Below are 72,089 nucleotides of genomic sequence, written 5' to 3' on the forward strand. Positions count from 1 at the left end.
CTGAATTAAGGCTCAATTTGAAACACCTTAAAATCAAAGGGGTTCTTGAGAAAATAACCCTCTTTCCAAAAGCGTCATTGTTTCCCTAATACGATTGCAAATCATTAGGGGTCGAATTAAACAGAATAAAATGTTAATGCCAAATTTCACAATAAATAAAATAGAATTGAAAGTATAAAAATAGCGAGAGGATCAATTGGGCAATTAGCCCAATTCTCAAAAAATGCGGACCTTCCCAGGTAATCGGTCGACGCGGATCCTATAGTTGTAAAAGCGACATCGTTTTAAACAGACTATATAAGCCACATTTCACCCCTAAAAATCATTTTAACATCCGTTTTTAAAAAAAGAAACAAAAAATCCTCTGAAGAGGATTCGGGGGCCGATCCCGGAGCTGCTGAGCTTCTGTCCAGGGATCTCCTCACGCGCTCACGCGCCGCATCTGACTGGTGGTCCGAGGTTAAAATCCTCGTCCTTCCACAGGTAATCTCTTCCCCCTTCTTAAAAGCTACTATTTTTGCTAAAAATAATGTACATACATGCATATATTCTAAAAAAACACACAGTTAAATCACCTTTTCTTTGAAACGCTTGTATTCTCTTTTATTTACGTATGAGTATCGTGTGTATGTAATCGTTACAAGAGTTACAAAGGCTTTTTATAGCCTCTTGATTTATTACATAAGGAAAGAAATATCGATTTCTTGTCTATGGTATCTTTGGTGATATCTTTGAGATTCTTTTAGTTTCCTTTTCTTGCTCTTCGTGTCTGATTTGTGTTTCCTTCTCTTGCGGTATCCCAACGAGAATCTCTCTCAATCACCGATGTTCGACGTTAATGAATCAACGCCAGATTCGGCATGTCTCGCGATTGATGGTGGTGGTGACGAATTTGGTGCCAAGGCGCGATCACGAAGCTGACAGACGCGTCTGGAACCTTCCGCTTGTGGCGAGAAGATAGTGGGCGAAACCCTAGGGTTTCTTGCTTGGGGCTGCAACCATTTGGGTCAATTGGGCCTTAAGAAATTTTGGGTTTGTAACGGGTATAGGCATTTTGGGCTAAATGGTTTAATTGGGTCTTTCTGGGTTTGGGTTAGTAGGCTATGGGTGGCAATAGTGGGCTTGCTGAGTAGGGGTTAGTTTTGTAACCTAGACTGTTTATTTTTTTGAGTGGACTTTTAAAATATTTATTTATTTATTATTTTTTGCTTGGTTGTTTAAGGCCCGGACAAATTTGGGCTCTTACACAAGATACGTCCCAATAAACTTCCTTCTTATTACATTGTTATCTTTGATTAACTTATTCATGTTGAATTAATTGCCTTTTATTGCATTTGCAATTTTTGATTAATCTATTTATTTCGAGCTACCCTCCTAATCAATTCCTTTATTGACCATTGTCTTGATCCTTTTCAAGCATTTTGCATTGAAATAATGATTAATTGACTAATAATACCTTCGTAAAAGGGGTTCTGCATATTACTCTGGAAGCTTCTAAACAGTATAGGAATCTGAAACAGGACCATCATTTAGAACTCACCAAGCCTAAGTGTTGAAAATGTTTCTAAATTGCGACTATCTCTTTGAATTTTCTGTCGAAGATATCAGTTGAATGAAGAGGCAAGATATTTCGTCAGTGATACAACCTCGACAAATGACGAGCAATGTCAACCTAAGTGTAAAATAGGGGTCATTCTCGAGAAAAGAAAAAATGATACTCTGCATTCATGCAAATATCGAACATATACAATGGATCATTACACCCAGGGAATAGTGTAACAGATCAAATTGATCCTATACCCTGAGTTGCAGTGGGTTGGATAAGCAAAAAGCTCCATAAAGTTTGAGTGGAGGCAAGCTCGTCGAGTAGATGAGATTGTTTCTTCGAGTTTTCCATTAAGAGTGCCAGCTAAACAAGACGACAGAATAACACGTCAACAATAAGACCTCGGTGAATGACAAGTAATATCAAATCAAGCATTAAAAATGACATTTTGTATTCATACAAACGTCATTCATACACATTTACCTAGGAGCATTTGGCTCATTCGAGTCATGGCATCCTAATCATTAGACATGAACTTATGCGCATTACACAGGTTAAGTCCTTCAAGGGACAATGAAGATTGATGTGCCTTAATCCCCTAAGCAGTAGGGTAACAGGCGAAGCATAGCAGATTTGACCTTCCTTAAAGCAGATAACAGATTTGGCGTCTCTATAGCGGCGGAGAGCAGATCAAAGATAACAGATTTGGCGTCTCTGTAGCGGCGGAGAGCAGATCGAAGATAACAGATTTGGCGTCTCTATAGCGGCGAAGAGCAGATCGAAGATAGCAGATTTGGCGTCTCTGTAGTGGCGGAGAGCAGATCAAAGATAGCAGATTTGGCATCTCTGTAGCGGCAGAGAACAGATCGAAGATAACAGATTTGGCGTCTCTGTAGCGGCGGAGAGCAGATCGAAGATAGCAGATTTGGCGTCTCTGTAGCGGCGGAGAGTAAATCAAAGATAACAGATTTGGCGTCTCTGTAGCGGCGGAGAGCGGATCGAAGATAGCAAATTTGGCGTTTCTGTAGCGGCAGAGAGCAGATCGAAGATAGCAGATTTGGCGTCTCTGTATTGGCAGAGAGCAGATCAAAAATAACAGATTGGTGTTCCTGAGTTTTCAAGAAGCAAGTTGAAGATAGCCAATTTGACACTCCTGAAGACATCAGAGTACCTTTGGGGAAGATGAGGATCAAGATTTTGAGACTTAGCCAGACCGGGCAAATTTGGTCCTTTTTGTAGTCTTTGCTCCATTCTCGTTACACGACAATGAGCAAAGAGGGGCAGCTGTAAGGCCCAAATTATGCCCGGGCTCGTATGAAAATATATACAAAAATAATAATAATAAACCACAGTCCATTAATGTCTTTTTACAGCCCAATACCTAGATTAAATGACCCAAAACCCAAAATCATTACTTAGACCCAAAAACCAAACTCAATATCCTAGCCCAAAAAGCCCAATCCCGAACAACCCAAAAAGCCCAAAAACTTCAACACTTTCGGGAACCCTAGGTCACCATCTTGCGCCGCAACAGCCTCGCAACGACGTACCACCTCCGTGCTCCACGTCTCCCTCCGTCCTGTATGAAGACAAGAAACACAACAGCAAGGACAAGCAAAAAAAAGAAGAAGCAAAAAACAACAGTAAAGAAAAAGAACGAAAAATAAAATTCTTTGTATTTTTCTTTTTATTTTTTCGGATATAAAGCCTACTATTTTCAATTGTAAAGGGGGCTTTTTTTTTCTTTTACGAATACAGACAGAATACACATACTGAATAGCAAAAAAGAAATCAAAAAAGTCATTGAAAGGTGATTTCACTTTTTTTCTCCTTCATTTTCGATCTGCTTGTGATTTTTTTAGCATATAAAACGAAAGGCGTGTTTTGAAACAACACCGATGAAAGCCCACATGTCTCGGAAATATAGAGATTCGGGCTAGGGTTGTTTTCTTTATTATTATTTTTATTTTCATCAGATTTTGCTTTGTTTTTGGTAGAATAGCATAATATTTTAAGTTTTTCCTTAAAAAAAAAAGAAGAAAAAAAAGGGAGAAGGAGTGCGCTTACCCGATATCCGTGGGCGTGTCCTCCGTTGACAAGATCCGATCGCCATTGGCGCACAGTCGGCCATCAAATAAATGATGGTTTAGGCAGCTGCATGTTGAATCAAACACTAGGGTGAGGGGTTAAAGCTTCTGTTTTAAAAAAAAAATGAAAGGTTGCTGAGTTTTGAAAAGGAAATGAATGGGAATTAAAGTTTAGCATTAGACTTAGAAATGATGGAGTTTAAAGGAGGGGACCCACGCGTGTTGACCCAATCCAAAAGATTGGATCCGCATTCTTTTGTTTCAAATGGGTTAATGGCGCATTTGGTCTTCCTCTTCGCGCCAATTTTCAATCGGCTTTGTTTGTGCTTTGTTTATTTTTAAATGTTCCCTAATATTTGTATGTTCTTACATTTTAGCCCACGATTGTCTTCTTTGCGTTTTAGGCTTTGGGATATTCCCAATTCTAGTCCTCATACGATCGTGTGCATTATATATTGGCCTCATAAACTATTTCATTCCTAAATTATTCTTATTATTTTTAATTTGATTTCAATTAGTTTCCTTTTCTTCATTTCATACTTCTTTAATCTATGTTTACCATCATCGTCATTTGATTACTCATTTTGGAGTAGTTATATTTTCATTTTCGTACATTATTTTATGTAGTTTCTTTTATACATTATCATATACATATATATATACATATATATTATAATAAGGCTAATGTCGCTTCATTTGTATAATGTTTTCTTTTGTATTCTAACCATGTATTTTAGCATAAATTTTTGCTACGATAACATGTTTTGTATATATATATTTTGCATAAAATTATTTTTTCTACTTGCTTATATTAGTATACATATTTGGTTTATATATTATTAAACCTATACACATTATCATTTCCATATAAATCTGCATGTACTCTCTTTTAAATTTATATGTATATATATCGATACACTTATTATTTTAATAGATTTTTTATTTAAAATATTTTTTGCTTTATGATTTATTAAATCTTCTCTTTATATATATATGAAATTATTTTTAGGAACTTCATCGTTGTAATTTTAAAATTATTATTTTTGAGTATTTCTCGATATTATGTTTAGGTTTTAATATTGCCTCTTATATAAATATTTTTAATAAAAGGGTGCGTATATAATTTTTAGATTAACAATATATATATATATTATTAATTTCATGATCGTTTTTTTACAATAGATTTACATGTACATATGTCTTTTAAATCTATTTTGTGTGTACATGTTTTTTAGTTATCGTGATAATTACCCCTTTTATATAAAATCTTTATTGTAAAGTTTTCATCATATTGTTTTAAATTTTGTATAATACTTCATTTAAATATTCTTATATATTATTATGCATATGCAGTTCATGGTAAAATTAGTTTTATTTTATATGCAATATTAATTCTATGTTACTTTACATGTATGATTTCTTTTCAATCTATTTTCATATATACTTTAAAACCTTATGTATATAACATATATTTCATCATACCTTTTGTTATTTGAAAACCTTCCATGGTGTATACATTACTTAAATCATTTCCCTTTTATTATATGTATATGGTCATCTTTAAATAGACATTTTATAAAAAAAAAAAACTTTGTATATATGAGTGTGTTTTTTTAGTCTATAATTTGTAATAAAATTAATTTAATCTTATGTGCATATTTAGTCCCATGCCAATTTATTTTACAAATTTTTCAAATTTATTTATATATATTATTTTGTGTATATAAGTTTTTCTTTTAGAACATATTTTATTATATATTGTTTTGATTTTAAGTCTCACATTTAAATACCATTTTTATGTGTATATACATTTGTCAACTTTGAATATATCGTCATCTTTAAAATGTTTGCGTCCATTTTATAATTTGTTATAAAATTAATTTAAGCTTGTAGGTATTTCTATGTTTTTACACATAATTGCTTTTTTTCTAAAAGTTACTTATGTACATGTATTGTAAATCTATTATGTGTCTAAAATTACATTTTCTATACATTTTACAATCCTCTCATATTTTGTATGCAATTTGAAATTTTCTATATGTATATATTGTCATTTTAAACCAATATGTTTTAATGTTTGATATATTGCTCGATCAAAATATCCATTTCACTTCACATATTTTAACAAACAAGTATATATCTTTAATTTTCTTAAACATTGTGTGTTTATTATTATTTCAAGCTAGTTGGGTACTGTTGATCATATCATATTAGGTTTTATATATCATTGTAGCATACTTTCATGTATTATTTTATTTCGTTTTGTACGATGCGTTGTCATTATAATTGTGTTTTGATATTGTTATGTCAATTAGTATCCCATACATGCTTGTGATTAGATTATATGTTTTAGGTTAGTTATACTTAAATTTTAGTTCGTTAAGCATTATGTCTCGTATGTACGTATTACCCCATTCGTCATTTTCCATTTGATTTCTGAAATGTGGTTTTATAAAATACAAATTCTTAAGATCGACTCCGTTTTTTTTATCTCAAGTCAAATTGATACTTTTAAGCTGGTTTTATAAGTATCCATTTAAAAATTCTCTAAATTGAAGATGAGATTCGATATTTGGCAATTCGCGGAATAGTGCCCTAACGTGTTGGGTTGCAATTTCGCGTTTGCTCAAAATAATCGAATGTCCCTTCAAGATTTTACTCATGCCTTTTAAAAATTCTTTAAAACGAAGGCAATATTTGGTGTTTGACAATTCGAGAATCATGTCCTATCGTGCTGGGTTGTGATCTCTCGCTTGCTCAAAACAATCGAATAGTCCTTTATATTCTCACTCATGTTTATTAAAAATACTTTAAAACGAAGATGATGTTCAATGTTTGGCGATTTGAGAATCAAGTCGTATCGTGTTTTGTTGCGCTTTTTCATTTGTCCAAAATAATTGAACATCTCTTTGGAATTTCACACGTATTTTCTAAGGTAAGGCAATGGTCAATGTTTGGAAATTCGAGTAATCGTACCCTACTGTGCTGGGTCTCGATTTTTCGTTGGACTAAATAGTTGGACATCCTTTTGTGATTCTCGAATTATAAACTTTCGGACGTCGAAACAAGAAAGTTTTTGCGATCAACTCGGGTTATTCAACTTTTATTAAAAAACCACATTTCAAAAAAAAACTTTTTAATTTTAGACATAAGGACAGTATTTAATCGATTCGGTACCAATTTTGGGCGTAGTGAGGGTCTTGATCCTTCCTCATGCGTAACCGACTCCGAACCCGTTTTCTCAAAAGTTCGTAGACCAAAATCATTGTTTTAATAAACCAAAAATGTTTTATTAAACTAATCTCATTTTTAGGTGATTCGATCACACCAAAACAAAAGATCGGTGGCGACTCCATGCATTTGTTTTTCAAAAGTCGATTACCCCCTTTTTTTTAAATTTAAAAATTTTAAATTGAGGGATGGTTTCGACAGTATGGTATAGATATTGGAAACATATTTGATACACTGTTAGTGGAGTTTTTAGATTTTACAAATAAGGTCGAGGTGATGTTAAGTGTCATAAGCGATATAGTAAAATATTAACAAAAATAAATATATAAAATAAATGTGACATGTGATAGTTTTAAGTTTGCTTGTGGAATTAAAAAGTATATTATCGGTGTACAAAATACTAACTCATGGATATTATTTAAATATCCTAGATTAAATATATATTGGATAAAAATATTTTATATAATGTAATTCAATATAATTAAAATTTAAAAATATTTTATGTAATGCTAGTTATATATAGAAGTGCTCATGGGTCGGGTCGGGCCCAACCAAAATTTAGGTCTGTTTACTAGGCCTGGCTCGAAAAATGGGCCTAAAATTTTGCTCAGGCCCTACTTATTTAAAAATGTTAAAACCCAAGCCCAGCCCGACCCTTATTAATTTTTTAATATTATTTTTATAAAAATTTCTTTTAAAAATATAATACATAAAAATACTAAAAACATTAAAATAAATGTTTCCCAACAAATTAAAAATAAATTTTAAAAATATGTATACTTAAATAACACTAAGATAGGTGCAACTTAACAAGAAAATGCCTCAAAATGGTAACAAAATTAACAATAAATCAAGATTTATACAATAATAACAAAATAGTAGCAATATGATAATGAAATGATAGCAAAATAGTGAAAAAATAACAAGAAAATATCAACAACAAAAAAATTATATAATCTAGGCTTAATACATTATTTTGTACCGAGTTTGATATTTTTTCTTAGTTGGTACATTATTATTATTATTATTATTGTCTAATGTGATATTTGTATTTTGAAAAAAGTTATATATTTTGGTACTTTAAGGTAACATTGTTACTTTTAGTATTTAATTTGGGTTCGAGTTGATTTGATGAAAATTCATAATTAACTAATAATATTAACAATTAACTTTCATCAAATTAACTCTAAAATCTGAACTAAATTACATCTATCGGATTGTATTTGGTAAATTAAATTCAAAATTAAACAAATTCACAACTAACACTAATTTTATTTTATTAAAAAATTATGAAATATTCAAACTTAATTGACAGATAACTTTCACCAAATTAATTTTAAAAACCTAATTAAGCACTAAAAAGTTAACACTATTACTTATATGTACCAAACTATATAACTTTTATTAAACACGTGTATCAAATTAGACAAAGAAAAACATAAATACTACATTAGAAAAAAATAATCATACCAAAACTTATAATATACCGTATACTATAATTATGTTATACTATATCATAAATCTCCTTATAGTATACAAAGAAATTACATTATATATGTCCGAACCATTTTTCGAGTTAGGAAAAACGGGGATTGACTTTTAAAACCGAGTGTGGAGTCGCCACCAATCTTTTGTTTAGGTGTGATTGGATCACCTAATAAAACATTTTAAAACAATTCTGGTCCACAAAAATTTTAAAAAATGGGTTCGGGAGCCGGTTACGTATGAGGAAGGATTAGCACCGTCACTACGCCCAAAAATTGGTACCAGATTGATTAAACGCTGTCCTCATATCTAAAATTTTTGAAAGATTTTTTGAAGTTTAATGCCTTTTAAAACATTTGAGTAGTTTGAATTAGTTGTCAAAATTCTCTCGTTTCAAAGGTACACCGTATCATATCTAGCACGATTGAATACGATCCTTTATACCTTTAAAAATACGATTGACTTTTGGACTTCAAAAAGCTCATATGCCAAAATTATAAAAGGATATCCAAATATTTAGTTCGACTAAAAATCATACCTAGCACGATAGGGCACAATTTCCCGAATTCCCCAAATATTGAATATTGCCTTATTTTGGAATCTTTAAATGATAAGGAAAATTGGAAATTAGCTCAAAACGCTTTTATTTTTCTTGAAATAACAACGAGACAACTAATATCAACCAAAACATTAAAATTTGAATCACGATGCAACAATATAGAAAAAAATCAAAGTTACAAACATGGATTACTATACGAAATATTATACAAGTAAAAAGAACAAATTAACATAATTTAAATAATAGTGCAAAAGGCTAATAATCAATATAAAACAATAATACATGAAATAATATGAAAACTAAAGTGACACATAGCACACAAAATAATTTGGAAACAATTTGAAAACTATTAAATATATGAAAACTTACAAAATGAATCAACACATGATTTTGGGTTTGAAATGATGCACATATATAAAATAAAACTAGGAATATGTAAATGAATATGAAAATAAATATTGTGAAAGAAGACATTTGGAGCTAATAACATGCAAGAATATTTTTAAAAGCGAAACCTATATATTTAAAGATGTTAATGTACATACAATAATAAAATCAATAAAACAATATATAATGAAAATATAATATAATAACAGAGAATAAACAATATACATGAAAGAAGAACACACCAATATACAATCAAACTACATATACATGAAAGAATCTTAAATAATAAAGAAATAATAATATATGTATTTTTAAAGAATAAGTTATGTACATAATAAATTTGAAAGGAAATACAAGTAGAAATTATATAAAATATCATGGAATTAAAATATAAATTATAAGATTAAATTAACTTTATCATAAGCTATATCGTAATATATTTTCACAACATAATTATATAGACAAATAGATTTCTTTTTAAAAAAATATTTAAAATAACATGATCAAATATATGCACCAAGTATGTGAATAATAATTGTTTAAATGATACATAAAATATGTGGATTTTCCTTCAAATAATCAAAAAACATATATAACAAAATATAGGGATAGATTTAAAAGAAATCACATGTATAAAATAATATAAAATTAATAATATACATGGAGTAAAGACCTAGTACAAACAATACATATATAAGAGGATAATAATATAGGAAAATATTTGAAACAAACAAAATATATAACACCCAAAATTGGATTTAAAAGAAACAAATAATATACAAGTAAAATTTTAAAGAAAAATTATATGAACATGCTCAAAAGAGGATTCAAATGAGTAATTTGACATAAAATATGTATATGTATATATAAATATCAATGCATGAGAATGAACATTTCATAAATATTTTAAATATAAATTTACATAAAGAGGATTTTAAAATAATAATTTATATAGTAAAACAATTTAACAATATATAAATGAAAATTAACAACAAACTAAAACTAAAATGGAATTAAAAAAAGTTCAAAAGAATATGTTAAAATAATAGGTCAAACAAAATAATAAAAAAATCCTAAAAATATAAAACCTAAATTTAACTTAATTGAAATAAAATCAAAATCAAAAGGATAATCTATAAATAAAACAAATCAGTAAAACAGAACTGCGGATCCAAGTAAAACGCACACAAATGAGCAAGGATTTGGAACGAAAATATACCGAATCTCAAAACGCAACATTCAAATAAGGACTAAACCGTGACAATGCGCAAATCTCAGGGAAAATATAAAAACAAATAAAACGTGATTGAGGCTTAAATAAAGATCGGTGCAGGAGAGGAGGGACTACATGTGAAATTATCCCTCAATGACCAAAACGCGCGGACCTCCATGGGCACCGGGTCGAAACGCACAGGTGGGGCCTATACTGCACCGTTTTGGAGCCACTGAAGTAGGCTCTATATGGTGCCATTTTACTTTTCATAAAAACAAAATTAAAAGAAACCCTAAACTAATGCTCAGTCAATTGAAATCAACACCAAAACCTAGCTTCCTCCCCTCTCATTCGGCCAAACGAAAAAACCCTTCAACCACCATTTCGCCTCCGTAATCAGTGAACGACATCACACAAAGGCCTAATCGACCATGTTCGATCACGACTCCGAGGGTTTTGCCACTCTTAATCCACACAATCCCTATTTAAGGTTCGATTTCTTCAAAGCAAACAAGGATTCGAGGGCTTTTATCACGATAAGTATCCTCCCTCTCCTTCATTTTTGTTTTTTACTCATATAATAACGAAAATCAAAGAAATAAAAGCAAAATGAAAGGAAAAATGATATCAAATTACCACTTAAAAACTGCTCTTTATTACTCTTTAGAACTGATTTGTATGCGAAAATATGCGTGTATCTTTTTTCTTTTTCAGATTACACCCGGCCTTTTTATAGCCAAAATAAATAAAAATACAATGGCCTTAGATTTTTTGTTATATATTTGCTGTCAATTGCGGGATATCTGCTATGTGCTCTTTCTGTTGCAGGTGTGTATGGCATGGTGCTGCTGACATGGCAAGGCCGTTCGTGGGGTGTAACACGAAGTCTTCCAGAAGCTTCACTGTTTGGGGCTGCTGATAGTGTTTGCGGTGCATGCGAATGGTGGCTTGGTGGCCTAGGATTTCCAATTTCTGAAAATTATTAATGGGCCAAGTTTTGGGTTAGGTTCTTGGGCTGTGTAATGGGTTAGAATTAGATCCAAGTCAATGGGTTTGGGTTTTATTATTTGAGCTTATTTGGACTTGTTTAATGGACTGTAAATTTGGATTTTATTTGTTATTTTTCTATTTTGGTTTTTTTGTTTTTGATTTATTTTGTTTTTTTTTTATTTTTTCTGTAAGCCCGGGCAAAAATGGGCCATTACAATATGTATTATTTATGATGAGTGACATTTATATCAACTTTATAAAAGCATGATTGGTATGTTAACATTATGAATAGGGGTGAGAATAATCCAAATTTAATTAGGGAAAATATCCATTAAAAAGTTACATGTCAAATTAAATAGGTTAAGTTATTCACCTTTTTAAGTCAACTTGATATAAATAGTTGAAGTTAAACGGTTTTGCTCGGATTTCAAACTACAACTTTGAGTTATTCAGACACTCAAATAATTAACAATAACTGAATCCTACCTATTTTGTGCATTTTTTTTTATCAAATCAACATTCGAAAAATCATTCGTGGAATATTTTTTGGTTAAGTGCTGAAATTAAATTTTAATTTTTATAATAGTAAAATGTAATTTTATCATTTGAATAGTTTATATATTTATAACTTTTAAAAGATTAAATCAAATTTTTATTATTTAGGGGGTCAAAGTATAATTTTTATCTTTATTAATTTAAAATTTTAAAAAATTTAAAAGGCCTAAATAGAAAATTTTTCATTTTAGGGAGGTCAATGCCCTTGCCAGCCTCTCTCCGAGCTACGCCCCTCGTGATAGGTGTATAATTTTCTATTTATTTTTTACAAGTTTTTACTATTTAAACTTTCAACAAAGTGTTGTTTTCTTTTTATTTATTATTGAACTTTCTCTTTACTTTTCTACTTTTGATACTAAAATTTCCTCCCGTTGTTTTCTTCTTGTTTCCTTTTTTTCTTCTCAGTTGTTGAGCTATTCTTTACTAGCGTTCTCTTTCGATATCATTGTGGGCTGTGTGTGGTAATATTGTCAATTTAAGATTCGTATACTATTAAAGGAATTTTCACATTGTTGGATTGTGGTTTTCTTGTTTTGTGTGACAATAGTTTTAATTGTTTGACATCCTTAATTTAGGTGAAGATTTGGTAACGACTAATCTTTTAGAAAATTGAGAGCGTTAGGAATTATTCTTCTGTTGGGGTAGGTGACTGAGTGTTTTAGTGTTGTGACCATATTCTATAATCAAGTAAGGGTCGGTTTTGTTTTGGAATTGATGTGTTTGTACTAAACAACTTATTTGGTGTCGTTTAGGCTTTGCAAATGTTGTTGTGTCGGAATCGAAAAACACAGTCAGGTGTGTAACTCAAAGTTGTAAAAACAATGAGCGATGCAAAGCCAAAAATCACATTTTTGACGCTACACGGGTTGGGCCAGGTAGGTCATGTGAGCCTATTTTCAGTAAAATTTAGTTAGGGCTGTGTTTGAAGTGCGTTTCAAGGTTAGCTATTTCGTAGGGTCTGTTATGTGATATGCATGAGTCTGATATATGAAATTTTTTGTACTGATATTGTATGTGTAGCATCTGAAAGCATGTCAATAGTATAAATTCTGCATATGATCTGTAAATTTGGGAAATTTGTTAAAGCATGATTCATCTGAGTATGTATTATGTTTCAACATATGTATTGAAGTGGGGTAATTATATGACAGAGGAAGTGTTGGCAGTTTAATGATCTGCCCTATCCAGTGGCTTAACCACATATGTGATTTGATGGCTTGACCACATTTATCTGATTCTGGCGGATTATTGCATTATTTTTCTAGCAGCCTTGACTGCACATTTCTGTACAGTGACATACCATCACTTATTTGGTGTGTAGGGTTGGATGAGTATTCAATATCCTAATTGGTGTATAGGGATGGACGGAGATGGTATGTAGCGAATGGGGGTACGATTTGTATCTGGTATGTGAAATATGTTGCATCGCATGATATGCCATGCCATCTGTATCTGGTCTACCTGCCATGTTGCATCACAAGACATGCCATATTTTGTATTTGTTCGATTCATGATTTTTGTGTGATTATTTGCAATCTGATCTGTTTGTATGTGTCGAGTTGCACACTAACCTTTTTTTAGCTCACACTATATTTTTTATCTTCTTAGGCAACCAGCAAGCTTAGGACTGGGTGGCGTGCGAGAGCTTAGATTGGATTCTCAGTTAATAAAATGAGACGGTTTATGTTTTTAAACTATTATTGGACTTCTTTTTTTGGCTGTAAAACTATTTTGGACTTTACTTTTCGATTTGGTTTGTTCTGTCAAATTTTGATATTTTTATCGTAAACTACAAAATTATACGATTTATCAAATTTGAATCTCGTCTTTCAAAGTTAAAATTCTGAAATTTTCACTGCAAAGATTAAGTAATCAATTAAATGTTTTCTGCAAAATAAATAACCTTAACAAATATCTTCCTAAAAACTTATAAGAGATTTGCCAAAATTAATATTGTTGAAACACACGTTTTTTTTTCTAATTCAAAATTTGGGTTTAAAACGAGTCTATGTAATTCCTTAAGATTCGGCCATAACGTCTAGATCGGGTGTGGGGTGTTATAGCAAAATTAAAAATTTAGCTCATATTCTCCAATTAGATTATTTCAAGTCACTATATCTTTTGAATTTTAAAATTTCAGTATTGACACATATGATGGTCATTAATCTATTAAATAAATTTTTACTGAATAATATGTGGAAACAACAAGCTGACATTACATAACACATGATAATATTTTTGCCCCATCAAATTTTGAAAATATCAAAACTTAATGAATTTAACATTTATCGTTTGAAAAGGACTAAAATTTTAAAATTTTAAAAATATAGGTAATAAAAGGCTGAAATTAAAGTAAATGCAGTCTCCAATTTACAATACTTGAAATATGACTATATATATCTATATCTATATATATATTATTAGGTTCTGGTTGTCCTAAAAAAGGATTCATTAATAGAGACCTCAAGGCTCACCGCTATCAAAGGATTGCATGCAGAAACTGTATGAAATTTGATAAACACATCTCTGCTATTGCAAACTTGCCAAATATATAAGTTGTTTTTTCCTGACCCTGAATTTGACTTCATCTGTATTTTATAGATTATACAACAGTCACATGGTGTTTATTTTCAGACAGCACCTAATTTTGGGGGAAATTTGACTTTTCAGTTCAGAAATATCTAGGGCTTTCATTAATTCAGATAGCGAGCTTGCTAAGTTTTTCAAAATCTGACCACCAAAATTATTTAAAAAACCCATTAATCTGCAACTTTATTGATGCATTCCTGCCTTCCCTACGCGTACTTATCCGATATATCACATTGGAGGAATGTAGTACCTTTTGCAATTTGGTCTTCGCTTTTCTTCAACTTGGTTTATTAATTATTTTATGCACAGAGCTGACCCTTCCACTAAGACCTAGCAAAAAGTTCGAAGTCCAACCCCTATACTTCATCGTTAGTTCCCTATAAATACTAGTTCTCTTTGCCACCCAATTCCTCCATCCCATAGAACTCTCTATTTTCAATTCTGTTCAAGTCTTCACTATCTCTAGTTTCTCTATCCCTAGATACAAACAATCTCTATGAAGTTCAGAAAGCTAGTTTTCGTATCGGTTCTCGCCATAATTCTAGCCCTAAGCATTTCAGCAGCATCAGATGAACGTAAGGATGATGTTAATGATGCAACAATAGAATCATCAGACTACTCTTCAGCACAAGGTCGTTGGCTCTTGCAAACCAAACGAACTCGTAGGGTTACTTGTAAGAAGTTTCCTGGGATTTGTGATGCAAAGGGGAGCCCTGGACCTCAATGCTGCAAGAAAAAATGTGTAAACATATTGACAGACAGGCAAAATTGTGGAAAGTGTGGGAAGAAATGCAAGTACAATGAGATATGCTGTAAAGGAAAATGTGTGGATCCATCTTTCAATAGGAAACATTGTGGTGGATGCAACAATAGGTGCGGCAATGGAGAGTTTTGTGTTTTCGGTTTGTGCAATTATGCTTAGAAAAAAAATTATTTTCTTCATATATATTCTTTTGTCGTTGTTGTTGATTATCAGTTGAATTTGATTGGTTTGTAAAATCTAAATATAGTTAATTTAATGAAAATTGATATTAACAATAGTTATGATGTGATGGTTTTTATTATTATTTAGAACTATCTATAATTCATTCTCAACTCATGAATAGAAGAATAATACATTTCAAAATACTTGAGCCCATATTCTACTATATTGGCAACAATGATCATGTCAATCTAACTAATTAAGATTCAATCGACAGCTATAGTCGATAGTTAATAGTAATGAGATTATATATTTGGGTTCAAATATAATTTTCATCATGAGAGGAGGATTTAAAATGACCATTAAATACTTCACACTAGAAATTATATATAAGAAAATCTGAAATATAAAATATAATCTTATTATTTTATTAAAAATTGAAATAAATAACTTTTAAAAAATTGAAATATTCAAATTACCATATCTATGTTTCATCCAAAACTATCTAATATAATATAAAATATATAATAAGATTAAAATTAAAAATAAATAATCTTTTAAAATCAATATTCACTTTTATCAAGCAACATATATAATTATATTCAAAACTTGTATTTATTAATTTACCAAACAATTTTATAAAAAAATTTAACACTAATAAAATTTAGCATTGAAATTTAGAACTTAATTTTTCTGTACTTAACTTTTACTTTATCAAACATTTTTTAATTTAAATTACATATATTACGTATATAAGAGAGGGATGATGACACATTAGAGTTAGAAGAGATAAATGAAGCTAAGCATGATTTGGTAAACACTCGTATTTATAAATTTAAAACATTCATAAATTATACTATAAAGGATTTATTATAAATATTTATAAATTGTATTATTAAAATATTAATATAAATATTTTTAATATTTATTAAGAATATTATTTAAAATTATTATTAATTAAAACTGTAGTATTAAATCATTTATTAAAATGATAAATTATATTAATATATCAATAATTGATTATTAATTAAGTATTTATATTTTATGATACAAATAAATGAAAGGGTCACGGAAAAAAATGTAGTGTACGGTGAAGGTCTTCCACCATTGTTATTGAAGGCATTACTGTGGTGCGATTGCATAAAAAACTAATGCAAAACTCACTGAAACATGAATTTAGTGAAATCTAAAAACAAGTTAAAGTTAAGTTTTGTTTGTGAAAATGTAAAATTATAGTCGATAATTTTATATTCTGAAATGAAATTACGGTGCCTGGATTATTAATGTTCAAGTTATCCTGTTATCTTATAATACGAAATAGTATTAAACTGTAAGTAATATATAGTGTAGTTTCACTATAATACATTCTTTAAATTAACTTAGTTTACGGACGTAATCTTAAATTTTAGATTAATTTACTTTTTATTTTATTATTCTAATAATTTAGTTTTTTTAAAATAAAATTTAAAGCCTTGATAAATCATTGAAAAATTAAATCATTAAAATTTAATATTTTCAATGATTTATTTTTATACATGTATGGGGTAATGGAAAATGATTTTTTCTTACAATGCCTGAAAAATAATAAGGTGATAAGAGCTACTTATCACTTAATGAGAATATTTTCAATTAATTTAATATAAATTTATTTATTTTAATTTTATATTATCTTATAAAAACTTATTGTTTTATTTATTTTTTGGTCTAGGATAAGGTGAAATGCTTAAAATTAAAGATAAAATGTAGAATATAATTTTTATAATTTTAAATTTATATTTATCACACGATCTAATTATATCCAATAATTAAATTTAAATAATATATCAAACAAATTTTATAACTTAAGTTCAATACTTAAAATTTCAATACTTCATTTCTCTACACTTATTTTTTGGACACTTAGTTTTTAATTTATCAATCAAGACTTAAGACTAATTAAAACAAATATATAGATATAGATAAAAGACCACTCTAGCCCTTCTCAAAAAATCAGAGCAATTTAATCCTTAACAATTTTGAAAATGAGCAATTAAGGATAAATAATCACAACGTTAATGTATTTTTGTCAACTGTATATAATTTTGATTGGTATAATAACAAATTTAGCACTCAAATTTCACACATTTTGTCAATTTGGTAATGATTAACAAATTTAGATGTTGCAGGCTAAATTTATTAATTCTTTTAAAATCTAAACCAAATTGACAAAGCATGTAAACATTAAGAGCTAAATTTGTTGTTATACCAATTAAAATTATGTACAATTGGATGAAGACATTAATGTCATGATTAATTGTTCTTAATTGCTCACTTTCAAAATTAATAGAAATTAAATTTTTCAATTTTTAAAGGGACAAATTTACTCAATTTTGAAATTGATGAGAATGATTGAAGAGATTTTTACTTATTTTTTCTTAATAGTGAACAAGTAGTTGTCATATGTTACAATTATAATATTATATTTTAGTTAATAATTTATTTATTTATTAATTATGGTTATAATTATATTTATGTTTGGTGTTACAATCACTTTTAATAAATTATTATAATTTTGATGTATAAGTTTATTTCAATGCCATATATTTACTTATTAATAATAAATTGTAATGAAAAGTAAGAATTGTAATAATTTATCATAATTTTACGAAAATTGAGATTAAAAATTAAACAATGCACATGATACACTTGTGTATGACACGGGTAACTACATATATTTTAATATTATACAATTAAAGTGATAGTACACATACCTATATCATCTGTCCAAATAAAAGCATTCCTCTTTCTCTTACGAATTTGATTGAATTTTATAATTAAACATATTTAATCACCAAACCAATCATAAGAGTAAAATATTATGTTAAGTTGTTGGTGCCTATATATATATACAAGCCGGTGCCACAATCAAATATTTATAATTATGAATGAGTAATGGGAATCATAATTAAGATCTTTTGATGCAACCTGTCATTGCCATAGAATTCCCTCAAGAATAAAATCTTGAGTCTCAACTTTATTTGGAGCAATGAAATCCACCATCATTTAAACATACAATTGGAGCAGCAGAGCATTAAGTCACGTTACTCCAACAGTAAGGGTGAGTGTATCAAGTATTTCTTTTAAAAAATCACATTTAGGGACGGTTGAGTACTTGAATTCTCACACAAATATAAAAGTGCAGATGACACAAAACGTGTAAACTATATATTAAATCATCACATTGTCAATGTTTGAATAAGAAAGGAATTTGTTTAAATGAGTTAAACGTTTTCGGTGCTTCAGCTCAGCTTTTGAACCATTACTTTTTCCTGTTTTAGCTATAATTATTTTTTATTATTTGAATTTGGAGAATACAACAAATCACTGCTGTTTTCTTTGTGTTCATACATAGAATAAAACCTCACTTTTTATTTGTTTAATACTAGATGAATCATTTAGACCAATTATTCCTACAAGGCTTTTTTAAAACATTTTTTTTAGAAAAAGGAAAGCTTCTTCCATCACAAACCTCTAAACATCCTTCTTTCCACATCATAATTACATATTATTTACTATCATTAAAAGTTAGTCCAAATTAAAATTGGTCTAATTCAATAAAGGTTTATTGAGCTTCAGTTATTATATAAAGTATAGGTTAAATATATGAAATATTCTAGTAACTAATTTCTAATTAATGATGAGCTAATTAGAAATCAAGATTAATGTGCAAAAAGTTATATGTTAAGATTATGGTTCTCAAATTTCACATGTCGTAACTTTTTTAATATCCAAACTTCAGAAAAGAGAGGGAGTCACCTCTTCTAAATTAATTGTGTGTTAATTTAAAAGATCAAAATCACAAGACTCGAAGATTTCAAAATACCAATAAATTTAAATATGCTTTTACACCTAATTTTGTTACTAATTTGTTTATGATAAATTTTAATTTGTTAAATTTTATATCAAAATTTTACGCTTCTATGAGAGTTTTTCGAACTATAATCCTAAGTATTAATTCATGCAATGTAAAATGTATAACAAGAAGAACTAACCGTCGATTTGACATTTAATTTTGATGGGATCAATTTAAAAAACTAAATTGCTTTAGAAAAAAAATTATAATGGCAAGGGTTAAAGTAACTTTTGTTATCAGGTGACTTTTCTTTGTTTCTTGAGATTCTAAAATTATTTAGATGAATTCATTTACATGATAATCATATGTAATAGTAATATACCTCAAATCGAAATATACATAAAAATATTAAAAATAATTAACGATTTAATCTTACATCATAGTTTAAAATTCATATACTTAAAGATTTTTTCAATAAATCACAACCACTGTAATTGGTTGAAAGATTGTATCTATTGAAATATTTAAAATTGAAGAGTTATACCAAACAAAAGTGAAGAGATATATCAAGCTCAACAATATTTTTTTTTATCAAAGCATTAGTTTTCTAAATTCTTATAGGGAGCCTTTAGAATTTTTTCCAAGGCCTATTGAATTAGTTTTATAGATTCCTTCATTTTATTGATTCGAACTAAATAATAAGCAAATGAGTTTTTTTTTTTCATTAGATTTTCCTATCAAATTGTCAAAGATCCCACTACTTAAATTGTAGCTTTTAAATTATATAAAACTATTTAATTTATTATACAATTAATGACCACTAAAATAGGTAAAGTGTTTATTTAATAATAGATATTCTAACATTCTCCCAGATAGTTTTGATTTTATAACGTTGTATTCAATAATAGTTTCATAAACCATATGTTTAAGTAGAAAAATAAAATCGCATGTATCATGACAATAAATTCTCATTTAACCGAGCATTCCCTTTCATGTATTACTATACAATTTTTTTTTCTTTTAAAAAAACTCACATGTGTAGAAAATTACTATATCAGCATACCTTTAATGTTTGTTCCGAGTTCTATCAATGTGTTTGTTTTTCTCAACAGCATGAATGAGAAAACAAACTAAATAACAAAGTTTCAACTAGTACTTTATAGTAAAAAATAGTCCAATTTGATACTTATATGATATTTTTTTCGTTCTAGTAAAGAAACATAGGTACTTAATTAGAAAAAAATTAAATAACATTAAAATTAAATAAAATTGAGACTAAAAAAATTAAAACTATATTAAATATTAAAACCAAACCTACTTATATTAACCTTACGTGATTGTGTAAGTCTAGTATGGCCACCTTATTGATAAATTTTATTTCAATGAGAAAGCAAAAAAGTTTGCTGTACTTGAGATATGACTATATATATCCATAGTATTAGCCATTAGGGTCAGTTTAACCTAAAACAAAGTCCATCTATACAAATGCAGAAACTACATGAAATTTGTAAACACATCTCCGCTATTGTAAACTTGCAAAATATATAAGTTGTTTTTTCCTGACCCTGAATTTTATAGATTATAGTAAGAAGCCTAAAATAGTCGCATGGTGTTTATTTTCAGGCAGCACCTAATTTAGGGTGGAAAAATTGACTTTTCTGTTCAGAAATATCTTGGGTTTTCACTAATCCAGCTAGCGAGTTTGCAGGGTTGCCAAAATCTGACTTACAAAATGATTTGTTTTATTTATTTATTTATTAAAACCATTAATCAGCAACTTTATTGATGAATTCCACCCTTTCCTACGCGTGTCTGATATATATAATATCATATTTGATAAGCATTTGAATTTGAGGAATGTAGTAACTTTTCCGAACTTGGACTTCGCTTTTCTTCAACTTAGTTTATTATTTTATGCACAGGGCTGACCCTTCCACTAAGACCTAGCAAAAAAAGTTCAAAGTCCAACCCCTACGTCTCGTAGTTAGTTCTCTATAAATACCCTTCTTCTTTGTCACCCAACTCCCCATCCCATAGAGCTCTCTACTTTCACTTCTCTTCAAGTCTTCACCATCTCTAAGTTCTCTATCCCTTCTTACAAACAATCTCTATGAAGTTTACAAAGCTAATTTTCGTATCGGTTCTCATCGTGGTTCTAGTCCTATGCACTTCAGCAGCATCAAATCTAGACCATCAACAAGATACTACTGATTTTAATGATGCAATAATGGATTCATCAAAGTACTATTCAGCACAAGGTCGCTGGCTCTTGCAAAACAAACGAACTCGTAGGGTTACTTGCAAGAAGTTTCCAAGGATTTGTGATGCAAAGGGGAGTCCTGGACCTCAATGCTGCAAGAAAAAATGTGTGAACATATTAACAGACAGGCATAACTGTGGAAAGTGTGGGAAGAAATGCAAGTACAATGAGATATGCTGTAAGGGAAAATGTGTGAATCCATCTTTCAATAGGAAACATTGTGGTGGATGCAACAATAGGTGCAGCAATGGAGAGTTTTGTGTTTTTGGTCTGTGCAATTACGCTTAGAAAGAAATTTATTTTCTTTATATTCTTTTGTGGTTGTTGTTTATCAGAAGAATTTTGTAGTTCTTTATTTTTTAAAAAAGTAGTTTTAGCAATTTGATTGCGAATAATTTTAAAATATCAAGTTTAAATATTATTCTAATTAAAAAACCAAATCAATTATTTATAAATAGTTAAAATTTTAACTAGTCCACTTTATTAATAGTAGCAAAGCACATCATACTCGCAAAGAAATAAATAGGATTCGAATCTTATAGAGGCACTACACTGAATATAAAAAAAAAAAATTAACATGAAAATATATACTAAAGTTGAAGGGGGCAATGATGTATTTCGAAGACCCTGAACAATCCACGAGATAAATGAATTTACGTTAAATTTGCTATCTTGGTGCCAATCCTCGAAAAAAGGAGTTATGGGATCCTGAACAATCCTCGACAGGGGCTTGGAAGATTGACATATAATAGAGTGGGAGGGCAGAAGGGACAGCATTAACGATAGTGAGGCGAGTCGCAAAACTAAGGAGTTTACGTTTCTGATAACTAACGATAGTGAAGCTTAAATCTCACCCCTTTAATAATAGGTTCTCATAACTCCTTTTTTCGAAGATTGGCACCAAGATGGTAGCCTAAATATTTAAGTGGGAGTTGACCAATCTTGCAGCCGCAATAATCACGTAAGGATCTCACTAATCTGTCATACGAGAGTTTTTAAGAAATATTGTTAACCATAAAATATTTATTATACAATGATGATTTTGTATGAGAGTTTTAAGAAAACTTTCGACATTATTTTTATTTTATATCGTGAATATTTTTTTAATTTTAAATTTCACACTAAATAATTTTAATAAGAACAATATTTAATGATAAGTTTACGTTTTGTCAAAATGGCTCTAATTATATATTTGAATCATTTTTTGCCATCAACCTTTATTATTTTTTTCAATTTGCTTTTTTCTAACAAATTTAATTAATAAATTTAATATTTAAATCTTTCTTTTCTTTTAAAATGTTTCAGTCTTTCGTACTTTTATGAACAAAACATGTAAATATTAGTGGATAAATTTGTCATTAAACCTAATAACAATTAGATCTAAATTTTAAATTCAAAAATTAAAAATAAAATTAAATTTAAAATATACAAAATATTTAAAACTTAAATTTCATCCTTCAAATTTTACAATATAATTTTACATAAATAAATAACCAAACCCAAAACGATGGGTTATATTAAATTATTAGTACCATGTGATAGCTACAAATCACTGCCACGCGTCCAAGGATTTAGATTTAATGGGATCATAATTAAGATCCTTTAATGTAACCTGTCATTTCCTTAGAAGTTCCTGAAGAATAAAATCTTTAGTTTTAACTTCATCTGGAGCACTGAAATCGACCATGATTTAAAAATACAATTGCAGCAGCGGAGCACTAAGCCAGATTTATTTAATACGAATATATTTAAATTTTATTTTTTAAAATTTCAAACATTAATTTGCACAATATATATTATACATATAGAATTTGTATAATATATATTGAAAGAGTAAACTAGTTTATATTTTTTCTAAATTGTTAATTTTAATTTGATCATAATTTTAAAAATGATAATATATGTTAAGAGACTCGAGATAGTCTGAGGTGGTGTGTTGAGTCTTGTTGGATGATTTGGTTGGGGAAAGATGTTACAATGTTGTTGGAAAACATTGATAGTGTAACATAATGTACGATTATTAAGGATTCTTTTTAGAAATCACATATTTTACGCTTTATCTTTTCATTCCAATTAACTGCATTTAGTAAAATTGGACCACTTCTTTTTCCTGTTTTAAACAAGCTCTCTGGCCTTTTATCGTCGCCATCATATGAATTTGGGTTTTCTTCACTTTTTATTTGTTTAATAATAGATGAATAATTTGCAAATGAAGACTTAGCAGTATTGGTAACAGGAGCCGTGAACCGCTGGACTCGTGTAGGTTATTTTTGGATTTAGATTACTTCAGATTTTTTTTACTCTTCGATATTTTTTGAGTTTGGGTTATTATCGGCTCAAGTCTTTTTAAATTTAGTTTTTTTTAAACTCTGAATTATTTTTTATCCAAATTAATTTAGGTTGCTCAAATTTTGACAAGTTTAAATCATTTTAATGTTTTTTATTATTTTTTTTCGAATGTAATTATTAATTTTAGTGTAAATTACATTATAGGTTACTCAACTATGCTTAAGTTTTTGTTTTTGTCACCTAACTTTTAAAACTTTCAAAATGGTCACTCAACTAATTAAAATTTTTTTAAATAACTTCCATTAAGTGTTTGATGGAAAAGTGATGTGGCAATTAAAAAATGGTATAATAATAAATTTAGCCCTCAACTTATTAATATTGTGTGAAGTTAGTCATACTTTTTTAAAAAAATTTAACTTTCAACGTTACAAATTATCCCACTTTGGTCCTAATTCTAAAAAATTCAAATATATATATATATATATGTATGTATGTATGTATATGTAAAATCCACATGAGTCAAATAATTGAGAATATTTATATTTTTTATATATTTTGAACTTTTTAGAATTAGGACCAATTTGAGATAATCTATAATGTTGATGGTTAATTTATTTAAAAATTATGACTAAATTAACACAATATGTAAAAATTGAAGGTTAAATTTGTTATTATACTAAAATTTGAATTTCCACCTCACCCTTCCATCCACAAAAAGGAAACCTAAGTATAGTTGGGCAACCTATAGTGTTGTTTACCCTTAATTTTACTTTTACATTATAACATAATAAAAATTGAAAAAATATTTGGTATACTACTAGTAAATTTTTGACTCAGGAATAATGTTAAGAGTTTGACAAATGTCTTATAGATATATAGAAAAATATTTTAAAAATAAGTATTTAAAAAAAGATACATGGCAATTTATTAAGGTTGGTTGTAAAAAAAAAAAAAATAAACTATCGATGTACTAAATACTAACCCAAAGTAGGAATTTTATATAAATGTTTTATCATAATAAAGACATTTTATATAATATAACTAAAAGTGTTTTTATATGTAAAGCTTATGATTATATAATATATGAATTTTATAAATATAGTTAATATTATTATATTATATGCATATAAATTTTATATATTTGAATTATTATCTGCAATATAAAGTATTGATTTGGAAAAGCTTTTAAACAAATAAAAATACTCTTCATTATTATTCTATTACTATACTGACATTTGAATAATTTTACTTTTATTATTAAATTTTGAATATTAAAAATATTTTATTAATTTTATAAACTCAAAACTTATATTCTAAAAATTAATCCAAATTCATAATCTAAAATATTTATTTCCAAAACCAAATATTCCAAACCCAAACCAAAATGAACTCATTAAATCCTCAAATATCAACTCCAAAATAAATAAATAAAAATTTAATACCCAAATATAATTTGTAAAATTAAAAACCAAATCTAAAATTGAATTTAATAAAATTAACTTTTAATATATAAAATTCTTAATAATTTTTAATATAGAAAGGTACTTAATTTTTGTCGGGTTTTCGAGAAAACAAATTAATTTAATTTTGGGTTGCATATCAACTACCTTCACCATGATTCTTCTGAATGGGTCTTAACTCTAAAGTTTTCGATCTTCTCGAGCAATTAGACAAGGGGATCCCCTTGTGTTTGTAATATCCCGAATTAGGGCCTAATTGGAATAGTGGTTTCGGGACCACAAATCCGAGATAGAAACAATTATTTTATTATCATTTTAAGGTCTATGGCATGATTTCATGATTGTGTGAAAATTTCGTTTAGAAATTTTATCGATAGAGGTTCCAATTTGATATTTAAGACTAAATTGCAAAAGTTGTAAAATGTGTGTTCTAGTTCACAAAGGTACTAAGCACTTGTGAGTAATGGGTTTTTAAAGTGGAGGTCCTTGGATAGTAATTAGACCATTATACTAGTTTGGACAAAAATACCTAAAGGAAGATAAAACACCATAGTTTTTAATTAAGGGCATTTTGGTAATTTAGTTATTAAAATGAATTAAAAACAAAATTAAAAGCCAATTTTTGTCCATCTTCAACCCCTTGGCCGAATTTCACATGAGGAAGACATAGCTAGGGTTTTTCAAGCTTCCAAGCTCGATTGTAAGTCCATTTTAGTCCCGTTTTTAATGTTCTTTATGTTTTTGGAGTCCCGGTAACTTGATTAAGCTTATTCTTGCAATAATTTAACCTAAGGTTTATATTTGGAAAAATACCCATAGGTGAAATGTGTTTATTTTGATGTTTTAGGGTATAATATGAAGCTTGAAATTGTGTTAAACAACTTTTGCTAAATGATTTTACGTGAAAACGAGTAAAACGACATAATCGGTAAAAATACCTAATGTTCATAAGTACATGTTAGAGTGAGAATTTGATGTTACCATAGAAGGGGAAAATGATCAGCATGTCATAAAACATAAGAAAATAGGATGAAGTTTAATTTCCGAGCCTTGGGACAAAAGTGTAAATATATAAAAGTTTAGGGGTAAGTGTAATTTTGCCAAAGTTTGAGTCAAGGACTGTTTTAATAAATGTGAGTATTAAATAAGCTAAATTTTTTATTTTAGATCAAGAGAAACAAGATTCGAGTCGTGATCGAGGGAAAAATAAAGTTTACGAGGAATAGGCTCGATTTCTAACATTTTGTACCGAGGTAAGTTCAGGTGTAAATGTAGTAACATAATTGTCATTTTAAGTAATTTAATGTTATTTTTACCATATGATGATTATTATCATGAAATATTATGGTTTGTGGATTATTATTTAGTAATATGCAAATTATGTGAGCTACTTAATAAATATGAAATGTTATCAAGTATCGGTTCCGACATTCCGTGGAAGACAGCAAAGATGTGTGATTGAGGAAAAATCCCGTTTGAACCTTCGGAATAGATTAGAATACAAGTGACATGTCACTAGGATATTTGAGTTCCGAACTTGTTGAGTTGAGTTCGAGTTCGTGAGATGTAACTAGGCATCCAAACTCTCTGAGTTGAGTCCGAGTTCACTTATGGATGCGAACGCCCGAGCTCGTTGAGTTGAATTTGAGTTCACTTATGGGGGGGTTACATGGTAGCTTGGCTACATAATTTCTGCAGGCTATTGAGTTTGTCTAGCTGCGGGTATGGCACTTATGTACATGCAATTCGTGTATCCAAATTATATTTTGATGTGTTCAACGGGTGAATCTTAAGTGAATAAGGAGAATACTTAAGACGAAGGTGACATGTTGGTAAGTGTGGTGAATGAGAAAATTTGGATAGGTATGCGCTTAAACCCTTGGGTTGAGAACTTGGTATGATGAAATCGTGGTAAGATAGTAAATGCAAATGTAACATGAATGTCCTGGTGATATTTAAACAAATGATGTTTTATGTTGGATTTCATGATTATGTTACTTGCTATTTACATGTGAACTATGTGAACTTACTAAGCATTTATGCTTACTCCCTTATTTTCATTCTTTGTAGTTTTGACAAGCCAGCTCAGAAATTGGGAACGGTTGGAGGCTCGCTCACACTATCCCTGGACCATTTTGGTATAGTGGTTTGTATATTTTGAGTATGGCATGTGTAGCATTATAATCATTTTGTGTATATGATCTTATGATATGGCTATTGGGTGGTAAGGAAATGTTTGGTAATGATTAGCCATTGGAATGGCTAATCAAGATCATATTTGGTGTTATGTATACTTAATGTGCCATCTAATCCAAGGAAATTCATAAAAAGGTGAAATTTGCTATAAAACAGTATCATACAACAGCAATGACATGAGTTTACAAAATCACTAAAAATGAAGAGACAGAATTAGATGATGAATAAAACATGAAATTGAAGCTTATTGAGTCTATTTTCATATGGAAGAAACAAAACAGGTAAATGAGTTGTATTTTATGATAAATTTGAGTTTTGGTGGAACATGGTCAGAGAGATTTCTGAATCCCTTATTCTGACTTTATAAATTCACTAAAAATTGTAAAAAAATAATTAGGAGTCATATTTTATATGTATAGATTCCTTATTGAGTCTACGTTTAATAGAACGGCATAGTCATCTGAATTTTGTAAAGAGAGAAAAATGATTTGTAGTGAACCAAGGTCAGAGTAGTCGAACACTGAAACAGGGGAAACTTTAACTAATAAACTGTACTAATTGGCCTAACCAAAAATTATGGAAAAAAATTAGTAAATAGATATATGAGTCTAGTTTCAGAGAAAATTTATGGATTTTAATTTTGAGTTTCGTAACTCGAGATATGATTTTTTTTAGCGACTGTGACGCAGATGGACAGTTATTACGAAACGTGAAATAAATTGATTAAAATTGTTTAAGTGATAATTTAAGTCTGTTAACGCCTCGTGCTCGACTTCGGTGATGGTCTCAGGTAAGGGGGTGTTACAGTGTCACATGCTTTCATTATGTGTACGGAATTCCTAAATCTGTAAATTCTCCAAGCACTGGAGCAAAGAATGTCGAAACCGATTCGTGTTTCAAGAAGTGGTCCTTGGTTCTCTCACTTAATGTTTGTATATGATGTTATATTTTTTTTCCAAAACAAACTCTAAAATGATAGAAGCCATTGAAAAAACTCTTCAAAACTGCAAGAAGGTATCACATCCATGCATTAGTATTGGATTGCAAACTTTTTGGGGATTAGAGAGACTTGAGATCTTGAGAAATATTCAGTCTTCCCTATACACTCCAAGAGGGTGACTCGGGGTGATTAAAATTTCATAATTAAGAAAGTTAGGAGTAAACTAAGAGCCTAGAAAGTGAATCTCCTCTCCCCTATCAGGAGAGTTATTCTTATTCAATCTACGATGGCTACCATCCCAAACTATTTCATGCAGTTCCAAATGCTTCCACATTGTGTACTTAACCAACTTGACTGTATGAACAAGCCTTATTCTGTTCAAGAAACCTAAATGTAGAAGGTATTTTTCCTCTTTATTCTAATACTCAAGAAGAGATCAACCATTTGTTTCGAGAATGCCCTGCCACAAAATGCCTCTGAGAGAACTTTGCAACTACAATTACTCCCCTTCGATCTTTCTTAGATGGTAAGATTTGATCTCCTTGAATCTTTCATCTAAGTTGTGGATTACCATCTTTATCATTGCTTTATAAGAAATTTTTTTGGGTAGGAATGCCTGTGTTTTTGGAAACTTCTGTCTTATAGGGAATTTTCTAGTCAGAGTCCTTTCAACAACAGAGGAATTTTTGGCCATTTCCTCTTTGGTTAAAAAAGTTCACCTTCCATCTTTTACTCCAGTGTCTTGGAAACCAACCTTATGAATTAGTATAAACTCAATACAAATGGATCATCCTAAAGCAACCAAGGAAAAGCGAGGGTGGGAGTCCTAATTCGTGACCACAATGAGAATTGGATTATTGGAGCTTATTTACATATCCTAAGACCAACTAGTGTGGAAGCTGAACTGTGGGTCCTTAGGAATGAACTTTAGTTGTGTAACACCCCCTAACCCTTATCCGTCGTCAGAATCGGGTTACGGAGCATTATCGAATTTTTCAGATCAAATAGGAACATTAACATAATTAACCACACAAAAATATCATAACTCAATCATATCGTCCCTTTTATGAGCCTTCGAGGCCCAAAACACGTGTTAGAAACAAATCAGGACTTAATCGAGTACTTCATAAATTTTTCATGAAATTTCAAATTATTTTTTCTAGATGCAGGGCATACACGCCCACGTGCTCAAGGGACACGCCCATGTGACAATAGGACACGCCTGTGGCCAGCCACACACTCGTGTGTTAGGTCGTATGCCTCACATGGCTGAGACACACTCTCGTGTTTTTGCCCGTGTGAAATTACCTAAGTATTCTATTTTGAAATTTTAAAATTGAATGGGACACACGGCCAAATCATATTCTCGTGTGTTAGCCATGTGTCTCACACGATCCAGTCACATGCCCATGTGTCTGGCCGTGTGGACTCAAAATAAACCTTAAACATCAAGTTTACCCTTCCTTGCAAACTTAAACATCAAGCAACTCAAAAATAAATCGTTCAACCAATCCAAATCATATTCAAAATACATTTAAAACATGTTAAAGCTATCAACCTATTGATCTATCCAATGCATACTCATAGGTATTTCAAATATGTTATCCAAACAATCCATTAAAAACATCATTCAAGCTAATTTAAATTTTCATACCATTTCTACTCAAATTTTGTCAATTTCATACTTTTTATACATAAACTTAAACATTCCATATTAAACCTCAACATATCATATATATTCATTTATATAAGTAACCAATATCATCTTATAACATCATTTACATTCATTCATTTTTCCCAAAATGACAACTTAAGACATCCTAGGTACATGCCATGACCAAAAAGAAATATACTTCACCACGTTTGAGTTCGGGATCTCGTATGGATGCTGAATTGGCAATTAACTTTAACACTTAACCTGTGCATGGAAAACAAATCATATGTTGAGTATGAACTCAGTGGTATTTCTATAATCCGAATGCTTAAAAGTAGAGTAATATAATATTCACATTTAAACATACACTAACAATAATCAATCAATTGATCAATTTATTCATAATACATTCAATTCTCATCAATTGCTATCCCAAATAGATTTTCACATTATCAACACATTTTACTTGAACTGTAACAGTCCGGTTTTGACCCTAGTTGGAATAGTGGTTTCGGGACCATAAATTCGAGTCTAAAAAATATTTTAATATTATTTTCTGTGTCTATGATATGTGAATTTACATCTGTGAAATTTCTGTGATTTAATTTGTCTGTTTCTGAGCTTAATTATGACAAAGGACTTAATCACAGAGAATGCAAAAATGGCCTTCTAATTGATTAAGTACCTAATTGATTTGTCTTGTTAAATATGAGGTCTTTAAGATGAAAATAGACTATTGATATATTAAATGGACATTGTTGGACATCCATGATAAGCTTAAATGTTTATTATACTAAGGTTAATTTGGTAAAAGGGACATTATAATGTTTATAATAAAATAAAACATGTTTTTGGATGAATCATTCATCCTTATTGCCGAAAATCACAAGAAAAAGAAAAGAGAAAAGCTTACCTAGGGTTCGGTCCTTGTTCATCTTGATTAAGGTATGAATTTTCGTTCTTTTTTTATAATTTCTACGTTTCTGTGATCGTTGCTTCGTGTTCTTCAGAGCTCATGTCTGAATTTCTATTTCTGTTAAAGATTTCATGAAATGCCATTGTTGATAGCATGAGTTTTGTGATGTTTTTGGATGAATTATGAAGGCTTGGTAGATGGATTATAAGTTTTGTCTTTGAGTTTTAATGTAATAGAGTCATTTGGACTAATTTGTGAAAATGGGGTTTTGAAGGACTAAATTATGAATTAAATATGTTATTTGGGCTTGTATAGAAGCCATGTATATTTGGCCAAGCTATAGTCTTGGTGAATTTTGCATATTTGTGATTTTGTGAAAAATGGACTAAATTGTCAAAGTGTGAAATTGTAAGCGCTAAAATGAAAAGTTCCCTAAATATATGTATATGGATTAAATTGAATGTAATAAATGGTTGAATGGTTGAAATTGTATTGTATTAGATCAAAAACAAAGAAAATCAGACTTAGATCGAGGGAAGTCCAAATTAGTCGAATAGTCGACTCTTTCGTCCGAAATCTGTCCAAGGTAAGTCAAATTACAATTACGTGTTAATTGAAATAAATTCTGTACATATAAATTGTAATCTGTATTGGATGGCCTTGAGCACCGGATAAATATATTTGGAGTAAAGTATGATAATATGTTAGTATCTGAAAAACTCTGTATGTTTCTAAGAAAAGTTGACATCATGCGAGACATCATGTAAGGCAGGTATGCAGGACACGAGCCTCGATTGAGATTTACGTATAAGACCATGTCTGGGACATCGGCATCGTATCTGATTTCGTGTAAGACCCTGTCTGGCACAGAGGCATCGATATTGAATTACATGTAAGACCAAGTCCGGGATGTCGGCATTGTACTTGTTTATAAGCATCTGTATCGTTTCTGACCCGTCTGATGATAGCATACTAAATCTGAGATTGAGTATATGAAATGTATAACCTATGCAGGTACATTTGTATCATACTAAATTTCTGTATATGAAAAAAAAAAACTTTGTCTCTGTGAAATATGTATGGAAATGAAGCATGACATATATGCAAACAAAGGAGCATGGTTAAGTTTATGAATTATTTTATGAAATAGTTATGAACCTTTATGGTTGAATTGTACTTATATGCTTTAGTAGTTAGACCAATTGTATTTGGCTTACTAAGCTCTTTGTAGCTTACTCTGTGTGTTTACTGTCTGTTTTATAGTTATCGTAGCTACTGAAGGCTCGGGGTTAGTTGAAGATCGTCACCACACTATCGATCTCATTTTGGTACTTTTGAAAGTGTACATATTTTAAAGTATGGCATGTAAAGGCTAGAAGGTCTATGTATATGAGTTTTTGATGTGTATATATTTTGCAATGGGAGTTGGCTAGCAAATGAAATGTTGTATATAGTTTTGGTATTTGGTCGATGGTGCCAAATTGTAACACCCCGTACCCGAGACCGTCGCCGGAGTTGAACACAAGGTATTAACAGACTTAATTCATTACTTAAACAACTCAAACAATTTATTTTTAAAATTTCCAGTCAAGCTAGCAATCTGCATCACAGTCTCTTAAAAATTCATATCTCGAGTTCCGGAACTCGAAATCCAATTCTGTAAATTTTCCCTGAAACTAGACTCATATATCTATTTAATAATATTTTCCTAGAATTTTTGGTCAAGCCAATTAGTACAGTTTATTAGTTAAAGGCTCCCCTGTTTCAGGGTTCGACTGCTCTGACCTCTGTATATTACGAATCAGATATCTCTCTGTACAGAATTTCAATGACTATGAAGTTTGTTTCTCTTAAAACTAGACTAAACATGGAATATGTACATATAAATAATGACTTATAATTATTTTTTACATTTTATGATGAATTTTAAAGTCATAAAGGGATCCAGAAATCACTCGCCCTATTTCACAAAAATTCAAATATCTCATAAAATATAATTTATATACTGTTTTATTCAATCCATATGAAAATAGACTAATTAAGCTTAAATTTCATAACTTACTAATCATTTAATTCCATTTCTACTATTTTTAGTGATTTTTCAAATTTACATCACTTTATTCTTTGTCGATTCATTTTATGGCAAATTTCACTTTACTAAGGATTTTATGGACTAAATAGCATTTTAAACATACATAACATCAAATATGACTTAGATTGGTCATTCCAATGGCTAATCATTTACAAACCCTTTTCTTACCAAACCATAGCCATATCATAAGATCAATTACACAAAGTGAGTATTTTGCCATACATGCCACATTCAAAATACACAAGCCATTTTACCAATTTAAGCCTTCGGATAGTGTGAGCGAGTCTTGACCTATCCGATTCTCAAGCCACTTGTCAAAACTACAATGAAAGAAAAGGAGGGAGTAAGAACAAATGCTTAGTAAGTTCACATGCAAATATCAAGTAACATAATCACACAATCTCACATAAAACATCATTTGCATAAACAACACCAAGACATTCATGTTTCATTTACATTTAATATCTTTCTCGATTTCATCATACCAAGTTTTCAACCCGAGGGTTTAAGCACATACCTGTCAAATTTTCTCATTTACCACACTTACCAACATGTCACCTTCATTTTAGGCCTTCTTCTTATTCACTTAAGATTCACCCGTTGAACACATGAATATAATTGAATCGCGGATCTCATGAACATAAGAGCCATACCCAGACTAGACAAACTCAATAGCCTGCGGAACTTATGTAGCCAAGCTACCATGTAACCCGCCCATAAGTGAACTCGGACTCAACTCATCGAGCTCGGGCGTTCGTATCCATAAGTGAACTCGGACTCAACTCAACGAGCTCGGATGCCTAGTTACATCTCACGAACTCGGACTCAACTCAACGAGTTCGGAACTCAAATATCCTAGTAACATGTCACTTGTATTCTAATCTATTCCCAAGGTTTAAACGGGCTTTTTCCTCGATCACACATCTTTTCCGTCTTCCACGGAATATCAAAATCGATACTTCGGTGATAGTTCATACTCATCAAGTAATTCACATAATTACATATTATTCAACAATAACCACAAAGCATAATATTTCATGATAATAATCAGCATCATATCATATAAACAACATTAAATTGCTTAAAATGACAATTAGGTTACTACATTTACACATGAACTTACCACGGTACAAAATTATTAGCAATCGAGCCTATTCTTCGTAGACTTTATTTTTCCCTCGATCGCGACTTGAATCTCGTTTCTCTTGATCTATAATGCCAAATTAATCTTATTTAATACATACATTCATCAAAACATCATTTATCGAACTTTGGCAAAATTACATTTTGCCCTAAACTTTTGCATAATTACACTTTTCCCTAGGCTCGGAATTAAACTTCATCCCTTATTCTTATGTTTTATGACATGCTGATCATTTTCCTTCTATGGAAACATCAAATTCACACTCTAACATGTACTTATGACTATTAGGTATTTTTCTGGATTAAGCCATTTACTCGTTTTCGCTTAAAACCAAGTAGTACAAGTTGTCTAACATAATTTAAAACCTCATATTCTATCATAAAACACCAAAATACACAAATTTTACCTATGGGTATTTTTTCAAATATAAACCCTAGGTTAAATTATTGCTAGCATAAGCTAAATCAAGTTACCGGGACTCCAAAAACGTAAAAAAATATTAAAAACGAGGCTAGAACAGACTTACAATCGAGCTTGAAAGCTTGAAAAACCCTAGCCATGGTTTCTCCTTGCTATATTCGGCCATGGGGTTGAAGATGAACACATTTGGGTTTTAAAATTTGTCTTTTAATTCATTTTACCCTTAAATGACCAAAATGCCCTTTTTACTATTCTTTAAATTTTTACCCTTCCAAGCCCATTTTTGTCCAGATTTTTTTTAGAAATTGGTAAATTTTCTATTTAAGACCTCCTCATTAATATTCCAAAACAATTTCATACTAAAAACTCCTAGAATGCAAGTTTTGCAAATTATTCGATTTAGTCCCTAATTTCAATTTAAGCACTTTAGGCATAGGATTTTATCACAAAATTTTCACACAATCATGAAATCATATCATAAACATCAAAATAATTATAAAATAATTATTTCTATCTCGGATTTGTGGTCACGAAACCACTATTCCGATTAGGCCCTGATTCAGGATATTACACAAATGATGTATGGTTGTAGTGTTTTATGAGCTAATATGTTTTTGTTATAATGAAGCATGTTTTAAGCATGGAATTGGTTGGAAATTTTGGTATGAATGTTGTATATTATTGCTTGTAGGATTGGACCCAAAAAGGGGTGGCAAATTTGGCTTAAACCAAGCCTGCTTGGTGCCACACGGTCAGGGGACACGGATGTGCCTTGTGGCCGTATAAGAAAAGCAGTATTCTCTTAAGAACCACATGGTCTTGACACACGGGCGTGTCATATGGCCGTGGGCTAAAGTCAGTAGCTAGCTAAGTACCACACGGACATAGTACACGGGCGTGCCTATTGGTCGTGTAGGACCTATTTTTGGCACGGCTGGTTCACATGGATGTGTCTAGTACCTGTGTATGACACACGGCCTAGTCGCACGGGCGTGTGACTTTAAATGTTTGAAAGAATTGATTAAGTTCTGAAAATTCTGAATAGGTTCAGTTTAGTTCCGACCTTTCCTTAAATGTATGTTTTAGGTCTCGTAGACTATATTTAGAAATGATTGCTTATGAAATGATGTTAAATAATATCTGTGATTCTGAATTGGTCCAAAATGTTCTGTCTCTCTGGTAATGCCTCGTAACCCTAATCCAATGTTGGTTACGGGTTAGGGGTGTTACATGAACCATAATATTGATCATTCATATTCAATTCACAAATATTAGTTTCATGTGTCTCTATCTATTTCTCATTTCACAATTCAATATCAATCATAACACTATTTATTTCAATAACCCTTATTAACATGATTCGGACTCGGAGAATACACAGATATAACCAAAACACACCAGTTTGGCACCCAGTGCCTCATCGGATAATTCGAAGTAATAATTTGACACCCAATGTCTCATCAACTAAACCGAAGTAAATTGACACCCAGTTTTCCTCATTGAATTAATTCGAAGTAATAATGTGACACCCAGTGTCTCATCAACTCGAAGTCGAAGTATCCTTGAACTCTTCCAATCCTATGGCATGACATCTATATCCGACTCAGCCTGATACCGTTAATAGGGTTTCAATTCACTTTTCATATACAATCAATATTTACATCAATCACAAATTCACATAATCTCAATTCAATATCAAGATAATAACAAATAACACACCTCAATTACTTACCATAAACATTAAATTAAAATACAATAAATAATAACTACTAGATTCAGATTATAGAAATACAAACAGTAATTTTCGAGCTACTCCTCATTAACTTTATCTTTTCCTTTCTTAGCCGAGGTCTCCATCACAACGTTAGCTACAGAATTGAAACAATTTGAAATTCATCAATATGATACAATTTCACATTGAATATTTAAATTTTTATTCAAATTTTGCCTAAATTCCAATTTAGTCCTTAAACCGATATTAACTTCACTTCTTCAAAATTAGTTCCATATTTTCATTCAATTTCCACTTTAGACTAAATTCAATTCTCTAATTTCACTTAAATCCTAAATTTTAAAATTTTCTCAATTTAGTCATTGTAACTCAAAACTTATACTTTATTTTACAATTCAATCCATTTTTCATTTCTAACTTAAAATTCTATCAATTTAGTCCCAAATACTTAAATTATTCAACATGAACATCATCTAAAAATTCAATATTTTCTAAAATTTCAACATAGATTAAGTAGTATTTAACTCTAGGATTCTAAAAACTTAAAAATTACAAGAAATGTTAGGATTTCGACCCGATTAAGCAACGAACAAGAAAATAGCAGAATAAATTGAGAAATTGAACACACAAATTTAACGTGGAAAAACCCCTCCAAAGAGGATAAAAAAACCACGGGCAAAGATAATTTTATTATAATGGCAAAAGAACGAAGAGTACAAAAGATGGAGATAAAACTAAACCCCGAAAACCCGAAAATAAAGAACCCACAAAACGTAAACACAAAATTCTCTAAATGTGTTATGAGTTCTAATCTCTAATAGTTGTTTTCTAAGGTTGTAAAAGAGCCTATTTATAGGCTAAATTCATAAGTCAAATAATAGTAAAATAATCTAAACTAATCGGTGTTTGATTGAAACAAGTAAATGAGTTTAAGCGAAAGACTATTTTTCAAATTTGGTGAAAATAGGAGTCATATTTAACAAATCTCCACCTTGACTCATATTTCCACAACACCATCTTTGCCAAAGCCGCCACGAGCCTATCTTGAACTATGCAGGAATTAAGCGAGTCGAATTTGTGCTTAGAAATTGGAAGACTTCTAGCCTTCGACTTGTACCTTTGCCAGATCAAAACTAACCCGGTCGATTTTCACGAACACGGTGCCTAACTTTTCAAAACACTGCATCTAAAGAGAACCTCTCTTCAACAAGCAGTCATACCTTTTTCCCTCCTATGACCAAGTTGCCTCCGCTCCAAACAAGTTGACTTCCACTCCGTAGCAGACGAGGACATCCGATTTCACGGTCATTGTATAACCTTCGAATATAAAGATCGCGGTTCTTTTACCTTTTAACAAAATGAGAGCTCCATGAGATACTTTAATACCGCTCGACTCGATGTTGATTTTGCATCCTTTCAAGTCTAAAATACTTAAGGAGATGAGATTCTTTAAATAAATCGGTACATATCGACATCCGAGAGTGTCCTAATCGTCCCATCGTGCATCTTAATTTTTAGTACCAATACCAATTACCTTACTAGATGAATCATTTCCCATGCGCACAACTCCACCTTCAATTGAAGCGTATGTGGAGAACCATTCTCTATTGGGACACATGTGGAAAGAACATCCGAATCTAGGATCCACTCGGACGTGAGCTTGGTGTTATCACTTGTTGACACTAACAAGAAATCATCCCCATTTTCATCGGCTAAATTAGCACCACTACATCTTCCTCGTTACTCTCGTGACTTTTTTATTTTTGATTTATAACAATTTGCTTTGGCGTGACCTAACTTTTTATAATAGCGACACCTTTTATCTCGTTTCTTTGATGCTACCAAAGCTGAAGCTTGCCTATGTCTTTCTATCCAAATGAAGCTCATTGTCGAGTTTGTCTCTACTCAACAAATAACCCTTCACATCTTGAGCGAGAGTTTGTCTCGCCATAAATCGGGGTCTCCACGAATGACTTGTATGAAGGGGTAAAGAGCACAATAATAGCATAGCGATCTTCATCGTCAATATGAACCTCAACATTCTTTAAATCATTTAAAAGAGTAATAAATTGGTGATGTGATCTCTAAGAAGCTCACCTTCGTTCATGCGAAGCGTAAATAGGCGTTGTTTCAACACTAAGCAGTTAGCGGAGACTTAGTCGCATAAAGAGTTTCTAACCTTTTCCACAAAGCAAATGAGGTCTTCTCCATCAATACCTCCTGCAATACCGTATTTGTGAGGCACAACTGGATTGCAGATAAAGCCTTTTCATCAAGCTCTTCCCATTCTGTTTTATTTAGATTCTCGGGCTTTTCCGATAACAACCTTTTTCAAGCTGATTGAACTAGAATTGCCATCATCCGAACTTGCCACAGTTGAAATTTGTCTCACCATCGAACTTCTCAATTTCAAACCTTGTTGTTGCCATCTCTCGAATGGGCTGATCTATGAAAATTGAACTAGCTCGATACCACTTGTTAGGATTTCGACCGATTAAGCAACGAACAAGAAAATAACAGAATAAATTGAGAAATTGAACACACAAATTTAACGTGGAAAAACCCCTCCAAAGAGGATAAAAAAACCACGGGCAAAGATAATTTTATTATAATGGCAAAAGAACGAAGAGTACAAAAGATGGAGATAAAACTAAACCTCGAAAACCCGAAAATAAAGAACCCACAAAACGTAAACACAAAATTCTCTAAATGTGTTATGAGTTCTAATCTCTAATGGTTGTTTTCTAAGGTTGTAAAAGAGCCTATTTATAGGCTAAATTCATAAGTTAAATAATAGTAAAATAATCTAAACTAATCAGTGTTTGATTGAAACAAGTAAACAGAGTTTAACTGAAAGACTATTTTTCAAATTTGACTGAAAATAGGAGTCATATTTAATAAGAAAATAGACTAAATTAACTAACCAATTTGAGCTTGAACCCTTGAAACCCTAATTTTCTCTTTTTTTTTCTTTATCTTTTTCTTTTCTCCCTTTTTCTCCCCTATTTCATTTTGCTTCTGTTTCTATTTCATTTCTTTTATTTATTCTTTTATTTACTTTATGTTTTATAAAATATTATAATATAATAATATAATATATTACTTAAATAACAAGTAAATAATAATTATAAATATATGTATATAATTGTCACACATGTCATTCCCCATACTGTAACAGTTCAGTTTTAGCTAAATTAGAACAGTGGTTTTGAAACCACAAATCTGCTATCAGAAAATTATTTTAATATTATTTTTGGTATTTACAGCATGCTATTTGATATGTGTGAAAATTTCGTGATCTAATTTTACTGTTTGAATGGTTAATTAGGTAAAAAGGACTAAATCGCGTAAATTGTAAAAGTGTTGTTTTATTAGCTAATGATGTCAAATAGCTATAGAACTTTGAAGTGTAGGTCCTTAAGTGGTAAATATACCATTAGTTGGTTAGTGGATGTTAATGGTTTGGCATAAATGAAATTTTGTATTAATTTTAAGGTTAAAATGGTAAAATAGTTAATAAATGTTATTTTAATAAAAACAAAGTGAATTTTTGTCCATCTTTTCTCTCTTTTGGCCGAATATTGATGAAGAACAAAGCCTTTGATTGAGTTTTAGGGTTAATATTGATGAACAAGAAACCTTTGATTGAGTTTTAGGGTTTGACACTTGCAAGGTTAATTGGTAAGTGTTTTGAGCTCAATTTTTAATGATTTTTACGCTTTTGAGATCATTGCTTCGTATTCTAGCTAGCACGTACCTTAGATTTTGAAACTATTAAAGATTTTGAGAGTTTCCATTGTTGAATCTATGTGTCTTTGATGTTTAATGTTGAAATATGAAAGCTTGATGATAGATTTTCATGTTTTGTAAAGTGATTTTTGATGAAAATGCATAATAGGGATTAAATTATGAAATGTGCAAATTGTGTGGTTGAAATGTGAAATAAATGAAATTTTTGGGCTGATAAAGACCTATAAATAATTTGGCCAAGCTTGGGTGTATTGAAATTATGTGAATTTTGTGTTTTATGAAATAAAGACTAAATTGTTAAAAGTGTGAAAGTTTAGGGGCTAATGTGCAAATAGGCCAAAATGTATGTTTTGGACTAAATTGAATAAATGGATGATATAAATAAGTTAATTTTGAATTCATATAGATCAGGAAAGAAAGAATTCAGATCTAGATCGGAGGAAAAGCAAGGTTATCAAGTAGTCGATCCGATCTGTCAATTCCTAATACGAGGTAAGTTTGTATGCAATGAGCTTATTTATAATTGTATTTTATATGCTTTGATAAAGCATGAATTGTGATTATGTGATTATGGACAAGTTCGGGAATGATTCGACGATGATTCGACAAGTTTGAAATCCCGGTTGAACCTTAGGAATAGTTTAGGATGCTAGTGACATGTCATTAGGTTATTGTGTTGGCTTCAGGCCACGATATCGGCCCTTCGGGTGTGAATTATACCTTGATTTGGCTTCGGGCCATGGTATAGGTATTTCAGAGATGAGTTACCTTGATTTGGCTACAGGGCCATGGTATAGTTACTCTAGGGATAAGTTACCTTAATTTGGTTTCGAGCCATGGTATAGGTACTTCGATTGAGATCCTTGAGTATTCGATTTCTATTCTGAATGGTTCAACGGGTAAATGAAGGATGTGGTTGAGCGTGAGATTGTTACGAGATGGTACAAGTATTTACAGTAATGAATTGAGTATTAAAACTATGGAATTGATGAGTTCCTTGGTAAGTTATGTGAATGACCATTTGATTGCTTTGAGATTTAATAGAATTGTTATATATCATTTTCTATAATTTGAATGATAAATGAATGGTGATAGTTGTTTATTGTTCACATACGAGCTTACTATGCAATGAAGCTTACTTCGTGTTATTTTCCTATGTTTTATAGTGAATTAAGGCTAGCTCGGATCCGAGAGTCATCAAGAACATCATCGCACTATCAAACATCTAAGTTGGTACTTTTGAATTATACAATTATGGTATATGGCATGTATAGGCTAGATGTGGTATTTTGGTTGTGATTATAGCCATGAGATTTGGCTTATAAATGATGTTAATATTAATGTGCGTTTGGCTATTAGAAATGGCTTATAAATGTATATGTTTTGGTTTGTATATATATAGCCATGAGTGATGGATTATTTTGATATTGTTTTGGCATGTATTTGGCTAAGTAAATGATAGTGATTTGAGAATTGGAATAGATGGAGTTATAATGGTATGAATTATGCATTTGGTTGATGATTTCGGCTGTCTAATTGTATAATGAATGGTATCATTTTGCATTGTGTAGGTACATTAAAGTTGGGGTGGCAAATTGGCCTTTCAAATGGCCTATTTTTTTCCACATGGGCAGAGACACGGGCATATGTCTCAGCCGTGTGTGACACACGATCATGTTACAAGGTCGTGTGTCCCCCGGTGTTGAAATTGAATTGAAGTCAGTATGGTCCACACGGGCGTGTGACTGGCCGTGTGGTACAAGTCAGTATACCCCCCTAATTGGCACACGGCCTAACACACAGGCGTGTGACTTGGCCGTGTTGCATAAGTCAGTATACCCTCCAGTTTTCACATAGGCGTGTCATCGGCTGTGTGATACAAGTCAGTATGTATGCCCTGTTTCCACATGGCCTGAGACACGGATGTGTCTGGAGCTATGTGAGGCACACGTCCTGTTCACACGGGCATGTGACCCCTGTATGGTTGAAATTTTTCTAAGTTTCCAAAAATTTTTGTATGTTATCAGTTTAGTCCCGAACCACTTCTAAAGCATGTTTAAGTCCTGTAGGCTCATTTGAGGGACACTATGATTGGTTGTGTTTAAATTGTATTTGAAGTGATGAATTATATGTGAAATGTGTATTTAAAAGTGTTGTAAGTCCAGTATTGCTCCGTAACCCTATTCTGGCGTTGAATACAGGTGAAGGGTGTTACACATACCAAACACATGTTAACTTTAGGTTTAATTACTTATTTAATCCCTTTATTTTTTCTTTAATTTATAATTAAATTTTCACCCTTTATTCAATTTAATCCTTATACCTAATTACCCTTAATTCAAACTAATTCACCTAGCCAAAACCTAATTAACCATACAACTAACTTCGTAAATATTTATTAAAAATGTTTACGAATCTATTTTACGAAAATGAAGACCCGAAAATACACTTTTCAATTACCTGTGACTATCAGGTCATTACAAATTAACTATTAGCCTAAATCTCGATAACCTTGAGATCAAAGTTGATGATATCACCATCATTTACTTAATGAAAATTTAATTAACTTCTAATATTTTACCATCACCTTTGATTGATGAGTGCAGGATACTCCTCCACTCTTTGAATATTGGCACCTTACGCTTATATTTTGAGAAGGGAGCAATTGCACGAACTCATTAGCTCAGTTAGGGAGCATTGTTCAATCCACCTTGCCCTTGGGTGATTTAAATTTCCAGAATTTTGTTTGTATTTGCAGCTTTCCTCCTAGTTGTTAAACCCCTAATAATAGCATAGGTGTGTTATATATCCGACAACTTTTTAAATTAGTGTGTAATGAAATCTAGTTCCTTTTCCCCAAAAAAAAAAAATTCTTTGTTGCTGATGAGAAAAAATAGCCTTGAAATGTTCAATGTAGTTTTGCTAAAAATCCAATTTAATATCACTTATTGAACTGAAAAGAAAAACCTGGGATTTTCAATCCATATAATTTGATGGACATAATGATATTTAGCATAATCGTATATTAAAAACATAATCTTTTGTTTTATAAAACAATGATACAAGTATACAATGAAATACCCTCTCCTTTCTCCCTAACACAAAAAAAATGTATAAAGGTATATAACAACATGAAGTATTGATAAAATTTTTGCTTAAACTTTTTTTTTCTGTATACCATTACATTTTAATAAGATTAGTAATTAATTTCATATCATAAATATTATAATAGTTAAGAACCACTTTAAATGTGGCTTATTTTTTATTGTGTATATGAATAAATCCCAACCCTCACAAAGAAGTCTTAAAATCATGCATAGTTACACATGCCATAAACGCAATACTCGCCGCGGTTACACCGGTGGTTACAAGCTCCGCAATGTCTTTTGTCGAAAGCAACGTCGACGCACTCTCCCCGGCAGCAAACCTGGGTGAACTTGCACTTCCTCTTGCATGCACCGCAGTTGTGGTCGTCCGTCGCCAAAAAGACACATTTGTTGTTGCAGCAAGTGGAGGTGGCTCCTTCTAGGACGTAACAAACCTCTTCATCTTTGTGGCAATGGTCGGCAGCTCTAGGGTTTCTATATCCTTGCTGAAGGAAACGACTTACCCTTTTGGGACTCCCCATTGGTAGTACGGGTGGTCCAGCGTCTCTGAAAGTCGTTGATGGAATCAGAGAGTTATCTTCGGCAACGGCACCGATGGTTTTCATCGCTAAAGCAATTGTTACAGCATATGTTAGAGCTATAGTGACGAAAATTTTGGCAGCTTCCATCTTGTTTTTTTCTTTTTGTGTCTGTGTGTGTTTGGGTCTTGGGTTCTTTAAGAGAGTTTTTTGATGGGTTCTCCTCCTTGTTTTTGTGAAGGAAATAGGGACAAGTTCGGAGATATTTGGTGAAGGGAAATGGGAGGGATTTGGGGTTTATAAAGGAAATAAATGGAGGGGTTGACCAAAGAAACGGGAAAAATAGGTAAGGTGCATGGGAGGCGAGGCTCTTTGGGATTCGAAGCAAAGAGTATGGTCGAATTCTAAAGCTTAATTAATTGACTAATCAACTTTTAAGAAATGAAATGCATTAGAAAATGTAGGTTTTATACTTGGTAAATGGTAAGCTAATCAAATTATTGTTGCATTCATCCCAAGTTAGACATTTGTTGAAGTTAATTATATTAGCACTTATAGTACCGTTTTTTAAATACAATAATTAATTAGGGCATAGGGGGACGCTTAGGGGCAAAGTTATATTTTTATTTTAAGATTAAAATTCAATTATAAATTTTGGGACTAAAATATAATTTTTGCACAATATTAATTTATAATTTTATATTCTTTTAAAAAGATTTTATTGCAAGCTAAAGCTGCTTCTTACCCTCGGTGCCGCCCCTAGAGGCAGCAAGTCTGGACCTGGCATTGAAAATTTTAGATATTTTTATATTTTAAAATTAGTAAAAAAAATTATTGATACAAGAACATGTAATTTGGTCACTTCTTCTTTTGATTTTGGTGATTCGACTAGGCATGACCCTTCATTCCTGGAATATCTATAATTATACTTATCTTATAGGGTAAACTAAATCATTAATTACTAAATGATAGGTAAATTTTCGTTTTGGTTACTTATTTCAAAAATTGTTATAATTTGATAATTGAATTATTCAAAAGCTTTAATTTAAGTCACTGTGCTATTGAAATCGATGTTATATGACTTTCTCTGTTTGCTCTGCCTATATTAATCGAAAGCTCTTTTTCCTTTTCTCTTCTATAGTTTAGTTTTTTTTTCATGAAATAGCTTTGCACGTCACAAATTTACGAACCAAATTTTAAATAGTTTTTTTCTTCGATCTTTGATAGTAGCCGTCAGATTAACTTGGATCTAAAGTATTTTCTTTTACTCATCGATGGGTACTAATCTACTACACTGGTCATTAAATAATCACTTGGAGCTCGTTGATGATTTTTTTTTTAAATTTAACAGTTCAGTGACTTAAATAAAATTTTTTGAATAGTTCAATGACTTAAATGAAAACTTTCGAATAGTTCAGTGACCAAAATGAAAACTTACCAATAATTTAGTGACTAATGGTGTAGTTTACCTATATTATACTCAATTGATAAATTACTAAAATATTCTTTTATGTACAAAGCAATTTATATTATTATGATAATATTTTTGTCCTTTTACATTTTATAAATCAATAAAATTCAATTATGGTAAAATTTGAACCCATGACACAATAAAATTTAAAATTTACTTTATAATCTAAACCACAACATCATTTAAAGTTTATATAAATTTTAATAAATATATTTATTACCTATTTTTTCACCCATGGGTATGTAAAAATATAGTTTTTAAGCTTAAAAGCTTAAAAAATTACATTGGTAATTAATATTTGGACACCAATCAAGCTCAACAACCTATCAAATTCATTTGCATCGATATATATTTTAATTTTCAATGTTTAAAACTTTTGATCTAATAAAATTACTTGTAAACTAAGATAAAAATACAAGACATTTATATCTCTTTCTTTCACTTTCTTTTATCAAAGTATCGTTTTCGGAAATATGCAAAGAACCTTAATGTATGGTATTTCAATATTGCCTCAATGCATACATTTATGTTTTTTTAGCTCTAAGTATAAATTAAGAAATTTTTTTAGAGAGGTGATTCAAGCTTATTTTCTATAATTAAATAATTGTTTTGTTGTAACACAAAGCTTGAAGCATGTGCTAGAGGTACAATCACATGGTATGTGAAAAAGTCAAAGCCCCCCACCTTTTTGAACCATCAATGAAGTGAAAAGATTCAACTAAAAGGTGCTCCTAATATGAAATTTTGCCTTGCCGTTTGGCCAAGCAAAGTTGGAGCATTCCCATTTAAGAATTTTAAGCCACAAAAAGGACCCTAGACAGCTAGCTGTTACTTGAAAGTGTTGATTAGAGAAACCTATACTTGAGCTCAAAGCTTAATGTTGATCTTATGAACATAAATGTAAGTTAGCTAGCAATGAATCATATTTAGTGTACATATATTTTTTATTTGATATTTTCGACACCAAATACTCAAATTTAAAGTGTAATTAAATAAAATCTTTAAATTAAAAATAAAATTCTTCAAATATCATTATTTTTTATTTACAAAATTTAAATCCGAAGAGGTGGATCGAAGTCGTTAATCATTACCATTCCACCTATCAACGCGCGCGGATGTGTTAATTGTGTAGCAAGTAAAAAAAATTTGCTATTATAAGAATATAAAACAAGAGAGTGCCAAGTGCCACGATAGTGAAAACAATTGAGAAATACTTTTTTTTTTAATACAAGAATAGGATAAAGTGTGAATAACAAACATAATTGGAGCGATTCGAATTCATGTCACACTTGAGGCGATAAATACCTTAACCATCAAACTATCATATGGGATTCAAATAATAATACAAATTATCATTAAACAATTAAATTAAATAATAATTCAAATTATCATTAAATTTTTCAAAATTTATTTTCATCCAATTTAACTACAAATATGATCTAACTGAGTCTCGACTTAATGAGAATTGATGATGACATTTAATCAATTTTCATTGGATTAATGACCCAAATAGCTGAAAATGAATATCTGAAAGCTTAATTAATTATAATAAAACAAGTTTTGATGATTGTTTAATTAAGTTTTATTTTCATATAATCCATGTATTAATTATGAAAGAATCTTAGATGAAAAAATTCCTCATAAAAATAAAATTTAAAATAGCATTCGATTGAAGTTTTAATCGAAAACTAACAATTAATTATATCCTCGAAATTGTTTTTTTCCACTGAAGCTCCTAATGTCTCGTTAGTGATGACATAGTAGTTAACATGATGAATGATGTGGCAAATTCATTACGTGGAAGTTGGCATAGCAGCTAATGTGGCAACTAAAGTTGAAAAATGATGGCATTGTAGCTGACGTGGCAATTGATATGGACACTTGATGTAACGATTTGGTTTCCAATGGTATTAGAAAATACAGTTTCAAGACCCCATTTCCGTAAATCGAGCCCATAAATATTTAATAGAAATATTTACAGAGTTATTAGATAATTAAATTTAATTTTGGATAAGTGATTTAGCCGAAATTGTATTTAATTAGGACCCAGAGACTAAATTATAAAGTCTAATAGCTAGAGGTTTTTAATTAGAAATTAGATTGAGGACTTAAATTAAAATTAACCAAAGGCTCAAAATAGCAATTAGGCCCTATGTAATTGAGATTAGTGGACTATATAATATCATTATGCTTAATGGGTAAAATTTAATAAAATTAAAAGTAAAATTGGTGGAAAGAGAGAGAATTTTGATATCTTTCAACCGAACCAAAGATAAAAGCAAGAAGAAGATGCAATTGAAAAGGGTTATGAAACTTTTAATTGATAACTGGTTAGTGCAGTTTAGTCTTTTTCTTGTAATTTTTATGTTTTTAAGATCATGGGAGCTTAATCTAGCTAACCCATGTATCAATTTGTCAAATTGTTAAGGTTTTGAAAGATGTCATTGTTGAGAATTAAATGTATTAGGTGTTAATCTAACAAATTTTAAGCTTAGATATGAAAAAGGACTAAATTGTAAAACTTAATTAATAGCTTCGTACATTAGGGACTAAACTAAATAAATTGTAAAATTGGATGTAGAAATAAAAAATAAGAGGTCCCTAATGGACAATAGTGAAATTAGATTTTAATTTGGAGTTTTAAATTGAAAGTTATGTTACTCTCGATTTTAATATGATGAATTCTTATGTTAGTTAATTGATCATGTATGAAATGAATTATATAGCATAATTGGTACATTATATCATGGTACTTAGTAATTAGTTTGAATAACATATTGATTAAGTTTCTTGAATTGGTTTAATTTTCATTTTAATGATTGAATTATAGAAATACCACTGGGCTTTATCGCTCAGCGTACAGTTTTGCTTTCCATGCGCAGGTTAGGTATAATCTGAGATCCCGAGCATCGACTTCAGCATCTAGTCAGAATCCCGAACTTAACAAAGTTTGTGAACCCTTTTTGTTAGCTATATGGCATGTACCTAGTAGGGTCATTTTAATATTTTGCTATGTTTAGAATTGTTGAATTTGAAATTTGTAAATGAATATAAATATGTATATGCAAAGTTGGTATTCTAGGTATGGTTTAGTTTAAATATATATGCTAATGTTGATGTATGGAAATTGTTAGATGGTATGTTATGTATGTGTGTTGCATTATTAAAGGTCTTGATGATCTTGAAATGAATGTGTATGTTTAGTGAAGATAATGCTCTAGATTGTTAACTTATAAATTATAAAGCAATTGATTAATATTAAATTAAGGTGTAAAGTACATGAGTTGATGTAAGAAGACTATATTTGTGAGTTGGAATAAAAATTAATTGTGTTAGAACTTGATTGGAAAAATTGCAAGCTATTTGAAAAAAGAAATTGTAAAAACAACATGTGACGTCACAACATTCGAACATCGTCGTGATGAGAAAAGCTTGTAATGTCACGCGAGACGAGGAACCCCATCGATTCGTGTCTCGACGAGGTTGGCACAGTAAGTGACATCCTGACGTCAAGTTGTCTAATGTTGTAACGTGATAAACTGTTTGGCGATGTCACGACTTCAACCTTGTATTTGAAACTTTTACAATTGAATTCTTCTTTGATCTCGAGTTATTATTTGAGCTTTCGTAAGCTTGTGTAAGACCCGCTAATGATATTATATTTAAATATATATTTTGGTAGATTATAAGCATTAATTTTTCATTCATTTTCTTTTGTCATGATTTGGCAATCTGGTTTGCAATAACACTTGCCGTACCAGAGGCTACACGATCATTTTCATGTATCACAATCTACCAATTCATTGCTCATTTCATTGAAGACAATGCCATGAATTCATTTCCATGTATCAAACTATGTTATTCATTTCAGAAGCAAGGGGTAGTAGCTTAAACACGAAATAAGCTTCTTACATCTTAACACGAATAGACCAAACCAGACTGATTACAAAAAGCATTCATCACTCTTGTACAAGCATTTCATCTTTACAAAATATGTATACTTACCTAAAACCAAACATAAAAAAAGACATTACACACACACATAGAGTAAAAAGGAACTCACTAGAAAATGCAACAAGTTCAAACAATAGGACTCTTGCCCTTATCATGAGAACCTTCAGGAGTATCTTGAGCTATATAATGTAAATAGTTAAACTTATTAGATTGTATACCACAAAACTAAACAAACTTACAAGAAACATTACAAAACCCAGATTCAGGAAGTTTCCCTCCTTACACTCAAAGCAGACGCTTAAGCATGCAACCCTAAAGCCACATAAATAACCATGAAAATAACCTAAGCTTCATTGACATTTACTAGGTGCTAAAATAACGAAAGAGTTGGCTGAGTACAGTGAACCCAAATCTTCAAGTAGGTCTCTAGTAGTGAAATGAAAGTTTGAGAAGAAAATGTGAATATAAGAGAAGACGTAAAAGCTTAATCAAGAAGTTAATACCAACTTTATACAAATAGACATGGAAGTTAGGTTTAGTGGATAAATCTGATTATCCCACTAACCTTCTCGATTTTTGTGACTAAGAACTTTTTCTCTTAACATGAATACGAGCCTTATTGACTACGGTAACTTAATTTTATTCTAACCAATTCTCATTTGTCTAACTAAATTGTTCAACCAAAATAATAATATAATAACATAATAAATAATTCTATCAAACTGAGGGCTTAACATATTCATCTAACAGCTGGGGTGGCGTATACTTTTCAAAAGAGCCCGCCAAACCATTTAGCTCATCCATCACAGGCTTCGCCCAAGGGCGCATTCACAGACTTACATACTTAGTCACAATTAATACCTTACCCACTCAAAACTTGCTCTAAACATTATACTTCGACAAACAGTAACCAGATCACTAGGACTATACCGAGCGGGATGTTACACGCGTACTCAATATCTAGACAAACCATGTTTCCAAGATATCAACCATTTTTCATCATCAATCTATATGTGCAAGCATGCTAAGACATTAGTAACCAACCTATCCAACAATACACATAAATGATCACTTTCAACTTGTTTGCCCTTTTCCAATTATTTAAACATACCATTATGTAACTTAACCACATGCTATTAACACTATAATATTCATAATTCAAGGAAATAACCTATTTTACTTTGATTTCATATCATTCAACTTATTTCTATCGACTCATGCCCTTTTTTTTGGCCACCGAGGCTCGTTTTCATTTCATTTACTTAGTTAACAATAAAATTTCAGTATTATACATAATTCAATCCAATAGCATCAATTGATATCACATTCATATCATTTACCAATTGTACATTTTGAAACCTCTATTAACTTGGCTAAAACTCATACAAATACTTGGATCATCCAACAAACACACTAAACTGGCACCGAAGTGCATCGTTGGATAAACCGAAGTAGGGTAACTGGCACGTAACCTGCATACTTGCGTACAAAAAAACATCCTGACGTATAAAGCACATGCTAGCATATGAAGTGCATCCTGGCACACAAAGTTTTCCTAGGCCCTAGAGCATAAGCGCATAATCCCATACACAAACCAATATTAAGGCATGCCAACTATATCTGACACAGCCCAAACAGCTAACAAGGTACTGATATTCAACTAATTTACAATTTAGTAGGATTACCATTTATCAAACATATTCACTATCACAATCCAATCTATTAACATATCATATATACTTCATGTCATTCAATACATTTTCACCCAATCTCATAACACATATCATAATTCAAACATTTCATGCAATTTTACATTTTATTCAATTTAGTTCTCTATTTCTGTAATTCACAATTAAGCTCAATTCAATAGCTCATATTATCACTAGATGCTCACATTAATATTTATACATGCAGTTAACATGAAGATGCAAGCAATCAATTCGACCTTAAATCATAGATGTACAGACCGTTTTCTCGCGTCAATTGTCTACAACTCTCGCTTTTCCTTTCCGTATCAAAGGATCCACGTCGATGTTAGGTACGAATAGTCATAAAACATAACACATTATCAATTTCCAGCCAATTCATACCAAATATCAATTTACATATATTTTTTAATTTATTCAATTTAGTCCCTAAAATCGAGACTGTAACACCCCTAACTCATATCCGTCGCCAGAACAAGGTTACGGAGTATTACTGAAACTTACAGATCAATTATGGACATTTAATATAATTTACCATTCATAACAGAAACTAATCATAATCAATCATATTATCCCTTATATGAGCCTTCAATGTAGCACCCCTAACCTGTATCCGTCACCGGAATAGGGTTACAAGGCATTATCAGATTTATACACTAACATTTATACAAAACCGAGTTATAAATATGCATTTCAAATCAATTCTTTTCAAATATTCAACTTAAAGTCCCTAATGTGGGCCTACGGGGCCCAATACATGCTTTGGAAATGGTTCGAGACTAAACCGACAACTTTGAAAATTTTTCCTTGAAGATAGGGCACACGCCCGTATGGCCTGGGACATGGCCGTGTGGCTAGCCTGTGGGGATCCCATGGCCGTGTGGCCAGCCCGTGTGGAATCTTGACTTGCAATTTCTTAAGTATCAAAAGGGCACAAGGCCTGGGCACACGCCCATGTGGCTAGGCCATGTGGTACATTGATTTTTCACCATTTTTAAGCCATTTTTACACAGTTTTGACACACAGCCATGCTTGAAACCCGTGTCTTTCATAAGGTCGTGTCTTTTACCCATGTACTATCTTGACTTCATATTTAAAGATGCAGGGGACAAAATGTCATTTCACACGCCCGTAGGCTGTCCGTGTGTCACACATGCCCATGTATCTTACCCGTGTGGATGAAATAAGGCCATTTCCTAGCCCTATTTCTCACCCAAGCTTAACCATTTTTCTACATGAAAACTTATAAATATATACCATCCATTTCAACCAATTTCCATCATTCAATCTAACATTTCCAACTTTTAAACATACTTTAAAGCTTACCTTTACATTGGTTTGTAAATCAAGTTTTATGACAGGTGACTTGTATCTTGTTGAACATGAACATACCACATTACCACAAAATACATATTACTAGCCATTCCAATGGCTAAGTTGTAAACAAACATATTACATCATCATTTGGCCTCATTAGCCTATACATGTTATTATATCAAAATGAGTTTATCGTTTATACCAATATTAAGGAGTTGATAGTGTGATGATACTCCGACCCGATCCAACCTTCACGAGCTTTGAACACTATAAAACAGGGAAAAATAAACCTAGTAAGCATTATATGCTTAGTAAGTTCATATAACCAAACTACACTTACCACTCATATATAACAAGTAAATCACACATAAAGCAATTTATCCATCAATTTAACAAACTAGCAAATATGACTTATACACAATCATTCAACCAAAATTAGTTAGTACAAAAACATTATTATGCATAGATGAGCTCATCATGTCATTTCTTCTTATTTCACTTGTTAATACATTTCTATTGAATTTTTGAATTTTCGATGGACTTTTCCTTTTCTAGTTGTACACTCGAGGTGCACATTCCCTTTTCAAGTGGTACACACGAAGTGTACATACCCTTTTCAATTTGTACACTCAAAGTGCACATAACCTTTTCAAGTGTACACATATAGTGTACCTTTCCTTTTCAAGTGGTATTCACAAAGTATACATTTCCTTTTCATATGGTATACACAAAGTATACCTTTCCTTTTCTAGTGTACACAAAAAATGTACATAACCTTTTCAAGTTGTACCATTTGGGTACATAAATTCTTTTCAAGTATCACCCTTTTGGGTTACATTCCTTTTCATAATGAGATCAAAAGATTATCCCTTTCGGAACAACCTTTACTGCAACATATGTAGGATCTCATATACACGGTAATCACCTGTCCAATTAGAAATCAATATTCAAACAGATTCATGTAATATTTCATCATTTACATGTAAATCACAAATCAAGATTGATTTATTACATGTACATAACAATTAAAAATAATAATGCACAATATTAAACAATCAATTCAACTCATTTACATGCTTAATTTAGTTCTACGAACTTACCTCGACAATTGATCGTATTTACTAATCTGAAACTTTTTCTTTCCCTCGATCTTTTTCTTTGTTCGACACTTTCGGAACTATATAAATAAATTTAGTCATCAATTCTATGATTTTTACAGTCAATCAAGCCCACTTCGCATTTTAGGCAAAAGTATCATTTTGCCCCTAAACTTTTAATTAATTCTAATTTCGTCCCTAGGCTCAAAAATTGAAATTCATGCAATTTACTCCTTATTCCAAGCTTATTCAAAACTTCAATATAACTTTTACAGCACATGTATTTCATAATTTTTAGAATCTTTCCAAGAATTTCACTACTTTCCAATTTAGTCCCTACACTTGTTTTCACTAAAAATCACCTTGTAAAAGTGATTTATCTATCAATAATCTTTCATTTTCCATCAAAAACTTTCAATTTACAACATATTAATCCATGGGTAATTTTCTAAACTTTGATTTTCTTTCAATTTAATCACTCAAATAAAGAAATTAAGCTTTCCCGATTCGAAAAATATAAAAATCACTAAAAACGAGACATAGAACTTACCAAATCAAGCTTGAGAAATTTCCTTTCTCTCTCCTAGGGTTTCCATGTATTTTATGAAGAAGAAGATGATATAAAATGGATTTTAATCATTTATCATACTTTATTTAATTCAATTTCTAATTTAGTCCTTAACTTTTTTCAATTTTTCCATATATGACTCATTAAAAATATCTACATGTTTTTCATCAATGGTCTAATTGCCATAAAAGGACTTCTTATTTTTAATTCTATAGCTATTTAATCCTTACAACTACTAGAATTCAACTTTGACATTTTATTCAATTTAGTCCTTTTTGCAATTAAACACATAGTTGATAAAATTTTTCGATAAAAATTTTCATGCAATATTCCTATCATAATACCTATCATTTTATGAAATTTAAATAATTTCATTTTTCGGACTCATATTTGTGGTCCCGAAACCACTATTCTGATTTCACTGAAATTAGGCTGTTACATTCAAGGCTCAAAATACACATTAGAAATAAATCGGGACTAAACCGGGAACTCAGATAATTTTTTCAAAAATATCAAAAATTTTCAAAGGAGTAGGAGACACACACCCGTATGGCCAAGTCGAGTGGCTCATATGGTTGAGAGATAGGTCCATGTCTCAGATCGTGTAGGCATTCGAAATAGGGGCACACGACCGTGTCCCAGACCATGTCCAAATTAGGGTGCTTACTGACTTGGGTCACATGGCCAAGCCACACGCCCGTATGCTAGGCTGTGTGAAAATACCTGAACATTCTATTTTGTAATTTTAAAGACGTAGAGGACACACAGCCAGACCACACATCCATGTGATAGGTCGTGTGTCACACACGGTTGACATACACGCCCGTGTCTCTGCCTGTGTGGACGAAAATGGGCTCTTTTCAGCCATATTCCTCACCCATTTTTTATTTCAACCTAAACGCTTCATTTAGCACACTCATATACCATAACAAAATCTTCAATACAACCAAATCAAGCTTTAAACATATCATATTATCAAAAATATAGTAATATTCAAATTTACCATATTGATCAAATCACATATTTGATTACTTATATCAAACATACTATACCAACTCATTCATTAACATACCTATAAACTATTTATCACTCAACCATACCCAAACATATATCAAGCATGATAAGACTACACATACATATATAAGTTAATTGGAAATATAAACAAAATATAATTCATAATATTTACACAAACCAACTTTACTCAAAGCCATTCCAACCCTATACATGCCATATAAACCATAGTGTACGTTTCAAAAGCTACCAGAATAAGCTGGATAGTGTGACTTGATGTGTTGATCCGATCTTTCGACCTCTTGAAAATCTACAAAGACATTAAACAACTCAGGTAAGCTTAATAAAGCTTAGGAAGTTCGATGGGTTAAACATAAATCTTACCGAATCTATTATAACACATCCATTAAATAAATTCATTCAATGTAAATTCCCTACCAATCACAACTTTAATCGATGAATACATTTATTTCAAATCAATACCAATAATAACAATAAGTCTTTCAATTTCAATTTCATAAGTCACTTACCAAATTGGAGAATGGCTTACGGATAACAGTACATCATTTTCAAAAGCCCGAAAGGTGAACAAAAGCTCATAAGAGCTAAACAGAAACCAATAAGGGTTGAACAGAAGCTCGTAAGAGTTGAACAAAAACCCATAAGGGTTCAACAGAAGCTCAATAGAGCTGAACGGAAACCTATAAGGGTTAAACAGAAGCTCAATAGAACTGAACGAAAACTCATATGAGTTAAACAGAAGCTCGTGAGAGCTAAATGGAAAGTAAACACAAAAGTTCAGAACAAATTTTAGACCTCGATTTACTTGGGTAATTTGCTATCATTTTCCTCCAATGCTATCAATTCATCGAATGCCGAATGTACTTAAATCTTGCACTTCATTTAATTCGGATATTCAATTCAAATTTACAATTTTAACAATATTTCAATTTCAATAATAGAATAAATACATAATACCATTCATCAAATCAATACAAATATTAAATTTTAACCTTATGAACTTACCTAGGTTAAATTGTAAGATTTGTAGAAGTTCGAGGACTATTACGCTAATTTTCTTTTTCACGAGTATCTCTGAGATTTTGATCTAAAATATAAATTATTCATTCACTAGCATATATTTCTGTTCCAATTCACTTCACAATTAATACCCTCAATTTTTTAATTTACATAATTATCCCAACTTTTACAACTTTTGTAATTTAGTCCTTTAACTAATTAGTCTATCAAATGAACTAATTTTTTTCTTAATTGATAATTTATTTAAATATTATAGGCTATCATACAGCCCTTGATAAATAGAAATTTAATACCAAACCCTAATATTTAACATTTTCACAATTTGGTCCTAAAACCAATATCTAAAAAAATCACTTTATAAAACCATCATACAACTGAATTAAAGCTCTAAATCCATGTTATTTCATCAAAAACATCCAGTATTCATCAATGGTAATTTTCAAAATTCTCAATAAAATAAAAAACTAAGGTAATAGCTAGTTGGACCTAATTGTAAAAGTCTCAAAAGCAGAATAATTTCAAGAAAAAGCAAGAATTAAACTCATATGAAGCTAAAATATGAAAACTAACTTTAAGAGCTCTTCAATAGTGTTTTTGGACCAAAAAATAGGACAAGAAATTCTCTAGAAACTTTTAAAATCCCATTTTAGCTATTTTAATTTTATTTTATTTCTAATTTTGCCCTTAAATCATATGAATTTATTTTATTTTTTTTGCTTATGCAGCCTCAGCTATCCCATTTGTGCCTATTTACTTTTTAAGTCCTCCCTTATTTACCATTTAAACCATTTAATCACTATTTCTTTTAATTAGTAAGTTTTGCACCTCTTTCAATTTAGTCCCTTTTAATTAATTAACTATCAATACATTAAAATTTTCTAATGGAACTTTAATACTACCTTAATGACACTCGTAAATATTTATAAAAATATTTTCAATTTATAGAAACGAGGTCTCGATACCATATTTTCTAAAACCACTTGACCTAATAAATTATTATAAATCACAAATTACTAATGCAAAAATATTTCTAAAATCAAATTTGACTCGTAAGTACCAAATATTAAAATTTACGAGCCTACTAGTCGAATTTTGCGGTCTCGAACCATAGTTTTCGACACCACCGAAAAATCGGGTTGTTATAGAGACAAACATAACTTTCAATCGAGAGCTTTGGATTAAAATCTAATTTTGCACATATTCATTAGGGACCCTTTATTTTCTATTCCTATTGAAATTTCATAAAAATTACATTTTATTCAATTTAGTCCCTAATGTACGAAATTAACAATTAAGGTTTACAATTTAGTCCTTTTCATAATCTAAGTTTAATTTCTATCAATTTAACACCTAATTCATCCAATTCTCAACAATGGAAAATTATCAAAACTTAAAAAATTGATACATGGGCTAGCTAAATCAAGCCCCCATGATAAAAAAAATCTATAAAAATTATATGAAAAAGTGTAACAGTCCGATTTAGACTCTAATCGGAACGGTCATTTCGGGACCATGAATCTGAGTCAGAAAAATATTTAAATATTATTTTTCGTGTTTATTATATGTGAATTTGCATGTGTGAAATTTTCATATGAAAATTTGATTGTTTGTGTGCTTAATTTAATAAAAGGACTTAATCGCGTAAAATAAAAACTTGATAATTTAATGTATAAGGGCCAAATTGCAATTGGCTTTTTAAATTGAAGCATTTAAGTTGCAAATAGAGCATTGGAGTTAGTGGTGGCCGGTTGTACCCTTGGAATATATGTTTTAGTTATTTAATTATAAAGGTTAAATTGTAATTAATTAAAATATAATAAAAATATAAAACATATAATAAAATATAGTAGTGCTCATACTTTCATCTCATGACCGAAACTAGAAATAAAAGAAAATAAAAGAGAAAACTAGGTATTCGGCTTATAACGTCCGTTGATATCCGAGGTATGTCTTTAAGAAATTAAACATCGTTTATTTCGAACATAGAATGTTTTACTATGATGATTCGAATTTTATAGTTTATTAGTATAATAGCCGAATGTGATTTATCATTGAATTAATGTGGTTGAGTTTTATTCGACTGAGTTAAAACCACTGAAAGTTTGTATGAATTACATGGAATATTTGGACGATTCGATATATGAACTGTTATGGAATGATTTTATAATTGTGATATTCGGGCTTTGAGCCTAGCAAGCTTTGTGCTGGTGACTTTAATCGGGCTTTGTGCCTAGCAGGCTTAGTGCCGGTGAATAAATATCAGGCCTTAGGTCTAGCAGGCCTTGTGCCGGTGTGTGATTCAGGCCTATGCCTAGCAGGCTTTATGCTGGTGATTTATTTTCAAGTCTATATTTAAAAGATTTTATGTTGATGTGGTAAGTGAACAAGAAAATCGAGCTATATGAACCTTGTATAATTGGCCATATGTGATGATATATTGATGCTAAGTTGTAATTTATACATATTTTTATCTCATGCTTAACACATTTATGGATGAATTATCATTAGATTTGTGGAATTTGATGCTCGTAATCCTTTAATTTCATGTTTTATACTTAGGTGAGCATAGGAGAGTAAAAAGAGTGAGAAACGGGCCAAAAACGGAGAAAATGGGTCAACGTGGGAAATCAACATGGACTGGACTTCCTCACACTGGTAGACCACATGCTTGTGTCTATTTAGCAGACTTTAACACGGCCTAAACCACCCCACACGGGCGTGGCACACGGCCGTGTACCTATCGAGCCCAAGTCTAGTTCTACTTGGAAAAGGCCACTTTTAAGGGTTTTAAAGCATCCCAAAGCCTATATAAACACCCGAGGAGGCACCTAGAGAAACACACAGAGTAGGAGGCAAGGAATTACTCGAAGAAAGCCGATTGATCCATCTCAGAAGCTGGATTCTCCTTCAAGATTGAAGATCTCCCTTCAATTTCCTTCAGGGTTTTTGGGTTTCTTTATGTTTTGTTATTATTATTCTTCTAATATGTTTTCTTTTACACATATGAACTAAATTCCCTAAATACCTAAGGAGGATGAAACCTAAAACGGATCTTGTTACTATTTTTTTGAATTATATGATAAATACTTGATTTGTTCTTAATTATGTGTTCTTAATTCTTACTTTAATATCTCAGGATATCAATTCAAGTATTGATGTGCTTATTCAGATGAGCAAAGGTCCTTGTCTAAGAGTAGATCTAGCATAATTAAGCGGAGTTGATTGCACCCATAGACATAGGGCCACATAAATCTACAGCATTAGGGTAAAACCTAATAAGGGAATCCATAGATCGAGTTAATGCAACACTAGGGGTTTTAATTAGAAAGAGATTTCAATTAATCAACCTAGGGTTAGACGTTGTTAGTCTCGAGAGAGATAATAACATAAATTAGGGATTTCTACGGATTGAGTCAAGTGAATAAGTCGTCTAGTTCAGAGTCAAATAACAAGTGAAGTCTAGGTGGATTCTTCCTTGGGTATTGTCTAAATCAATTAGTTTTCCCAAAAGTATTTCCCCAATTTACTTGCTGTGCATTCTTAGTTTAGTTAATTGTTTAGATAAAGCAAATCCACTTATTTTTAGGCTAGATAATAAAAAAAGTGTTAATACTAGTACTTTTATTCTTGTGGGTTCGACATTCCGGTCTTGCTATAAGCTTACTACTGTTCGATAGGCGTGTTTGCCTTTTTCGTGATAATAGTTAGTTTTCAAGTACGATCAATCATAAATATAAAACTTATCACATGCATCAAGTTTTTAGCGCCGTTGCCGGGAAACTAAGATATTAGGAACACTTAATTTTTATTACTTTAGCCATTTATTTTTATTGCAATTTAAATTTATTATGGCTTAAATTATTAAAATTTTCTTTTATTTGCTTCTGACAGGTTTTTATAGTTTATGACTAGAAGAAACCCGTCAGGACCTCCACTTTTTGATAGTGAGATCGAAAGCACAGCTCGCAGAAACCGAAGAGAAATAAGGGTAAGCCTACGATACATAGAGGAATGGGAAGAGGACGATAGTCAAACTACAACCGAGGGGATGGCTGAAAATCAGAATAATCAGCTACCTCCTGTGGTTTCCGCAGATCCAATAAATTAGAATCCTGCTCCGCGTACTATGTATGATTATGCTAAACCTACTTTAACAGGAGTTGAATCGAGTATAGTTAGACCTACTATTGCTGCAAAAAATTTTGAATTGAAATCTAACACGATTCAAATGATACAACAATTTGTTCAGTTTGATGGTTTGCAAGACGAGGATCCAAACACTCATTTGGTGAATTTTTTGGAGTTTTGCGACACTTTTAAGATCAATGGTGTTTCTGATGATTCCATACACCTTCGGTTGTTTCCATTCTCTTTGAGGAACAAAGCTAAACAATGGTTGAACTCGTTACCACGAGGGTCAATCACAATTTGGAAACAAATGACCGAAAAATTTTTACTAAAATATTTTCCGTCGGCTAAAACGGCTAAACTAAGGAATGATATCTCTTCTTTTGTACAGATGGATCTAGAAACCCTATATGATGCATGGGAGAAATACAAGGACCTATTAAGAAGGTGCCCTTACCATGGGTTACCTCTATGGCTGCAGGTTTAGACTTTTTACAACTGTGTGAACCCCTTAATAAGACAACTCATCGACGCAGTCGTCGGTGGAACTTTAAACAACAAAACACCTGAAGAGGCTTATAAATTTATTGAAGAGATGTCACTGAATAACTATCAGTGGCAAGTCATTAGAACAAAGCTGACAAAATTAGCAGGTGTTTTCAACCTCGACGCGGTTACTATGCTATCTAACCAGGTAGAACTATTAAATAAAAAGATTGACAGTTTGTATGATTCTACTCAAGTACATCCAGTGATGATGTGCCATTCAAATAGATGAGGAGTACACACAGAATATCAATCTTTCAACCCTAGACCGAGGAGGAACAAGTTCAATATATGAGTAATAATAATTCTAGACCTCAAAATAACCCATACAGTAACACTTATAATGCAGGTTGGAGAAACCATCCCAACTTCTCATGGGGTGGCCAAGGAAATCAGAGGCCACAACATCTTTCAGGTTTTCAACAACCACCTTACCAGCAGGAAAAGAAGCCGAACCTGGAGGAGATGCTAACGAAATTTATCTCGGTGTCGAAAACCCGTTTTCAGAACACTGAAACTGCACTTAAAACTTAGCAAGCATCGATCCCAGGGCTCGAGAATCAAATTGGATAGCTGGCTAAATTGATTTCTGACTGACCACAAGGTACTAAAACTAACCCAAATGAGCAGCTTAATGCGATTATCATTCGAGATGAGGAAGGGTTAGTTGAACTTAAACTAGACTCGAGGCAAGGACTTATGGTAAGTAAAGGTAAGGATGAGGTGGACCACGGGGAATAAAAACCGGTAAGTAGAGAATATAAACCTCATGTGCCATATCCAAGTACGACAAGGAAAGACCACACGGACGAATAATTTGGTCAATTCTTTAAATTATTAAAGAAATTACATATTAACTTACCGTTTATTGAAGCTCTTTCGCCGATGCCAAACGTAGTTAAATTTTTAAAGGAACTTTTAGCAAATAAACGGAAGTTGGATGAGGCGTCGCATGTGGAGTTAAGTGCAATTTGTTCAGCCATTCTACAGAATAAGCTACCCAACAAATTGAAAGATCCAGGGAGCTTTACGATTCCTTGTTTAATTGGTAGCTTAGATGTTAATAATGCATTTGCTGATTTAGGGGTGAGTATTAACGTCATGCCCTACAAAATGTTCAAGCAACTACGTCTTGGGAAACTCAAACAAACTAGGATAAGTATTCAGTTAGCAGATAAAACCATCAGATTTCCTAGGGGTATCATTGAAGACGTACTTGTCAAAATTGATAAATTTATATTCCCAATTAACTTTGTTGTTCTAGACATGGAAGAGGATAGTGACGTGCCTTTAATTTTAGGATGACCATTTTTAGCAACTGTTAGAACTATTATTGATGTTGGTACAGGGGAACTCACACTTCGTGTGGGCGATGAAATAATCACTCTTCAAGCTCGAAACGAGTAACATATTGAATATCAAGGGTGGTTGTATAAATCATGCTACTAATACTGATCATGTGGTGCAACCTTTTTTGCAGGAAACACGTTTGAAGAGCATAAATGAGCCATTTTCAAGTAACAACAAAAGACCCATCTATGAAGAGCAAAGGCTACAGATCGAGGAACTAGATGAATGGCGGACACAGAAACCGAGAACACAAGATAAACCGAAACCATGCCATGATGGACTCAATGATTTATCTAGTCAACTTAAAGTTAGAGACAAAGTACTGTTAGATGCGGCAGATTCTCATATTGCCACTCCTGAACCCAATGGAGCAATCGCTTTTACGGTACTTAACATTTTCCCATACGGTACAGTTGAGGTAAATCATTCCAAATTCGGCACTTTTAAGGTAAATAGTACTCGTCTAAAACCTTATTTTGATAAAATTAATAGCAGAAATGAGGAGTGTCAACTCCTTCAACCACCATGACTTTTCGAATTTGAGGTAAGTCGAGTTTAGACTATAAATAAGCGCTTCTCGGAAGGCAACCCGAGCACTAACGGTGTTCATTTCTTTAAATTTTAGTTTTTAACATCTAAATCATTAACTAAGTCCTTAAACACAAGTTTTCCAAATCTACACGGCCAGACACACGGGCGTGTCTTAGGCCGTGTTCATACTACGGGCAGTGACACGGCCGTGTGATACGGTCGTATGAATATAGAGTAATTTTTTCCCAAAACACGGGATTCAATACGTTGTTGCGGCCGTGCAACATGGTCGTGGGCAATCCTGCCAAATCAACACGGACACGCCCATGCCTACCACCTGTGGTCGAAATTGTTAAAATAATACAGGCGTGCGCATATATACACGGGCGTAGGAGAAGTGAACGAAGCAGGACACGGCTGTGCGACACGACCGTGTGCACCAACATGCCCAAAGAACACGGACGTGGGCTGAATCCCAGATGCGCCCAAATTTGAAAACCACGAAACATACGGGCTGAAATAAGGGCACACGGGCGTGCCTCACGACCGTGTGCCCCAATATCTATATAAACCCCCACTATTCATCATCCCCTTCCCCAATACCCTAACCCTAACCGCTGCTCTCTCTGCCACCGTCACCACCTAAGCTCTAACCATCACTCCAAAATCCACCCTTTCTCCTCCCTTTTCCTCCATACGCATCAAAATCTTCTATCTTGTCCTCCATTCCCTACACATTCTTTCCTTCTTCTCTCTTTCTCCATACTACAATCCCCATCATCACGCCGTCGCTCTTCCGGCCATCGGTCCTCCAGTATCAATTTTCTCTTCTCTTTTACCTTCTTTTGATGCTTACTATCATGATGATCTTAATTTTCCCCTAGTACTTACATTTTGTTTATTAATTGCTTATCAGATTATCCTCATTCTTAGGATCTATTTCATGTATTTTGTATTTTTATCTTACCATTATTAGTTACTTTTATTTATTTCGTGTTGAATTTAGTCATGCTATTACTATGCCATTTGCCATAAAATTTTTGTCGTCAATTGATTTATGTTATGCAATTTGATTGCTTTTGGTCGAGTCTTGTTAGTGTCATTAGTTTTTGGTTGAATTTTTTAGTTTAATTATATTCATGGTTAATTCCTTTTTGGTTTTGTTAGCATATGTTATCTTCTCCGACATGATAATCGTTCTTCTTACAGGTATACTATGTCAAATCCACGTGGTAAGAAAACCGCCATCCACGCTTCAAAAAAATGAAAGGGACCCCAGGAAGAACTATTCCAGATACTACGGGCCCGACCCCTAAGTGTGGACCATTGCATTGATTGGACCGCCCTAGAGCAGATCCAACTCGCTAACGCAATCCGGGCTCTCCTAACTACTGACCCATGGGGGATCTTCTTCGAGATCATCGAGCCGACATATCTCGAGCTCACATTAGAACTCTATTCGACCTTCCACCTTCAAACCGTTATGATAGAGTTTGATGATCTCAGAATGGTCCAGTTCCGTCTTGGTGGTTTAGTTCACCAGTTAAGCGTGCCTGAGTTCAGTGTCGCATTAGGACTATATACGAAGGAGTTCTTGGACGGCGATGACTTCAACAATCTCCATTGCCACATCCACTATTTTCATTCAAATTGCTGGAAGGCCCTAGTCGCTACTTCAGCCACTTATGACCCTAGCCGCTCCAAGGCATCAGCTCTCGCCCCATCACTAAGATATTTACACGCCATCCTAGCCCACACCCTGACAGGACGACGAGAGAGTACCGGCATCGTCAACACTAACGACGCCTATTTTTTTGGAGTATGGCGCATGGGTACGTATTCGACCTCGCTTATTTCATCGCTCTCACCATTCGCCATCAGACAAAGTGGCATAGGAAGGGAGTCCTTTCCATCAGCCCTTATGTGACTCCCCTGGCGCAGTACTTCGGTCTTCTCAACACGGCGGCGCAATTATTCTGCCTCACCCTCATCGATCAGATGTCCCCATAGGGCATCTCGAGTATGCTTCATATGAGGATGATCGAGCGAAGACGTGGATTTAATCCTCCTCAGTATCGCCTCATCCAGTCAGCCGAGCAGGAGGACCCAGAGGACATTACTGATGATGTCCCTCCACCTCACAAGGATCCACCATCTCAGCCACCACCTATTCATTGTCCAGTTCATGCGGCTGCTTCACTCTCTGACATCTTTGAGTGTCTCACTCGATTCGAGCAACAATGTTTTCAGCGCTTACATCAGATTCGTCAGCACCTTCACATTTCAGCGCCACCTCCACCTCGCGAACCATCAGGCGATAAGGATTTTTGAAGACTTTTATTTATTATTTTACTTTTATCTTTATTTATCTTTTTAAATTACTTTTTATTTTTTTCTCTTAAATATTATTTTTACTTCATCTTTAGGTTTTACAATTTATATTAAATAATTTATGTTTTCGGCCATTTCTTTACGAGTAATCATGCTACTTTATATATCCTAAATGATTATTGATTCTATCGCAGTTATGAAGAGCTCCAAAGCTCACTATTACTTAGGAATTTACAACTCTACTGGAAAAGATCCTCCACGACTATCATGCCCTGCTCGACTACGACCATAGCTACCACCAGTTATAATTTTCTTTTGGCACAGCACTTGTGGGCTAACAACCTCTACCACCACCGAAGTATCCTCTTCCAATCTCACCCTTGCCTTAGCCGATTACTTTCCATGACTCCGATTCAAGGATTCCATTTAACATACAAGAAGTTTCACTTCTCTCCCTATCTTATGATCTTATATCTATATTTTTCAATAAATCTATCTCTGTACATTGAGGACAATGTACATCTTAAGTGTGGGGGGGGTTATTTATATCATTATCAGAAAAATCCCTGAATTTTGTCTTATTCTCATGTGACTCACTCATATCACTATTAGAATGAATTTTGATTAATTTATGATTTTTATTGATATGTCTTGAATTAAAACATAGGCATTTATGCATTGATTGTTTAAACTTTAAGGCATTAGAGAATCAAGCATGATAAGTTGATTTCTGAGAATTAAAAATTGCTAGGTTATTTCCCCAAGTTTAGGTATTATCTTGAAGTCGAAATTCACAGGATTAACATCAAAAAAGCCAAAATTTTTGTGAGATCTTGAGCCTTTAGAGCATATATTATTTCTTTCATGCTCAATTTTATTTTTGCTATGAGTGCGTCAATATTGATATGTTATTCTAGAACTTGCTTCGATTATGCATGTCAAGATCACACCATTGATTCGATATGTCGAAATGATAAAGGCACTTAGGTTTAACCTACTCACTCCATAAAAGTCTACCTTCATAATTAACCCTTAGTGAACCCCCTTGAGCCTAACAAGCCATTCATTGATTTACCCTCAATATTAACCCATAACCCATTATTGTTGAAATCCCCTCAAGTAATTTCATCCCTATCTTTGACGAGATTTGATTTGAATAAATTGCTTAGCTATGTTTTATTTTTCATAGTTAGCAAAGTTTTATATTACTTGATTTGTTCTTAAAAAAAAATCGAAGTTGCTGCAATTGAGATTTGTCGTCTAGCATATTACGAAATTATGTAATGCTTGGATTAAAATGATGTTATTTATGAAGAAAAGCTCAATTCTAGGATCATCTAATTAGGAATGTAATTTGTCAGTTTTAGTATTTTTCTAGTTAGGTAATTTTTCAATTCAATCTCGATTCTAACTTCTCTTTCAGCTTGTGACCACACCTCCTAACCAAAGCCACGTTACAACCTTCTAAAGACCTTTTGATGGATGTATCATCTCAATATATAGTGGTGGAGATTTGATTTTCACACAAGCCAATGGTAATAACTTTTCATATTGACTGTTGAGTACTAAATTTGTTGTCCTTAAACACCTCGAGTGATTTGAGTGAATCTTTAGTGAGGACGTTAACCTCTATAATATTTTGAATCAAAGGTGATTACTTAGATGAGGGGAGACACCTACGTTTTCATGATAAAATGCTCAACTTGGAATGTTTAAAACTTTGATGTTCTTCTAGTTGAATTCTCAATGTATGATTACTTATGGATTATTTTGAGATATTATTGATAGGAATTATAAGTTGAGAAAAAATGAATTCTTCATTATGAATTGGGGACTTTGCTTGAGGACAAGCAAACGCTTAAGTGTGGGGGTATTTGATATGTCGTAATTTATACATATTTTTATCCCATGCTTAGCACATTTATGGATGAATTATCTTTAGATTTGTGGAATTTGATGCTCCTAATCCTTTAATTTCATGTTTTATACTTAGGTGAGCATAGAAGAGTAAAAATAGCGAGAAACGGGCCAAAAACGGAGAAAATGGGTTAACGTAGGAAATCAACATGACCTGGACTTCCTCACACGGGTAGACCATACACCCGTGTCTATTTAGCAGACTTTAACACGGCCTAAACCACCCTACACTGGCGTGGCACATGGTCGTGTCCCTATTGAGCCCAAGTCTAATTCTACTCGGAAAAAGCTACTTTAAGGGTTTTGAAGCATCCCAAAGCCTATATAAACAATTGAGGAGGCACCTAGAGAAACACACGGAGTAGGAGGCAAAGAATTGCTCGAAGAAAGCCGATTGATCCATCTCAGAATTCGGATTCTCCTTCAAGACCGAAGATCTCCCTTCAATTTCCTTCAGGGGTTTTTGGGTTTCTTTATATTTTGTTATTATTATTCATCTAATATGTTTTCTTTTACACATATGAACTAAATTCCTTAAATACCTAAAGGGGATGAAACCTAAGACAGACCTTGTTACTATTTTTTTGAATTATATGATAAATACTTGATTTTTTCTTAATTATGTGTTCTTAATTCTTGCTTTAATATCCCAGTATATTAATTCAAGTATTGATGTACTTATTCAGAGGAGCAATAGTCCCTGTCTAAGAGTACATTTAGCATTATTAAGCGGAGTTGATTGCACCCATAGACATAGGGCGACATAAATCTACCGAATTAAGGTCAAAACTAATAAGGGAATCCATAGATCGAGTTAATGCAAAACTAGGGGTTTTAATTAGAAAGAGATTTCAATTAATCAACCTAGGGTTAGACGTTGTTAGTCTCGAGAGAGATAACAATATAAATTAGGGATTTCTACGGATCGAGTCAAGTGAATAAATCATCTAGTTCAGAGTCAAATAACAAGTGAAGTCTAGGTGGATTCTTCCTTGGGTATTGTTTAAATCAATCAGTTTTCCCAAAAGTATTTCCCCAATTTACTTCCTGTGCATTCTTAGTTTAGTTAATTAGTTTAAATAAAGCAAATCCCCTTATTTTTAGGCTAGATAATAAAAAGAAGGTTAATACTAGTACTCTTAGTTCCTGTGGGTTCGACATTCCGATCTTGCTATAAGCTATACTACTATTTGATAAGTGCACTTGCCTTTATCATGATAATAGTTATTTTCAAGTACGATCAATCATAAATATAAAACTTATCACGCACATCAATTGAATTTGTATATTTGACCATATGTGATGATATATTGAATTTGTATATTTGGTTATATGTGAGAATATATTGAATTTTGTATAATCAGCCATATGTGATGATATATTGAACCTTGTATATTCGGTCTTATAGGTATGTACTTATGTAATGATATAATGAACTTGGTATAACCGGTCATATAGGTAAGTATTTATGTGGTGTTCCAATTGAACTTGTAAATTCGGCCACATAGGTATGTATATATATATTTGTAAAGATATGTTTGATCTTGCATATTCTGCTAAATAAGTGATGATGGTATATGTAGTTAAATGTGATTTTGTGAGCTTTTATAGATGTGTGAAAGTATATTTTTAATTTATAATGATATTTGGCTTTGAAAGTGGTATGAAAACTTGCAAAATACTAATCTTATAAGTATTCGGCCAAAATGGTAGATATGATAATCATGTGTGGTTATGGATTTGTTAAGTTAAAATTTAATATACATTGATTTAGTAAATTAGTTTATTTGGATTTTAAGAAGTTGATATATATATATATTATTGATTTGATAATTGTTTAAGGCTTACTAAGCTAAGTTAGCTTATTCTGTGTGTTTTTGTTACTCTGTTTTATAGATTTTGATTGTAAGTTACGAGCTCGGGGATCGTTATCGAAGGCATCCACACTATCGTCAACCTCAGTACTTTTAAAAGTTTATTTTTGAACTTATGGCATGTATAGGCTAATATGTATTTTGTTCGACCTTGAATATGTATAACTTGAGCCATGCGAAAATGGCTTAATTTCCATGATAATTTTGGTCATACTTTGGTTATGGTTTGAACTCACTTTTAGTTATAATGTTATATATATTATACATGAATGGTCTATGTGATAAATGTTGTATGTTTGAAAATGATTTAATGATGTTAGTAAATTTGGAAGTGGTTGATGTAATGATCATTGTATGTATAAAATTTCATGGCATAATTAATTGTCTCGGTTAAGGTTTTTGCTTAAGTTAAAATATATTTGAATGATGCGTTTAGATAATGTAAATTATAGGATGTTTATACACGTTTCCATGTGCGGTTGTATATTTTTTTGTGATGAAATAAAGTTGAAAGGAAAATGATGATAAGTATGTGCCTATTCTGTTAATGAGATGAAAATTGACCAAATGAATAGTAACTTTTGTCAATTACTATTAAAATACTTATATGTGAATTTGCTAAAGAAAAATCATGAGTTTTATGCATTTATGTTAAAATGATATGTGTAAAATTTGTGAATGTTTGAAAAAGCAAATTTATTATGTTATCGGTTAGTTAATGCCTCGTAACCTTAATTAGGCGACGGATACAGGTTAGGGGTGTTACAAAAAGGCTTAATTACCTTAACAAATGGCTGACCAAAATTAAGAACCAAGCTTTTCTCTTTTCTTTCTAATGGTTTCGATGGCTTAGGGGAGGTAGATGGCAACTTCCGACTATGTTTTTTCTTTATATGCCAAGATTAATCCTTAATTAATCTTAACCAACCTCAATTTATTCTTTAATGAAACTATTTTAATTAATAATTTAATCTTAACCAATTCATCATTACCGTCCACTAACTATATGAAAAAAAAATTCTAATAACCATTTTAGTCCTTGAGATAATTTCTATTTAATTCCCCAAATCTTTTGCTAATTAAAAATATATAGTGTTTAAACTTTTACAATCTAGTCCCTAAGCCTTAATTAACTACAATTTTGACTAAATTACTTAACCGAATTTCAATTCATCTATATAATAACTTCATAAATATCCCTATTTAATATTTACAGACTCGTTTTATAAAAATGGAGTTCCAAAATCATATTTTTCGACGCTAATGTAAACTAGATCGTTATATGCACTTTAACCTTTTATCACTTATTACCTTTCTTTATTTCCATTCATGGCATTTAACAGATCAAAATTTCCATAAGTCATACTTATCATTCATGATTATTAATTATACATGCAACATTTTACATTTATCAACCTTTTTGGCAAAATGAAAAATTGTGATTTAGTCATTGTACTCTTCACCTTCATTCAATTTAGTTCAACCAAGACTCCCTTGAGACTAATTCATACTATTTATCATTATCATGCCAAATAATCATTAATAACTCATATTTTCTATGGTCAAATCAAATTTTAGTCTTCATAGTTTTCTAACTTTTCCAATTTAGTCCTTTTTCCAATATTCCAAGTCCACTCTAGTATTCCCAAATTTTATTCTCTAAATATGTAATTAATTCCTTAAAACTTTTATTACACTCAATTTTCAATTTCCTCAAAATTTATTGTATTCAATCTTGGAACAGTACCATTTACTATATCGAAAATTTGGAGTGTTACATTTTTTTCTTACTAATTGTTTAAACTTTTTACTAACATGACTATTAATCTTGAATATTAAGATCATGTTTCTTATCTTTAATTAAACAATTTCATTAGTATAATTTAAACTTTTATTTAACATAATTACTCATACACTCAAGGTACATAGATTTCAAAGATTACATACAACTTTCACTCTTGAAGTCAACACTTTATCTTTCAAGTTATAACTTTCTCCTTTCCTTTGCTACTTGCATCAATTTCCACTTCTTTGCATCAATTTCCACTTCTTTCTCTTTTATCTTTCAGCATAAACCATAATCAATAACAAGTTGAAATCACTACTAATGCATTTACTCAATTAAAATGTGAACAAAAGATGAAAATCTAATTTTCTTACCTTGCTCTTTTAATTCTCTACACTTAAACAAGCTATTTCATCACTTTCTTCTCCTTTCTAATACTAAATGGAAAAGATGTAAACAACTTGAATATAAGCTTCTCTCTCAAAAGCAAGATCAAATTTTATGATAAAACTTGATTTCTTACTTATTTTAAGCTTGAAATCGTCAGTTTCTATATTCCTTCTTTTCTCCTTGTTCTTTTTTTTTTTTTGTTCCTATGGCAAAAATATAGAACATTCTTTATCCTTATTGTAGTGGGCCTATTTTTCCCGGCCCAAACCAATAACCCAAACATAAAATAAATATAAAGTCCAAAATTTCTTAATAGTCCATTTACATATTAAGCCCAAAAACACTACCCAATTACAGCCCAAATGTAACAAAAACCCTAGTGGCCTAACAGCCCAAAAATTAAGCCATTTCCAGCAGCAAAAAACAAAGAGAGAAAACCCTAGCCGCACATGGGCTTGCCCTTCAGCCACGCACACCACCATCGCATGCCACGTCAATCTCCGTACATCCACAGCTGGCCTCCATACCTGCAAGGACAACAGCACAGAGAAGAAAAATAGTAGCAAAAATAAAAATTTTTGTATTTATTTTCTTTTCTTCTTTCGGCTATAAAAAGCCGCAAGAACCAATGTATTTTTTTTTACAAACACACACAATACAGCAATCAAAAACCGAGAAAAGTTGAAAAAGGTGGTCTTTTTTTTTATATTTACTTATTTGTCTTCTTTTCTACTGATATTTCTACTAGTTTTTAAGGAAAATAAAAAAGAAAGGAATCAAATCTTACCTTTTTTTTTTTGCATTTGCGCCGCCATAGGCGGTTGAAGTCCGTCGATTCCGATGAAAATCGGTGATTAATGGGCTCGGGAAGTCAAAAGCAAAAAAATGGATTTTTTTTATTTTTCGGCCACCGTGGATTGCGGCGCCGTCGCCGGCGGCCGGCGCGATGGCGACTGGCTAGATATATGGCCGGATGTGGAGAGGCTTGAGAGAGTTTTTGAAAGTTTTTTTGAAGTTTTTTTTTTTACAAGTAATGGGCTAAATGAATTTTTTGGTAAAAAGATTTTTATAACTTATCAAAATGGCGTCGTTTTGATTTAATGATCCCAGACGCTAAACGACGTTGTTTTGATGCAAAATGGACTGACCCGACCCGCTCCAGGTTAAGGATCCGCGTGTTTTTTTTAAGCGTAAGGG

At 31.6% G+C, this 72,089-nt stretch overlaps 3 protein-coding genes, 1 long non-coding RNA gene and 1 other non-coding gene across 5 annotated transcripts; 2 read left to right on the forward strand and 3 right to left on the reverse strand.

The window, feature by feature from the left end:
• The first annotated feature begins 14,766 nt into the window (after positions 1 to 14,766).
• On the forward strand, positions 14,767 to 15,682 carry LOC108481376 (stigma-specific STIG1-like protein 1). Its single transcript, XM_017784519.2, has one exon. The coding sequence runs from the start codon at positions 15,139 to 15,141 to the stop codon at positions 15,562 to 15,564; it is 426 nt and encodes a 141-aa protein (XP_017640008.1). The 5' UTR covers positions 14,767 to 15,138; the 3' UTR covers positions 15,565 to 15,682.
• Positions 15,683 to 21,426: 5,744 nt separating this feature from the next.
• LOC108481377 (stigma-specific STIG1-like protein 1) lies at positions 21,427 to 22,096 on the forward strand. The gene has a single exon (XM_017784520.2). The coding sequence runs from the start codon at positions 21,507 to 21,509 to the stop codon at positions 21,942 to 21,944; it is 438 nt and encodes a 145-aa protein (XP_017640009.1). The 5' UTR covers positions 21,427 to 21,506; the 3' UTR covers positions 21,945 to 22,096.
• A 21,301-nt stretch (positions 22,097 to 43,397) lies between these two features.
• On the reverse strand, positions 43,398 to 44,375 carry LOC108482633 (stigma-specific STIG1-like protein 1). The gene has a single exon (XM_017785755.2). The coding sequence runs from the start codon at positions 44,022 to 44,024 to the stop codon at positions 43,560 to 43,562; it is 465 nt and encodes a 154-aa protein (XP_017641244.1). The 5' UTR covers positions 44,025 to 44,375; the 3' UTR covers positions 43,398 to 43,559.
• A 16,150-nt stretch (positions 44,376 to 60,525) lies between these two features.
• LOC128282054 (small nucleolar RNA R71) lies at positions 60,526 to 60,632 on the reverse strand. Its single transcript, XR_008272346.1, has one exon. It is a non-coding gene; the product is annotated as a small nucleolar RNA R71 (small nucleolar RNA).
• Positions 60,633 to 71,174: 10,542 nt separating this feature from the next.
• On the reverse strand, positions 71,175 to 71,926 carry LOC128286437 (uncharacterized). Its single transcript, XR_008277000.1, has 2 exons — positions 71,680 to 71,926; positions 71,175 to 71,419 (listed from the first exon to the last, which is right to left on the reverse strand). It is a non-coding gene; the product is annotated as an uncharacterized LOC128286437 (long non-coding RNA).
• Positions 71,927 to 72,089: the final 163 nt, after the last annotated feature.

The sequence above is a fragment of the Gossypium arboreum genome, chromosome 1, assembly GCF_025698485.1.
Source record: "Gossypium arboreum isolate Shixiya-1 chromosome 1, ASM2569848v2, whole genome shotgun sequence".
In the NCBI taxonomy this organism is placed as follows: Eukaryota; Viridiplantae; Streptophyta; class Magnoliopsida; order Malvales; family Malvaceae; genus Gossypium; species Gossypium arboreum.

What these genes read in the sequence shown, in the direction of transcription:
- LOC108481377 (XM_017784520.2), top strand. Translation starts at nt 21,507, where the DNA reads ATGAAGTTTACAAAGCTAATTTTCGTATCGGTTCTCATCGTGGTTCTA.
- LOC108482633 (XM_017785755.2), bottom strand. Translation starts at nt 44,024, where the DNA reads ATGGAAGCTGCCAAAATTTTCGTCACTATAGCTCTAACATATGCTGTA.
- LOC108481376 (XM_017784519.2), top strand. Translation starts at nt 15,139, where the DNA reads ATGAAGTTCAGAAAGCTAGTTTTCGTATCGGTTCTCGCCATAATTCTA.